Source organism: Tasmannia lanceolata, unplaced genomic scaffold (assembly GCF_043159265.1).
Source record: "Tasmannia lanceolata isolate RefF3 unplaced genomic scaffold, GAP_Taslan_0.1 ptg000037l, whole genome shotgun sequence".
Lineage (NCBI taxonomy): Eukaryota > Viridiplantae > Streptophyta > Magnoliopsida > Canellales > Winteraceae > Tasmannia > Tasmannia lanceolata.
Window position 1 is genome coordinate 27,290,666 of NW_027518714.1, and position 72,089 is coordinate 27,362,754.

The following is a 72,089-nucleotide window of genomic DNA, read 5'->3' on the forward strand; positions in this document are numbered from 1 at the left end:
GACGTGATCAATGCTACATGATGAGTGAGCAATCGGAACCACAAACCCTTAATATTTACAAACAAAAGATTGAAGTCATTACCCTTCGTGTCTCCAACTGCAGACTCCAAGTAAGTTCCTCCACGCGCTTTATCTATGACTGCAAAGAGGCAGCTGTACATCACATGGGAAGGATTGAAGGGACCTCATTGCCATCGTACACTCCAACTGGGTGTCCCAAGTAATGAAAAGGGGCACATTTATCATTTCCGTTTTTTTGACAAAAACAACCAAATTTGTACCTTTCTAAGATTCCAATTTTAAAGTAGAAAACAAACATCAAACTCTATAGTGAAAATAATCAATGGGTAACAATTAGTATATTTTGTGAGATGTGATTTATGAGGTAATAAGGTAAACAAATGGCAACATAAGACATTGTTTTATGTGTTTTTTACCCTTAAAAAAACACACAAGACATTTTTCAATTCATTGCAACATAAGTGACTTGTGTCACAGAAAAGAAAAGCCATCAAAAGGATTGGGAACAAAAAATAAGGTAAGATATGTCAGTTCAAATGGATTTGAGTGCCAGTTCACTCTCTTATCCCGTACATTAAGCTCATATCATTAGTTCCCATAAAGTTTTTTAAAAAAATGCACAATTTGCTCTTCAAATTTCAAACCAGCTTGAAGCAAGATGTCTCAATAACCCATGGTGAATAGCCACAAACAGGCAAATGTATTTCTTCCAGAGCTCAAAAGTGAACCTAGGAAGAAGTAAAGTCCTTCATAGGACGTAAACTACTCAAAGAGTTTGATGCATGAATCTAGCCCTAACTGATCTGATTATTCTATTTCATTATGTGATAGAGAGAAGGCAATAAAAGACTAGAAGAATAAGAAAACTCTTTAACAAATGAATTTTGTGATCTTCATCACCACTTTTTTCACATCATTTCTTAATTATCCTCCTTCTGATATCAATGACGCATATACACTCCCAGACTAGTGAACTTATTGTCTACAAGAACAAAAGAACACTCAATGTACCAATAACACTACCAATGGCAAGCAGCCATTTGCTTCATCAATTCTACATCTTCCTAACTGCCACTTCAGTTCTTTACAGTCTTATTTGTAGTAAGCATATATTTTCTCTCAAAGTCAACATCAAAGCATCGCCCAGAATGCTTTGATCTATCCCCAAATCATATACACACTCGTCATCTGACAAATCCATGCTTCCATCAACATCCAACTTCTGCTTCACTATCATTTCTTCTTTATTTTCTCTCTTACCTATCCATATTGATATCTCTCAATTCAGTTAAACCACTGATTGGTGTTGTTGACTACTGATTGGTAACAAACAGTACTCCTAGAGGAGGATTTTAGCATAGGATTCTAAACAATACGCTTGAGTGACAATTTGCTACAAAGCACCACCGAAAGAAGCAGCTACAGCCATTAACCACATCAAAGAAGATGCCATCATCTAATTAACCATCCTTAATCCTCCTTTTCTTTTGAAAAAGAAAGGAGTTGCTTGAAAGCACCTCAAAGCCATTGTTAATGGTAAACAAAAGAAAAATCATCGTATTCCTCATACAAAATAGAAAACCACCACCGAATCGAACAATAGAGCAAGAATGGAGACCGCGTATGGTCGCAGGAAGAGTAAAAACCCAGAAAATGGGGAAAACAAAGCAGAGGGGTTGGTGGCTTTCTTGCTTTTCTCAAGAAGATGATGGATGAGTTGTATGGTTTCTACGTTTTCCTTTGTTTAGCTCCATTTTAGGATTTTACTCTCCATGAGGTATGGAGGTGTTTTAATCTGCTTCATGGAAAGTAAAATCCAAAATGATTGAACCCCTAGCAAAGAAAAACATAAATCTTAGGTAAATAACTAAAAATACCAGTTGACGAATAGCTTTTAAAAGCAACTTGCAAAGAAGACTGTTGAATCCCTTGAACTGACACTCCAAAAATGACGGCAAAGTTGCTTTCTTACCTACTCCATTAGGAACTGCCAGTCAGGGTTGAAAATGGCTCTAGCTTTTCTTGTGCACTCAATAAAGCTTATTGATAAAATGCAAACAATAATTAATTATTAAGTTGCAAAAGAATATCCTACAAAGATACGCTTATTTTATATAGCTCATAACTCATATTTATTAATTTAAAAGAACAAAAAAACTGTCTGCGGCCTGACAAAAAGCTATACATAGCTCGTCCCATACACCATGAGGATAGTACAGTTCTATCCAAGACATCACTAACTAAACAAAAGCTAACATATGTAAACTAAATCAATTTGCATTTAAGCTTTTTTGTAGGATTTTTTAATGAAGGTTCATCCGAGAAATGTTTAACAAATTATGGAACAATGTTAGATATCATAACCATATATTGTTCAAATCCATTGATTTAATTCACATAATCTAATTCACAAGATAGTGACAGAACTCTAGTCCGGCTTTGAAAGTTGGTTGAAGATAGTAACAATTAAAAGAGAATAAGAAATGGAAAATAAAAAATCCTGATAGAAAACAACTCACAACCCTTTTAGAAGGGCATATAGTGAATTAGAGAAACATTCACCAAGAAATACTGCAAAAAATGAGATATCAGCCTTTGTGATTTCATACATACATGAAAATCCATAAAAACATCCATATTTCCTCCAAGACCAGAAATCAGAAGATATAACTTCGCTTTTATGTCTCCCAATGTTGTGGTAATGAGCTATTCTTTTTTACTAAGATGGAAATGAAATATCAGTGTGAAGCCTGACACCATATTATTATAGAAGAAGAAAAAAAAGCCTAACTGTGGACCCCGATCCGAGATACGATGAGGAAACGAGGCCCCCAACATTGATCTCCACATGAATGAGAGCTCTGCCAAGGAACTCTCGAAACGATGCCACCCTCATAGCATAGCATGAGTGGCGATATAAAAGAAGTACCTCTCGATTCGGGAACAAGTCCAGATTCGAGACATATCTAAACAAACTTAGAGTCGCCATCCATGGATAGGCCATGGAACCCCAAAATTAAATCCTCTGTGCAATGGATAACCAGAAATATATATGGGTTCGTGCCTGGTTACCAATGGAGAAGGTCTGAAGAGCACCCCCAATTCGTCCGAGTGCAAGCACTTGGTCTCTTATGCCATTTTATTAACTCCAACGAAGTTTGGGTAAAAATCATGTGAAATAGGAACAAATATCCTCGAGTGAACATCTACCTAATCATACATGTCTCGAGGATGAAATAATAAACACACAAAAAATAAAATAAAAGATGTGTCGCCTAAGCACAGCTAGGTTATGAGTGACATGCCTAATGGGTGTCTAAGTTTTGATGTGCAAACACATGCATACTACGACTAAAGATATAGGGTCTGTACAAGAAAGTAAGAAAAAATAGCAAAACACACGACATGACAAATCCTAAGACTCTAATGATTAAGCTCGAGTCCTTGGATGGTCTGATGTTCATCCAAAGAAGCCTACATATCCCCGCCTCCACAAGAATCAAGGCAACGTAGTTCTTCGCGCCTATTCTAAGCTAGGATGCCTAAGACACCTAGACCTATATCCTATACTCGACCTAAAAAATCGGACTAGTTCTTAAAGCTTCTTGAACGATCATTTAGATTTAAGTGAATTGTGGCTCTTCGTGATCTGTCTTCTACGATGTATCATGGACCCACTATCATTGTCATTTCTTGGCTCTTCATGGTTTACCATTTGGGTACACTATAGACCCTTGCTTCTCGAGTGGCTCTTTGTGATATATCCTTTCAGATATATCATGGACCCACTATTCATAGTCATTCCATTCATATCTTTTACATGTCATTGTTTCTGCATGCTGGGCTCTTCGTGGCTTATTGCCATGGACCCCAGATTCAATGCTTGGCTCTTCACGGAGTGTTGCCGTGAACCCTTGATTCCTTTCTGCTGGGCTCTTCATGGTTTATTGCCATGGACCCTAGATTCATTGCGTGGCTCTTCACGGCTTGTCACCGTGGACCCTCGATTACTTCTTGGCTCTTCATAGCTTATAGCTATGGACCCTTAATTCATAGTTTTCTAACCTACCAATCACCTCATATCTTTCTAGCGAGACTCTTCGTGGCTTATTATCATGGACCCTCGATTCCCGTTTACCTGGCTCTTCACGGTTTACCACTGTGGACCCTCATTCTTTACAAGGCTCTTTGTGGCTTATTGCCATAGACCCTTGATCAAAATTTTCATTCAACTATTGTTCTTTCTTGTCTAATTTGGTGAAAAGCTAGACCGCAGCTCTATCTAGTTATTTTGTTGCTATTAATGAAAAGTCAAGTCATGGTCCGTCGTTCCACAATGTGCTGTCACCCCAGTGCGGGGTCAGGAATACCTGTGTGATCGATGTGTTACTCGAGTTATATGTCTGGTGGGAGGCTATCTCACCAATATGTTTTGAATGCTGAGTTATGTGTCCAGCGTTTCACCAAATTAATTTTAAGTCATGTTGAATATGAAATTTTAAAACCAAATTCTCCCTGAGAGCATCCACCCCGAGTGAAAATACCAAAATTTCTCCCTGAGAGCATCCATCCCGAGTGAAAATACCAAAATTTCTCCCTGAGAGCATCTACCCCAAGTGAAAATACCAAATTTTCTCCCTGAGAGTATTCACCCCGAGTGAAGAAACCGAATTATCCCAGAAAGCATCAGTACTGAGCAAAATATCCGAATTCTTCCTGAAAGCATTCGCTCCAAGCGTCGAACCCATTTTCTTCCTGAAAGCATTCGCTCCAAGCGTAAAATTAATTTGTCTCTTTGAAAAGTATTTCGCTCTAAGCGTAGAACCAAAATTCTTCCCGTAATCATTCGCTCTAAGTGTCGAACCCATTTTCTTCCTGAAAGCATTCGCTCCAAGCGTAAAATCAATTTATCTCTTTGAGAAGCATTCGCTCCAAGCGTAGAACCCAAATTCTTTATGAAAGCATTCGCTCCAAGCGTAGAACTCAAATCTTTTCTGAGTATTCGCCCCGAGCGTAGAAAGAACCAAAATCTTTGTGAGAGTACCAAGCAAACAACCAAAACCTATTCCATTTCAAGACCCCTGAGGCAACCTTTCCGTATAAAGACCCTTGAGGCATCCCTTCCATTTAAGACCCCTGAGGCATCCATTCCGTATAAAGACTCCTGAGGCATCCCTTCCATTTAAGACCCCTAAGGTATCTAATTCTTCCAAAAGTCCAATATTCACAAAATCATCTTCTTCATTCTTGATTCTCTCTAATCAATTGTGGGCCAGTCAAAATGTGCTGTCTGTTCAGCTTTGACATTCGCGCGACAAGCACGCTCTGTCAAAGAGGGGCATCTGTAGACACCCCATTTTGACCGTACCCTAAACCTCCCATGTTTGAGCAAAACCTAACCAAACCAATGTTTTAAAACTCCAAATTTCACCCCAAGGTAGGTTAAGGTCCCACCATGGTCCTATAAAATTTCGTCGAAATCCGAGCGCATTTGCCTAGCGAACGGGCCGAGAGAATGCCGTAGTATAAACCAGAAAGGGGGGTGAATAAGGCAAAAATGGCAGGCGTGCCATATCAATTTTTTGCGCGCCTTATCAACTTGAGGTGCGAATATCAATTCTGAATTTAGTTATAAATATCACATATTCTCTCATTTAAAAAAAAAAGAGGAGAAAAAAACAGATGAAAAATTAGAAAAAGAGGGCTTGAGAGAGAGAGAGAGGGAGAGGGAGGAGATCTCGTTCCCCAAATCCGTATTCTCCGGCCAAACTCCATTTTCTCCGGCCGTTACTCCAGCCGATGTTCACTTCACCACCGACCAGCCACACACCTTCAGCATCTCCGTGCTCATTCTCCAACCTCAATAAAACCCTCAGCCACTAGATCCATTCTTCAACTACCTTCGGCCTTATTTCTCCGACCTTACATCATAACCATCTCATACAATCTTCTATTTTTTCGTTGAAAAGACAGGAGGAGTAAGAGATAAAATCACAGAATAGAGAGATTTGGGAAGATAAGTTTAAGTAGGGTTTGGATTCTTCATTTTTCAGATCTAAAACAGAGGAGAAATATTTGTGAGAGATCTAAGAGATTGAGAGAAAGAGAGAGCAGAGAGAGAGAGAGAGAGAATAGACTTGGAACCCTAATTTCTTGTCACCGATCATCTTCTCCGACTAAAATTCGCCGGAATCTTGTTTTCTTTCACTTTTAAGGTTTCAATTTCAGATCATCCAAGAGAGATCCAGGAGCAAGAGTTCCGGCCACTCAACGTTGATCAACTCCGGCACCTCTTGGACGGAGAAGAAGAAAATGATCATCATTTCAAGGAAGATTTTCTGAAAGAACACTACAGAAAAGGTAAGTATCATCATTCAAAAATCTATATATTTTAGATAAGTGCTGGCTTCTATGTGATCTCATGATTTTTGTGTTCTGTAAATTTTCCTAGTTTTTCATTTATAAGATATAAAAGTGCATGTTTATAAATCAAGCTAGAATATGTATTTGAGATAAAAACATATGTATGATCTTCATTTTTTTTTAGTATAAATTCTAACTTTGAATGTGAAATTGTTATACGAAAAGGTTTTGTTCGTAGAATTTTGTAGTGTCTGTGTGAATCTATGCTTCTTTTGGTTTGTTTAGTTAAAAATAGTTTTGTGACTCATAAAAGTTGGACAGGTAATCATTAAAGAGTTTTAGTCTAATTTAGTTTAATTTGTTTAGTATTCAAAATTTTCATTTGAAATGAAAGTCACTATAGCTTCAATATTCTTTTATGTATTGTCTGCTCTATGATCTTTGGTTCAATCTAAGATAATTTGAAAAGGTAAAACTGAATTTGAAGAACTTCTTCGTTTGTGTGGTTAACATGTGGCAATTAACCATGAATTTTATCCTATGTCGAATGAGTGAGTTGATATGATTAACTATTGTACTCAACTGGCAATTAGGCATGGGATGTGTAATGTGCCTTTCTTTATCCATTGTGACCATTCCTTGATTATTTGGATTCAGAGAATTCAGATATCATTTTTCTTATATACAAGAATGTTATCATGCCCCATGTCTTGAACCATGATTTCAACCCCCACACATCTTTGATAATAGCAACCCTCACTCTCTTGATAATGTCAGCACAACTATGCCTACCAGTCGTATAAGCTATGTCTGTGTAAACAATAGGTGGTCACTTTCCATCATGTAGCAGCCCATTCGTCCATTGGATTCTTTCAACAGGTATGTTCCATCTTGTAACTAGTGGCTTGATTTATTGGGTGCATCTTCTGAGGCCTTAAGCTAGAATTGGGTGCTACAAGTGAGACAGTAGCTTATTTGAAATGGAGATTAGTAGCTACAACCCAAGAGAGTGATTCATTTGCATTTGAAAATTTGGAGGTTTTGTGCTAAGTGTGGAAGGCTATTAAAACCTTAGAAGAATCTGGAACTGAAATACAACTATTAAAATATAAGAATTCGGAATTGCAAGTCGAGAAGTGTCCAACCTAAAGGTGGAGTTGGAAGCTGCAATTAATGAAGTGGCTAATTTGAAAGAGACATTGATGTCTATACAGGGTGAGGTCGACATTTTAGCATTTGAAAATCTGGTAGTCTTGAGCAAGGATAAACTGGTAGGAAAATTCAATGAGAAATTCAAAGCCGAAGTTGAACAGTTAAAAGGTGGTGCGTACAAATTGCAAGTTGAGAGCAAAGATTTAAAGAGTGAACTGGAAGCTGTGAAGGGGGCAAGTGACTGATATAAATATGATACTACAAGTGAAAAAAAAATATAAAAAATAAAAGAGTTGCAGGTTGGTCCTTTTTAGCCCTTTTGTTTTCTCTTGCAGCAGCCATGGATTTCGATCAAATCCTCTTACTCAACTCAATCCCCACCATTCACATTCGTCTCCATTGACATCTACCTCTATCAAGCTCATGTCCCTGTGGAAATTTTAACGCTCATCTCCTTAATCACAAACCTCATTTTCATAACCCCACTTCCCTCTTCCTCTTCTTTAGATAGAGGCTTGCCAGTTCTTTAGGCATATACCCTTGCACATCAGTAGCCTATTCATTGCAACGATGATGAAGGCGTTAGCCCAAGCCCAAGGGGACTTGCTCGGTCCAAGTAGCATTTTCCTCTTTACTTAAAAGACTTGCCCAATCTTTTAGGTGTGTATCCCTTGTACATTAGAAACCCGTTCATTGCAAGGGCGATGAAAGAGTCATCTAGAGCCTTCTTTTAGAAGACCGGCTGTGTTTCATGTAAGAAAAGTGAAACCTTTTGGAGACAGACTTTGTCTCATTAGTGAGTTAACCCATATGAGACTATCTCCAGTCTAACAAGTTGTACACCTGCTATTTGAAAACCAACTTGGTCTGGCAGTTGCTCTAACCCTCTTTGTCATTGCAAGGGCAGTGATAAGGTTACTTGGAGCCCATCTCGGTGTTTAGGAGACTTGCCCAGTCTCACTAGCATCCTTCTTTATCTTCTCTTCTTTTAGGAGACTAGCCTAATCTCACTAGCACTCCCCTCTTAAGGTTGTGCACTAGGAGTCATTCCTTTCGTATATGAGTCCGTCCTTAGCTAGGAGTCTGTCCTTAGTTAGAGAGTAAGCCTTTCAAGAGTCTGTCCTATCATCATAGGGGTTAGGATTCTGCCCAATCTCTCATCAAATCATGTGATTTTTTATCCACTCTTGCAAGGTATAGGATGTTGTCCAACCCTTGCAGAGTCGTGATTCTGTCAAATTCTCCCGCAAAGGTTGGACAACAGGATGTTGTCCAACCTTTGCGGGATATCAGGAGTCTATCCTACCCTTATGATGATAGGATTCTGTCATCTTGTGTCAAAAATTCAAAAACACTTGAAAAATATCTGAAAAACTCAAAATTCTCAAAAATCTGAGTCATTAAGAGTAGTTAGGAAAATCTCTTCCGAACTACGTTGGCTTGATCCCTTTCCACATGGTACGTAGTGCAGCTTGTGATCTTTATCCCAGGTCCAGCCAAACCTTTAAAAATAAACATTTCAAACCTTCAAAAAAAAATACAAAACTTCTTCAAAACCTTTTCAAAAAGATCTTCCCCTAGAGTTAGGAGTCTGTCCTAGATATTTGGGGTGTTTTAGAGTTAGGAGGCTGTCCTGATTTGTATTGATATGGTATGTCTTGTCGCGTGAGTGTCCCTAGAGTTAGGAGGCCTCAAGTTGATCGGTTAGACACTTAGTCGAAATGATGGCTAGACTAGGAAGCATATAGTCAGCCCGTGGTTTTTTTTAGGATGCACAGCCTAGTTACACATAGGATGTAGGGCCCACCTACATTAGCTTAAGGCTAATCAATTTGCATTAGTTAAGGGATATAGAGAGTCCTAAAAATTATAATTCACTTAAATTTAAGCAATTGTACAAAATGCTTTAAAAATCAGTTGAGTCTAGTGGATCGAGTCTAGGATAGCGGTTCTAGATGGTTAGGCATTGTAGTTTAGAATAGGTCATCGAACTACGTTGACTCTGATTCTTCTTGAGGCCGGGATACGTAGAGCAGCCAGGGTGGATGGTCATTCTGGTCCGAGTCAAGTACTGCATTAGAGTTTTAGGATTCGTTTTGTCGAGTCGTGTTTACAATTGAATTGTGTCGTGTGTTTTGCTGTATTTTCTTACTTTCATGTACAGACCCTATACCTTTATCTGTAGCATGCATGTGTTTGCACACCAGAATTTAGACACCAATTAGGTATGACACTCATAACCTAGCTATTCTTAGGTGACATTTATTTCATTTCTTTTATGTGTGCTTATTATTCCTCCGAGACATGCATGATTAGATAGACGTCTTCTCGGAGATATGTGTTCCCATTTCACATGACTTTCGCCCAAAACTCTTCGAAATAAGTAAATGGCATAAGAGACTAGGTGTTTGCACTTGGGCGGATGAGGTGCTCTTCGGACCTTCCAAATTCGTAACCAGACACGAACCTTTCTTTTATAATCTCTGGTTATCCGTTGCAACAGAGCATAGTATGGGATCAAGGGCCCACTTCCTTGATGGCGACTCTTCTTTTGTTTAAGGTACGCCTCGAATCTGGGCTAGTCCCCGAATCGAGAGGTATCTCACCTTATATCGCCACTCATGCTGTGAGAGGCACTTCTTTCGAGAGTTCCTTGGTAGAGCTCTTCATTCACGTGGATGATCCTGAGACTCGTGTGGGGCTCGTCCCCCATCTCTCTCGGATCGGGGTCCACATAGAGCAAAATTCATTTGGTTGCTACAGTTACCCACACAAAAAAATTTAGACAATTCCAAAGCAAAACAGAAGAAAGCACATTTTCCTGCCATACATAGAGACAAAATAAGGAATATAAATGATTTCACTTGAAATAAAAAGAAAAGGCAATCATCACATGTTACAACCCATTTGATAGAAATAGCTGGAATTAAAGTGGAGATAAGACAAAAAAAAGTTAGTGAGAATTACATCTAACATTGAGTGTCATTGCAAAAAGAGGAAACAATTACCTGGGTGAGAAAGCCATTGAGTTCAGAGCTGAGATGGATAGTTATGAACATGACTTATATACTTAACATGAATAAAACCAAGATTCAATTGGTATATGAGGATATTTCCACCTCAGTAATCCGCTCTAGATGGACAACCCACCTAGCACTATTGGCTGTCAATTCACTGCTAGTTGTTTACATGAAGCCTTGTCTCAATATCTTGATGTTGACAACAAAACACATGAGGCTTAATCCAAATCAAGATTGGGTACAACCCAGAAAGTCTTTGAATCATTTCATTTAATCTATAATGTGTTTCCAAGGCCTCTAATGAGGCTACTGTCCCTCACCCTTGAAAGCAAGTCCTTCGAATAGCACAATATAAACCTGTTAGGAATAGACATTAAGGATGAACCCAACACAGTAAACCCTAATAGTATTTCCAGAGAGAGAAAGAAATCGTCATTCAAGAAGTCGGAGAAATCGCAGAAGAGAGAGATTAGGAAAGTGGGAAACGAAAAATGCAATAGGGTTTTGAGGTTTTGTTAAAAGGCTAGGTTTCAGATTTTAACAAAAGGGGACGGAGAAACCGAAAGCAAGAAGATAAAACGTGGCTTACATGCCGCAGGATTTTTGCACGTGGCTACCCAGGCATAGCAACAATGAAATGACGAAATTGCCCTGAAAATGGGGATGTAGGAGGAAGCTTCAGAAGACAAGGGTATAGAATTCTGACTAAAGTTGGTTGACGAACTTTCGTTGGTTTACGCTTTTAGAATAGTAAGGATTATTATCTATTGTATTAAAGATGATGGACTTCTAACCGTTTTTTGCTGAGGTGGACAATCCTCCTTCTGCCAAGTTGGCATCTAATCCTACATGGCCCAAAAATTCTAAAGGTTCCCGTGTTCCAAACGCCTTCTCAATCCCACGTGTCACATAAACCCGAAAGGTCTCCACTCACTTTAGGAATTTTTCTAAAACCAAACCGTATGTTGATTATTCCAAAGTTCTTTTCGTTAAAAAACAAAACCCGTCCAGTTTCCAAATCGAATCCCTAAAAATCAGCAAAACCCCACAATATCAGCAAATCTCCGCACCCGTTCGTTCCTCTCCCTCTCACCCATTTATCGCACTCCTGTAAATCTTATGCAGTGTGCGTGCAAAAAACACTATGAATGGTCACATCCCATCCCTCAATAAGTCCCAATTTCCTAAAACTCCATTAAGCTGTTTCTTTTCAGAAACGCCTCCTCACCTTCCAAGAATTTCCAGTCTGTGCATTAAATGCAGTTCAGCAATGCTTTTTTTTTTATTTCTTCTTCATATAGTAAAATGATGCAGTTTTTTTTATTTCTTCTCCAATATTCCAATCTACAATCCTCCCTCCCTCCCTCCCTCCCTCTGCCATGTCCTTCCCATATCTTTTGCTTACTACAGTTATCTATCTACTCCAAATTCACCAGCAATATGTAACACCAGGTACTCTTTTATTATGCTATGTTTAATTTTGGCTATCCATCTGCCTCTACCCTGCAGTCCATTTTCATCTTGCACAACTGGCCATTATTTACCCCATTTTTTTCCTCATCATCTGGTTTAGATTAGCCTTTATTCCACCATATTTATCTCAATACTTCTAGGACCAAATATACCCGAACAACTAAAAAATTATTAATGACAAATATTGACTTGATATGATAATTTTAGTGGCTGGAAGAAAATTTATGACTGTGATTTTTTTTGCGTATTTTTTTCTTTAGAATAAATTTTCTTAGTTCTCGACTACCGTTACCCTCGATACTTCCCATTTCTTCTTCCTTTTATTGTTCTATGTTTATTTTTGGTTTATCCAACTGGTTTTTAAATTGAATACTGTAATTAGAGAAGCATGTGTTGGTTAAATCTGGGAACGAGAAGCATGAGGAAAGTTTTTCTAGTCCGCCGACTAGAGAACCTTTTCTACTCCGAGTCCACGGACCAAAAACATAGTGGCCCCATGTTGTTTGGATGATCCAAAGCATTCATTTGATGGGCCCTGGCATAGATAGGGTGTGCCCAAAAAATTAGCTCCATAGGATAATCCTAGCCCTTCGATTTGTGGATGTTAAAAATGGACAGTGGAGGTTAAAACACACGGTGAGCCCACGTTGTTTTGATGATCAAAAGCATTCATTTGATGGGCCCTGACATGGATAGGATGTGCCTAAAAAATCATCTCCTTAGGATCATCCTAACCCTTCGATTTATGGAGGTTAAAATGGACGCTTATAAACTCCACAAATCTGTCCATTTTTAATCTCCACAAATCAAAGGGTTAGGATGATCCTATGCAGTTGATTTTTGGGCACACCCTATATATGCTAGGGCCTATCAAATGAATGTTTTGGATTATCCAAATAATGTGGGACCACTGTGTTTTTTAGTTGGCAGACTAGAGAAGGTTCTCTAGTAGAAAAACTTTCCTCTCTCTCTCTCTCTCTCTCTCTCTCTCTATATATATATATATATATATATATATATATATATATATATATATATATATGAGAAAACGGTTCCTACACATGTGTAGAGAGTTCTCTACACACTAGCTTAAAATACAGTGGGGGCCCACATTGTTTGGGTGATCCAAGCCATCCATTTTAAAGGCCCTCACATAGATAGAGTATCTACAAAAAATCAGATCCATAGGATCATCCAAACCCTACGATTTGTGGAGGTAAAATGGATGTCTTTAAACCTTCACAAATTAGTCCATTTTTTGCCTTCACAGTTCGAATGGTTAGGATGATCCTATGGATCTGATTTTTTGTGGACACCCTATCTATGTGAGGGCCTTAAAAATGAATGGTTTGGATCACCCAAATAATGTGGCCCTGAGAAAACGGTTCCTACACATATGTGTAGATAAGTTATCTACACACTAGCTTAAAATATAGTGGGGGCCACATTATTTGAGTAAGGGCCTTTAAAATGGATGTAGAGAAACTCTCTCTCTCTCTCTCTCTCTCTCTCTCTCTCTCTATATATATATATATATATATATATATATATATATATATATACACACACACACACACATAGGAGAACTCTCTCTCTCTCACTCTCTCTCTCTCTCTCTCTCTATATATATATATATATATATATATATAAAATGGATGTCTTAAAAATGAATGGTTTGGATTACCCAAATAATGTGGCCCCCACTGTATTTTATATATATATATATATATATATATATATATGTAGAGAAAACGGTTCCTACACATATGTGTAGATAAGTTATCTACACACTAGCTTAAAATACAGTGGGGGGCACATTATTTGGGTAATCCAAGCCATCCATTTTAAAGGCCCTCACATAGATAGGGTGTCAACAAAAAATCAGATTCATAGGATCATCCTAACCATTCGAACTGTGGAGGCAAAAAATGGACTAATTTGTAAAGGTTTAAAGACATCCATTTTACCTCCACAAATCGTAGGGTTGGGATGATCCTATGGATCTAATTTTTTGTAGACACCCTATCTATGTGAGGGCCTTTAAAATGGATGGCTAGGATCACCCAAACAATGTGGGCCACCACTGTATTTTAAGCTAGAGTGTAGAGAACTCTCTACACATATGTGTAGGAACCGTTTTCTCTCTCTCTCTCTCTCTTTTTCTCTCTCTCTCTCTCTCTCTCTCTCTCTATATATATATATATATATATATATATATATATATATATATATATATCCGTTTTGTGTGTTGCGAGTTGCGTTGCCTGGGAACTTGAATCTTCAATTTTATTTCTCTCTCTCTTATGATCTTATATGTTTTCCTTGACATATGGTGGTCTACCTTATTCTCGATTCTGAATTTATTTGGTAGATGACCGGAAACAAATGACAGGCAACCGCACACATCAGCAAGTGACCAGAAGCTGCCAAGTGTAAGCACATGCTGAATCCATGTCACTTTTTTTCCCGACGTTCCGTAGCCGTTCGTTCATCTCATCCGACGGTGCTGGAGGCTAGAAATATTATGGTATGTTCTTGATGTCAAAACGGTTGTTCTTCGGATGACGTGTCACATCACGTGATTGGCAGTTTTATTTGTTTCTTTTTCGGCAAGGTAGAGATCTAAGCCGTTGGACTGTCCACGTCGGATATATAAAACAGTCTTCTTATCAGTCAACGGCGGTGAATCCGTGAAAGAAGACAAACAGTTTGAAAAGGCACTATTATAGTATTATCGGCTTCCCATTCACGGCTTTTCCGCATTTATGGCTAATTTTCTGGAGAATGATATTTCCACCCCTTTTGTTTGTCTTTTCCCACAAAATTAAGAAAAGGTAAAGAAAGGCTAATGATATTCGCACTGCCATGTTTTAATTAAGGTTCCAACTTGGGTCGGATTTTATCCAACCAGAAAATAACATGGGTTGTCAGGTTTAGAAATCATGGGTCTTGGGTGGGGTCGAGTACCTGACCCAACCCAAGTTGCAACTCTAGTTTTTAATAATTTTCAACCCCTTTTCTTTGTCATTTAATAGGTGCACTAACAGAGATTGTCTTTTCTTCTTTTATTGGCTTTAAAGAGCCTTTTGGTCATTAACAACTACTTAAATAATAAAGACAAAATGGGTAAGTGCAATTACCAAAACATGGTAGTTCTATTATCAATAGCCTAGAGAAATTATATGATGTGCGGCCATATTATTAACCCGTATTTTTCAAAAAGTCCGGTATGTCACGACCCACACCATATGATGATCCAAACCGTCCATTTGTTGGGCTACATCGTAAATAGGTTGTGCCCTAAAAATCATTTCCATAGGATGATCCTAACTCTCCAATCTATGCAAGTTTCTACATAGTACAAGGTAGGGCTGCAACAGGGTCGGGTTTTTCAAAACACTAGCCCAACCCTGGATCCCGTTATCTCGGCCCTGACCCTGAGTCAGGGCCGAAAAACCTCAACCCATTGACCGCCCTACAGGGCTCAGTGCAGCCCTGGCCCGCCTGATTGGCCCTGCCGGGCTCGGCCCTGATTGACCCTTGTGCAAATACCTGTTAAGAGTGCCAAAAATAAAGCAACCACATATCATATAGAACAAAATGATTAATAAACAGAGAAAGAGAACAAAATAAGACAATATGAATTCAACAACATGACGGGCAGCAGAGACAATTAATAATAATAATCTAAAGAAACATCAATCCAAGATAATAGAAAACATTAGCAAAGGAAACATGCACAGATGATTCAATTTTATAATAGAAAACTTAGGGTCGGATTGGACTAGGGTACTCGAGGCATTAACCCAGAACCCGACCCAACCCGAGTCAGGGTCTAAAAAACTGAACCCTGACCCGCCCTCAGGGTTGGAAAATCCAGCCTTGACCTTGTTCGGGCTCAGGGCGGGTTAAGGCTGATAGGGCCAAACTTGCACCCCTAGTACAAGAAATGTAGTTATTTCGGAAAAAAAAAAACGCACAAAACAGAGCGAAAATATCACTTCCCAAATCTTTTTGAGCTTAATTAAAAGGGATAAATACATTTACCTCCCCTCTAGTTTCTGACACATCCATTTCAACCCCTATGGTTTACAAATTGACAAAGACATCCCCTCTAGTTTCGTTGGGTTTTTTTCACTGGACGGTGCAAAACAGTGCGCGTGAAATAACCCATTTGCCCTCTGTTTTAAGTTGACTGGAAATGAAGAAAACAACAGTTGGATTTTTTATCTTTGGATTTTTACTCGACGGAACTGGATTTGGTGCGGGTGGTGGAGTCGGTGGTGGTGTAGGAGGTGGTGCCGGGGGTGGTGTGGGTGGTGGTGGAGGATTTGGAGGGGGTGGAAGAGGTGGTGTTGGTGATGGATCCGGGCAGGGTGGAGGATTTGGTGCGGGTGGTGGTGTAGGAGGTGATGCAGGACGAGGCGTTGGGGGTGGCGGTGGAGGGGGCAGTGGTGGAGGTGGTGGAGTTAGTGGTGGATCCGGGCAGGGTGGAGGATTCGGTGCGGGTGGTGGTGTAGGAGGTGGTGCAGGAGGAGGCATTGGGGGTGGCGGTGGAGGGGCAGTGGTGGAGGTGGTGGAGTTGGTGGTGGGTCCGGACAGGGTGGCGGATTCAGTGCGGGTGGTGGTGTAGGAGGTGGTGCCGGGGGTGGTGTTGGTGGTGGTGGAGGATTTGGAGGGGGTGGTGTTTCAGAGAACACAGATACAGGGGTATTTTGGTCCATAAAATATTAACCCTGGTTATTTTCTACGGTTCCGTCTGGTTAACGTAACGGCCAGTTGACGGAAGGGGTATACTTATAACAAAACGAAACTAGAGGGGATGTCTTTGTCAATTTTTAAACCATAGGAGTTGAAGTGGATGTGTCAGAAACTAGAGGGGAGGTAAATGTATTTATCCCTAATTAAAAATCTAATCCTTGCACACCCCCATTTTCTGATAATTGCACCCTTTATATTTGTCTTAACTTTGGTGGATTCGAGAGCTGAGAGAATCTCAATTTGTTCGGTTTCCTTTTCAATCCAATAAGCCGAGCCGAGCCGAGCCGAGCCGATCCGTGAAGCAAGCGAGTCACGCTTTATCTGACTCTAGTCGTACGGACAGTTGGCCTATGCCGGAGAACCGGAGGAAAGAGGTACTGATGAATTCGCACCCCCTACAGGATAATTCGCACCACTCTTAACTTGATTTGACGTCAAAAAGCGTGAAAGTCGGCCACATTTCACGTTACAAGGGGCGCGAATTATCCAACAGCGGGTGCGAATTTATCATCTCCCGAGAAAAGGTTAAATTTTTTAACTGTCATCGGCTGCTGGGATAAGTAAAGTTGCCACTTATATTTTGACACGCGGCTATAAATAAGAATGAACTCCTCACTGAGCACACGAACGGTCAGATCCATTGCCACATCAGCAGCATCTCATTAGCATCGTAGGATCATTCTCTAAGATTTGGACGGCTGGATTTTGCTGTCCACTAAAAAGAAAGGATCCAAGTCGTTGGTTTGGGCTTTTAGGTGTCAAAGAAAGAGAATTTTGTTGCATTTAGGAAGAGGAGGCAGAGAAGAAGAGCTTCTGAGAAGAGTTTCAACGAGGAGAGGAGAGGAGAGGAGAGGAAAATAGATAGAGGCGTGTGTTAGGGTCTCTAGGGTTTCTTTCTTTTCTTAGATTGAGAGATTTATCAGCCAAAATACTTTGCCTTTTTCAGATTCCGAGGAAAATTTCCAAAATCATTCAAAGTCGGTAGACGAAAAAAGGAATTTGAATTGAATTCGCGAATTCTGCAAGAAGATCGGGACAACTTTCTGAAGATTTTCTGTTTCCAAAACTATAAATCTGTTCATAAGGTTGATTTTTTTTTCGGATCTGGATGAGTGATTTTTCATCTTCTGGTTTTCATCAAGGTTTTTATCAATTATGTGTAGAACAGTGATTTAAAAGGATTGATTCGAGAAATTCCGGTAGATTTCTCTTGGTATGATTTATTTGAAGAATTATAACAATAGATTTCGAGCTTGAATCGCGGTCTAGGCCTTTGAATTCGAAGGTTTTAGATGAAATACGAAAAATTATTCAGCGGATTCGGTGAAAATCTGAGCAGGAATGGAGAGGAATAGGGAGAACAGAAGAGGAACACGTAGATCTCGCGGCAGCGTGATTAGGGATCCATCTGGTATTCAGATCTGAAAATTCTTTTGATTTTGAGAGATTTTCTTTTCTTTTCTTTTCTTTTTTGTTTTTTGATCTTTTGCCCTGTTCTTCTGGTCTCGAATTTCATCTCTGACAGTATGTCGTTAATCATTTGTTTTTTGAAGGTGATTTTAAGCTTGAAGATGGAGGAAATGATTTAGTTAGGGATCGATCTAATGGTAAGAAGGAAAGGCCGAGTAGGAGGAGGAGACTGAGCTCGAATGAGAGTTTTCATGTAGAACGAGATGGAAGCTCTGAAGAGAGCTTGGATGATGACCATGAGGAAGAAGGCGAGCCAATTCGTGGTGGAGGTTCAAGGAGAAGCACCAGAACAAAGTCTCAGTTGAAGGCAAGGTTTTTTTTTTTTTTTCGGTTTAGGCCACCACCGAAATCGAAATATTTCGTGGAAATTTCGGCTCAAATCATGTAAAAATATTATAAAAATTTCAGTTTTTTTTTTTTTTTTTTAAATTTTAGTGAAAAATTCAGTGATTTTATGGAGATCATAACATTTGGGTGGAAATTTTTGTAAAAAACGATAAAATAGAAATTTCAATCAAATTTTTGCAAATTCTCGGTGATCTTGAAAAAAAAAAACAATTTCATTTAAATTTCGTATAGGCCTTGGCTGAAACCGAAATATTTGGGCTCTTTTAGGCAGAAATCATGTAAAAATATTATAACGATTTCAGTTTTTTTTTTTTTTAAATTTCGGCCGAAATTTCTTAAATTTTAGTGAAAAATTCAGTGATTTAATGGAAATCATAACATTTGGGTAGAAATTTTGTAAAAAAAAGATAAAATAGAATTTCCAATCAAATTTATGGAAATTTTCAGTGATCTTGTAAAGAAAGAAATTCATGTAAATATTTTTTATTTGGGCTTGTTTGGGCCGAAATTTAAAACCATGGTTGAAGTAAGCCGAATTTTAGCTTTCATTTTGTTTTTAATCCACCACTGATCATGGTCTTTTTAATTTTTTATTTTTTTATTTTACAGAGATCGGATGAGATTATTGGGGTTTCAGTTCCTCGCAAGGCCCGCTCCGGTTTGGATTCTCATTTCCCCTTTCCTTTTCTTCTTCCTGTTATTTATATTTCGAGTTTGTCTTATTATTTATTCTTTTGCTGATTCTTTTTGTTTTCAGCTTCTACAAAAAGGTTTCAGGATTCGTTTTCTGCTGTTAGGCAGTCTTCCTCTTCTTCGCCTGCGCATAATAGCGCAGCATCTGTCTCTCCATCTTCATCCAATGCATCAATGAGAGCTGACAGAAGAATGGTAATGTCTAATTTTGTTTTCTTCTTTTCTGTCTTGAGTTTAAAAGCTTTTTTTTTTATTGTTTGTGGAATTGGGCTTTCTGTTATTACCCGTTTTGACTTTTGCTTATGGTGGGTGAGGGGATATTCATGGAAAATGGTTATTTTTAGCGAAGAGATTTTTTTTCTTAAATATTTAACAGCTACGTTGTGTTGCTGCCAAAACAATTGTTGATGTGAAATTTTGAAAATTTTAGCCTGGTACTGGTGCTGTATTTTTTCTTGTGCCTTATAATAACAGCTGCCTTTTCAGGTTTTTTTTCCTACCATTTTAGTTACTGTTGTTTTAGACTTCCTGGGTACTTAAATGGTAAAGCAGATTTTTTTGTATGTGTGTGTGTGATTGCGGGCTTGTTGGTGTTGATAAAATTCTTGTTATTTTGTGTTATTTTAGAATCTGTTTTCTTTTCCCCATTACTGTAACTTGGGCTATTTAATTATCTATGATGAAATAACCACTATAGTGTAAGATTTCATTGCTGGTTTTCAGTCTTTCCGAAAAGGCAGATTGTTCTGGTCATCTTGAGAAGTTTCTTCTTGATGCTAGTAGGAAAGAATTTTTTTTATTAGTCAAATGGCTTTGTTAGGACAGAAAGAAATGTTTCTTGGGTTATTTAATTGTCTAGTCTTTCCGAAAAGGCAGATTGTTCTGGTCATCTTGAGAAGTTTCTTCTTGATGCTAGTAGGGTCCTCTAATCATTTCATACTGTAATTGAGTTAGATACCAGTATTCATTTGTGTTGATTTTTATACTTTCTTGGGGAATTAGATATTTTGAATCAAATAATAGATACTTTTCCTTTGTTTATTAGTTTTGATATCCTTCTGTTTTTTTAATCTCTCCTCCTTTCCATTCATGAGGGTTCATTATGTTTGTGGATTTTATCACAGAATCCTGCATCAACATATACCAGGCAACCGACAACATCAAAAGTCAGTATTGAGTCTTCTTCTCTTACTATTATTCATATAATTATTTGTTTCCCTTAATTTTGTCATCCAACTATACTGCTGTTACTTTCTTGCAGGTCTCATTTTCTGAAAGTGAAGCTGAAGTCGCCCAGTTTCTGTATGGACTGACAAGGCTCCAATCTCATCACTCTCCAGCCAAACCAGAGATATTTCGAAGTTCTTCCCCAAAACTTGAGTTTAAGCACAAGTCAGCAAATGAAGGTTCTGTTTCATTTAAGTCCAAAGCTTCATCCCCAGTATCGACTCATTTGTCTCAGCCTTCATCATCATACTCAGTGATGCAGCCACAACATTCAAATTCAATCCCTGCAACAACTGCAATGGGTAGGCAAACAAAATATATGGTGATATTGCTCTTTACTTTTCTTCTCAGAAGATTTTTTTTGAAAGATTTTTCTTCTCAGAAGAGGAATGACTTAGATGCCCATGATCTTTTTGAAAATGGTTATATTTCCAAAGAAAAAGAAGGGCGGCTAAAAGTAGAAATGGGGACCACTTTTTCAATAATCTAGACTATCCATTTGTTGGTCCCGAATGTAGATAGCCCATGACTTGAAAATCTTCTCAATCAGATGATTCTAACCACTACTGTTGTAGGGTGTAATTGGATAGCTTAGAACGCTAAAAAAAATAGTACAAAAGCTCGTCAAATCAGAGGGTTTGGATTGCCTGATTCATGAGATTTTTGTACTATGACCCATTATTTGTAGGGTCTAGCAGATGAATAGTTTGTCACGAAACTCCTGGACCCTAAATGTACTTTTGCGGTCCATATTTTTCATTGGAAACATTTGCACAGACACCATATAACGCCTAGTTATCTAAAACCCTCAGCCCGGGCTCTATTACATGGAGGAGGAGCTGAAAGAGCCTGGGATTGCAAAAGTTACATAATGTTATGTGAGAAATCAATGCCCCATAAGCCCCTGTTTTGCAGATCTAACAACTAGGATAAAACATGAATGTGAAATGAATACAGAGACATACTTACATGGATTCAGACTTTCTACACAAATTGCCTCTTATATCTTCAAGTCTCACCGAGTAATACATGCATCGGGTAATCGTAAACCTCGTTTTTTTTATTGTGGGGTTAGGCGGACCCGTACCAGTGACACTCAGCTTTTGGTGGATTGATACAAATGTCCTCAATTTATCTGAATCGGGAAGGAAAATGATTTTTAATTGTTGCTACTGATTATAATTTTCAAAAAAAATTGTTGCTACTGATTATGTTTTCAGACTATAAAAATCATCATTCCCACTTGATTATGATGTGGGGATGCTAAACTGAGGGGTGCTGTTGCAAAAAAAAACAGAGGAAAGGGTGCCCCCATTGGTTGAACGTCATCATTACTCATTTACTGCTCTGACTTTTACATTTTATAAATGCATGATGGTGATCTTCAACCAATGAGAGCGCCCTTTTCTCTGTTTTTTGCAAGGGCACCCCACAGTTTAGCATTCCTCCTATGATGCATCAAATGCTCTTGAAAAAGAATTTAAAAAATTTTCTTTCATATTATGAAAGTTGAAGTATCCTTCAAGAATGCTTTGTGCAGGACACGGTTTTAGAAAATCTTTTTTTTGCTCATGAAAACTGAACTATTTGTTATGCCTGCATTGTTATATGAAGCTTAGAGCAACTATGGTCAATAAGCATAGTTGAAAGCCATTGTTTCTGCATTCAATATATAGCATCTCAGGTTTTGCATGAATGTAATGCACTTCCTGCATTGAGGTATTCTCAAGCGTGTTGACTGATCTTTTGCAGCACCAAAGAGAAAGAATCCGAGGCCTATACAATTAGAAGACAGTGGAAACCCTACGATGGTGGCCTGCTCGTTCAAGCCATCTGATGGTAGTACCACAGGGAACTCTAACAGTTCAGTTTCTGCCTCTGCTGCAATTAAAATAGAAGACAAGGATTCCCAGGCTACAAAACCAGAGGTTACGTCCCCAAATGCTGATAAAAATGTTGTACCTATCAATTCTGGTTCGGAAGCACCTTTGTCAATTTCTTCATCCTCGCAAATTTATATTCCAAGAGATTTTCTCCAGCCAGAGGAGAAACCAAGCCCCTCAAGGCATGTGGAGCCAAAACCCTTCATTTCATCAGAAATGAAGCTGAATTCAATTGTTGTTCCCATTACAGTGGGAACCGGTGCTTTAGATGCCAATTGTCAAGTGCCTGTTGGTCATAATCAACAAGCCAACCATAAGGATTCAAGTTCTTGTAGCCAAGATTTGCCAGTTGCGTCATCACCAGATGCAAACTTTGAAGCCCCAAAGAAGTAGGATTTATCCTCAGAAAATGGATCTTTACTGTTGCTCATACTTATGCTATATTGTTTTGAGTCAATTATTTAATTGCTTAAAATAACAATGGTTCATTTGCAGTGTTTCTCTGGTTTCTGTTGCTTCAGAAGGCGTGAAAAGGGCTAGGCTTGAAATTGATCTGATGGTTAGCTACTAAAGCCTTCTGATTCCTTGATGCTTAATTTAAATTTAGACGTTAAGGTTCTTCTAAGTACCAATTTTTCTGTAGGCTCCTCCTGGAAATTCTTGTCTTGATGACCCCATGCCTGATGGAGATAATAATGCAGCCCCAGGATCAGAAAACCAGCCTGTGAGTAGATAGGGCCTTCCTATTCTTATATAGAATTGCAATCTGGTCCTGTTAAAGTATAAAAAGATTAAATAACGCCTTCTGCAACTGCTTAAGCTTTTGGAGTAACTGATCATTTCACATGGTATCAGAGCCAAAGGTCCTAAGTTCAAACCTCCTTGATAGCAAAGAAATCCACATGCAATGGCCAAACCCAAAAGAGGGGCCACATGTGCCACGTGTAGGCCAACCCTAGAAAGAGGGGCCACACGTTAGGGGGAGTGTTAAAGTATAAAAGATGGGATTTGCTAGGGTCCATCGCAGAAGGCGCGGACGATCTGTTGCATGAGAGAGCAGCCACATAGGCTCACTTTTCAACAGATTTTGTCTGTATTCATGAGATGGCTGCTCCCTCATGCAATAGACCATCCGCGAAATGCCTTCTGCGATGGACCCTAGCAAATCCCATAAAAGATTAAATAACGCCTTCTCCAACAGCTTAAGCTTTTGGAGTAACTGGTCGTTTCACAGGTCCATGTCTACGAGGATTGAGTTGGGTTCATACATGATATTGCCTGTTAGTTTTTGGTACACAAGTGCTACCAAAGTATTATGAAGAAAGTAATGTATGCTCTTACCCCCCTGGCACTAATGTTTGCAAATGCATCCAAGAAAAGCTATGATTTGTGGACACGGACACGAGTGTCGTGTGTCGACATGGACACGGCAAACCCGTAAAATTTAGAAACGGGGACATGGCTACAATAGAAAGTAATATATATATATATATATATATATATATATATATATATATATATTACTTTCTATTACTTTCTATTGTAGCCATGTCCCCGTTTCTAAATTATATATATATATATATATATATATATATATATATATATATATATATATATATATATATATATATAGAGAGAGAGAGAGAGAGAGAGAGAGAGAGAGAGAGGAAAATGATTGAGCTTGAAGCTCATATAGCTTATATGAGCTTGAGGGCCCAAACACATGTGGGCCCACATTGTTAGGATGATCCAAAGCATTCATTTGAAAGGCCCTTACATAGATAGGATGCGTACAAAAAATCAGCTTCATAGGATCATCCTAACCCATCCAAATGTGGAGGGCAAAATGGACAGACACCGTTTGCCACAAATCTGCTCATTTTTTCCCTCCGCTTTTGGAAGGGTTAGGATTATCCAATGGATCTGATTTTTGGTACACACCCTATCTATGATGGGGCATTGCAAATGAATGGTTTGGATCACCACAAAAAATGTGGGATCCATGTGTTTGGGCCCTCAAGCTCATATAAGCTATATGAGCTTCAAGCTCACAATCATTTTCCTCATATATGCTATATGAGCTTCAAGCTCACAATCATTTTCCTCATATATATATATATATATATATATATATATATATATATATATATAGAGAGAGAGAGAGAGAGAGAGAGAGAGAGAGAGGGTTCCTGCTAACGTTAGCAGCTAGTTTAGCTGCTAACGTGTTAGCGTAAAACAAGGGTGGGCCACATTGTTGGGCTGATCCTAAGCATTCATTTGTAAGGCCCCATCATGGATGGCGTGTGTACCAAAAATCAGCTTCATTGGATCATCGGAGGATGTCCATTTGTGGGGGTGAAAATGGACAGATATTGTTTGTCCACTAATCTGCGCATTTTTTCACCCCACAAATGTACACCCTAAGATGATCCAATGGAGCTGATTTTTTGTGGACACCCTATCCATGAAAGGGCCTTCCAAATGAATGCTTTGGATCTCCCCAACAATGTGGGCCTAACTTGTTTTACGCTAACGTTAGCAGGTAAGCTTACCTGCTAACGTTAGCAGGAACCCTTTCCTCTGTATATATATATATATATATATATATATATATATATATATATATATATATATATATATATATATATATATATATGTTGCAACAACAAATATTAGTTAAAGAAGTGCTAAAAAAGAGTTTATAATAAAAGAAGAGTTAATAATAAGAGGTAAACACAATATGTAATAGTAAAACAGAATGCCACACTTGACATGGCATAAAATGTGTCCACACACTTACATTAAGTCTAACACTTGTAGCAGTACATTTAAAAGTGTCCGGAGGAGTGTCGACACGGGTGGACACGCCTGCCGTGTCGGACACGGCAGGACACGTTTGTCAGCAATAAATTCAAAGTGTTGGTTAAATCATAGAAGAGAAGAAATTCTTTTGTTGTTGAATTTCCCTTGTTACATAGTTGGTTTTCTGTCTCATTGCTGCCATTTCGTAACAGAGTCTAGCCGTTGGTGAAATTGTGGGTAAGAGCCATAGAATTGCCAGCCTAGCTGAGAAAATTCAAATAGATGAAGTACGGGTGAAGCTGAATTACATAGTTCCAGATGAAGAGGAGAAACTCCAAATAAAACAATCTGTGGGGGCAATGTCCTTGGAGAAAAAGCCTGTCAATGAGAGGGAAACTGAACATCATGATGTAAACAATTTGGATAAATGTAGCAACAAGCAGCACTCTCAGAAACTACCTAAAAGTACAACAAGAAAAGCAGAAAGAACTGGTATGCATGGTTTGTTTATATTTGTATCTGAGTTATTCCTTTGTTTACGATGTGGGTTTGATACTGACTTTTCATTTGTATGTTTCAGTGCCACCTGTTAGTATGACATCAACCCCGATGCCTATGACAATTCCTGGCTGGCCTAGTGGTCTTCCTCCATTTGGGTATGCAAAAAATTTTCATGCAATTTACAGATTCCTTTCTTGAGAAAATGGTTGAGACTTCCCCAAATCTCAAATCTTGACCTTTGATTCCTGTAACAATGAAAATTGCCTTGAAATGCGAAGATTACTGCAATTTGATCCTAGGCATTTAGGCTTATGTTGCTTTTCTGGCAACTTTTGAAATTCAGGGCAGTCTCATTTGTTTTCCTTGAAACTAGGGAGTTTCAGGTAAATTCCCAATACTTTGATCATTTCTATCATGGTTACTAATTAGAAACTTCATGATCAGGTATCTAGGTTCAGGTCCAGCTAATTTTTGTGGAGCGCCGTCGCTTCAAGGAGCCATTCCTCTTGAAGGGAACTCTGCCATGCCAAATGTAATAATGCTTAGTTTTTTTTGTATTAAAATTTTCTTTGACCATAGTAGAGACCTAAATTAAGCTTAAATAGAGAGGAACCTTTTCAAGTGCTTTGATTTGCTTGAGATTCATGCATTGCTCATACAATTCTTAATTTTTTGATATATTTAAAATGTGAAAAAGATGGTGTCTATAGCTCTGCAAATTGAGAAATCAGATTCAATTTTTTTATACAATAATTTGAGAAAATGATAGATTGACATTTTGTTATAGCAGATGATATCGACATTTCTTTTAATACTAGTGCTCCTTTCTTTATTTTACATTTTCCCAGTTTGTTGTTAAACGTTGTAACAAAATAGCTATCAACAGCCAATCAGTAAATTGTTTTTAAAGTCGGGACTCAGGAGTGTTATTCAAAAAAGGGAGAGATGTTACATTTTCCTTCACTGACTTTTATCTAAGATTTTTCATTATCTTTTATTTTCCAAATTAGAATACTATCACTATTGTTGAATAACATGTATATAGGGTAGTTTAGTCAGTACTTGTAGTCTCAGGGGTATTACAGTCATTGTACATTGTTGCCCTATTTGGGGTCTATATATACATCATATACATGAGGAGCTCCCTAGTGGAGACTTCTAATCTTCTCTACTCCTCTTCTTCCTCTCTTCTAACCCTAACTCCTTTCCTAACATGGTATTAGAGCTTCAGGTGTGATCTTTAACAAAAGGGAAAGAAGAAGAGCCTATCCTCTCTCCCACGCATCTTTCACTCTATCTCTCTTTCTCGCGATTTCCCTCATGTTTTTTTTGTTTTGTCGACAATCCAAAACCCTTTTCCGTAAAACCTATCCTCTCATTCTCATTCCCACTCTCTCTCGTATCTCTTTTCCTTTACAGTAATCCTCAAACACATAAAAAATACAAGAAAAGAAAAATCTCTCCTACTCTCGGAACTCTCTCTCGCGAATTTGCGCACTCACAGATTTGGGTTCTCTCTCTGTCTCTCTGCAAACCCATTTTGAGTTGCCGTAAATTCCAAACAAAAAAAAACAAGATTACAGTCCTCTTTCCCTCTTGTAAACCTATTTTGGGTTCTCCACTCACAAATCTCCATTACAACCCCAAATCTTTCCTTCTCTCTCTTTTGAATTCATTTGGGAAGGAATCTTCTTCCCAAATCCCTTTTGGCCTTCCACCCAAACCCCCAAATCTCAACTCCAAATTCCTTTAGGGTCCATTTGGATACCTCATATTTTGTATTTGGATTTGGAATTGAGTTTTGAATATAAACTGAATAGATCCGCCAGCTCATGTTGAGAGAGACAGAGAGCGAAGGGGGTACTTCCTACTGGAGGGGGAGAGGTTGAGGAGCAAAGAGGGTGAAGGAAATTGCCAGAACTGTGGATTTCCAAATACTTATTTCCACAGCATATTTGGAAATCTGATTTTTTTTCATTGTCAGTCGCTGATTTGGAAATCAAAGGATTTGATCTTGGATCCAGTTCACAACCCAAAAAGGGCTGCAAATGTGAGAAATCCAAATCCAAATCTTCTCGGCATCCAAACAGGCCCTTATTCTTCTCTTTTGTAGATCTACTCCCCAAAATTCTTTTCCATTTCCAAATCTCCACTTCTAATCTTTTTGCCTTTCTCTTGATCTTCAAGGTGCACTCCAAGTGTCCGATGAAATGTCCGACAGAGTTGGGTGCCTTCAACTTGACGGGGAGTGTTGTTGTCCTGTAGTTCTTGAGTTGTCTCCTTTTCTTATTGTTGTTCTCTTTGTTGTCTTTTCTTGAGTGGGAGTGTTAGTGTTGTCTTGGTGTGTCTTCCTTTTTGTCTTTTCTTCTATTGTTGTCTTTGGGCTGATGTAGGTTCGCCTGAGGGGGAGTATGGTTGGTTTTTCTGTTCTTTGTCTTCTTCATGTTGTCTTTTCCTTGATGTTTTTCACCACTCTCCGAGTGTCAGTTTCATTCTTCAGTTGTTTCTTCTCTTCGTGTTCCTGGCGTAGCTTTTACGCATTCGTCTTATTTTTTCGGCTTTATGCCTTATCTTCACCGGGCACAGTAGTTCAAATCCAACTAGTGTCAAGAGTAGACTTAGTCAGTTTGAGACGAGTAGATCCTTTCCCTGTCAACCTTGTCTCCCGACGATGGTTTCCCCATCGTTGGTTGGTTATCTTCTCCCTCATTTTCTTCCTATCTTCAGATGACGATGTTCATGCCGTCGACCCTGTCATCGGACGATGGTTTCCCCATCGTTGTTTTGTTATCTTCTCCTTTTAGTCTTCTCTTCAGGGGACGGTTTTCCCGTCGACCTTGTCTCCGATGGTTTTCCCATTGATGATTATCTTCTTTTGGCATTGTCCTACTTAGCTGATGTCTCTGCCAACCAGTTCTACTTCGTCGATGTTCGCCGTGCGCACCTTTGGTGTTCCTATTTTGCTCGCTGAACTGTTGCTGGTTCCTTCCATGGTGCATTCATTACTCGTTGATATGGGGATTTGTTCGTCGTGCTCTCATTCAGGGGGAGCCCTGTTTGATCTCTCTCGTTGTTGTGCTACTTCATGGGGAGCTGCTCTTTTTTGGTGGCCATTGATCTCGATGCTGTTCACTGTGGCCGTTATTACTTTTTTATTATGCTTTTCATTATGTATTCACCACACCAACTCGAGGAGTGTTATACCAAGCTGAATGTGTGTATGAGGTTATTGCACTTTTTGTTATTTTTAGTTGGTTGTTGTAGTCCCCTTTGTAGCGAGCTGGAGTTTCATAGTATATACACTCCAGCTTGAGTGTCTTTAGGGTAGTTTAGTCATTACTTCTAGTCTTAGGGGTATTAAAGTCATTGTACATTGTTGCCCTATACATCATATACATGAGGAGCTCCCTAGTGGAGACTTCCCATCTTCTCTACTCTTCTTCTTCTTCTCTTCAGACCCTAACTCCATTCTTAACAACTATCACCACTCATGCAGGTGAAAAGAGCACTTCACCCATGCCATCTTTGGTGAAGTGATAGGATCGTAGGACTGACTGTGCCTATGAATTGGACACCTTGTGGAGTAGTATCGGTCCTTATCGTCTGTGCCAATAATCAAGGGTCCAGTGCTTTTTCACTCCTATGAGGGGTTCTAGAGTGCTTTTTTCCCCCCATCACTTGCTTTTATTATTAATTTCAATTGATATACATAATAGATTATTAAGTCTAGCGCAATTAATAAGTGTAGGAGAGTCAGCGGGGCCCATGATTATATCTTTTTTTATGTTTCGGTTCTTTTTAATTTTTTATAGTGGTCTAATGTGCTTTTATATGTGTAGGGGCACAGTATGGAAATTCCTCTTTTCATCGTATTTTATTCCCCCCCCTCTCCCCCAAAAAAGCCGCGCGCGCGCACACTGCTTGTCCCTCCTTCCTCCTTCCCTTATTTTGGTTTATTTTCTCTGCTTCTTCTTAGTGCAAAGAAGATAAGCAGTTTATAACCCCTTTATGGGGCACATCATAACATGGTATCAAAGCAGATTTTGATCCATATTTTTGTCAGAACCTTAAAATTACAATATGAAACTTTTCTCCCTTCTGCAACTGCTGTCGTAAAGATGGACAGCAAGTAAGATCTGCCTTCAATAGTTAAATATATGTTTTAGGGAATTGCTAGCGTCCATCGCAAAAGGCCTTTCGCAGCTGGTCTGTCGCCCATCAGACCAGCCACCTCATGAATGGAGACAACAGCTGTTGTCTTCATTCTAGGGGTGGCTGGTCTGACATGCAACAGACCAGCCGCGAAATGCCTTTTGCGATGGACCTTAGCAAGTCCCTATGTTTTAACATATGTATTATTACTTATCTTTGATATTATCCTTGTGATATATTTGAGTAACACTATGGAAAGGGGATCACATAGAGTGGTTGAGGTTAAACCATAGTTGTTGGAAACTCCTTGGGAGGGTGAGAAACCCGTTTCCTCCAAAACGCATTTCTTACTGGTGGGAAACTCGTTTATCCTAAAACGTGTTTCTTGTGTTACAGAAATGTTTACGAAACATGATAAATTTTTTTGGAGAAATGTTTCTGAAATGCATGGGAAACATATGATAAACTTATGTAAATCATGTGTGAAACGCGTGATAAATGTATGCAACACTTGTAGAAAACGCATGTGAAACTTGTAGGAAACATGTGTGGTACTTACGAAAATCATTTTGAAAAAAATGTGGAATAGAAAATTGTGGAATAGATATTAAAAAAAGAAAACAATAGCATATATCATAATAAAAATAAAAGTAAGAAAAATTCAAATAGAAATTTGAAATTAACAAAATTTAAATCTACAAGACTATATTTTTCGTGTTTTCCTTGGGTTTCGTGTGTATTTTTCTGTCGTTTCTGGTTTCGTAAGACGTTTTTCAAACGATTTTCTATCGTTTTCTTGTTTCTTGTTTCCCCTATATTTTTTCATGCGTTTCCCGTTTCCGTTTCACATTTCGTTTCCCGAATTTGTTTCCCACATTTCCCGTTTCCGTTAAACAACCAGGAATTACATCCATGAGAAGTAATCAAAATGATCACCTGGGATTAATGATTATCATAACTAGTTTTAATGGAAGAAACTACCTGGCATTGTCCCAATCAGTTAGGATATTTATTGGTAGCAGAAGAAAACTGGGTGACATAACTGAGAGTATTAAACCATTTAAAAAAATGAGGGGATTAAAGAACCCAAAGAAGAACATAACTGAGAGGGTTAAAGAACCCGAAGAAGATGATCCTTCCCATGATGACAGGGAAAGTGGCAATCTTATTGTGATGGCCTGGCTCTTGCATTCGATGGAGCCAAGCATTAGCAGAAGTCTCCTATTTCTAAAAGCAACAAAGAAAATATGGGATATAGAAGCCCGAACATATTCTTAGCTAGAAAATTAGCCCGGATCTGTCAACTACATTGAGAGATTCCCTATATACAACGAGGAAACACGTCTATTGAAGATTATTTTGGTTTAGGCAAAAGTGGGAGGAACTCGATCATTAAGAACCTCCTGCTCCTACTCTTGAAGATTTAAAGAAGCAAACGAAACAAAGACAAATCTTTGAGTTCCTAGCCGGCCTAGTTCCAGATTTTTAACTATAGTGAGCTTGAGCTACCTTCCCTAGAATCAATATACAACTATATCCAAGGAGAGGCTAGCCAGGAAAACCACTATTATGGGAGTTGATTCAGCATCAAACAATCAACGTTTATCCCTTGTTGCCCAGATAAAGACCAATAAAGGTGGTGGTAATGGCCATGGGAAATGCCAATCCAAACCATGGATGTTGTCGGACGATAGAGACATGATGGAGTGTACACATTGTGGAAAAAATGGCATACTCAAGACATGTGCTGGGATTACACTGTCATCTTTGTCCAAAGATAAGATCAGCACATGCCAAACACAACCACTCTTGAGGGGAATATTCCAGTGCTCATCGCACTGTTGAAGGAAGCTTGGTGATCGAACCAAGGGAGACTATCCAGGTCTATACTACACGGAAGTCCCAAATCTAGCAAATAGGCCAGTACAAAGAACACCCACAATCTCTTATTCACCAGGTATTACCCCATCTTCCGATTTGCCAATATCACTTTGTAAAGAAAAAGATCTTGTACTCGTTATTCAATTAATTATTTTATTTTATTTTAGAAGTTATCTTCTGTTTTTAGTGTTTTAGTGCATATGTTGCCTCCTTTTCCTCTGTTTCTATCCCTAATAAACTCGCAGATGTTCTCGCTCATCCTAAGAGGAAAGAAGCTATGATTGACGAAATGACATCCCTTGAGAAACAGAAGACCTGTGATCTAGTTGATCTTCATAAAGGTAAGCATGTGGTAGGGTACAAATTGGTTTATACTATTAAAGATAAACCATATGAGTGCATTGAGAGCTATAAAACACGTCTGATAGTAAAAGTCTTCCCTTGCTGAGCGGGATTGACTATCACGGCTACCACTAATTTAAATTTAATTCTTTTAGATCTCTTTCTAAAACGTCTAGAAAGGGGGTCTATCAATTCTGTTTGTTATCATTGACCTCTGTTAGTCATATCCCTACTTCTTTTTTTCAAATCTGATCTTTGTTAGCAGTCTTACAAAACAATTAAATTGTAATGTGACCTTCTATCATTCTTACCGTGTCGTTCAGGATCTGGAAATAAAGATCATCATTGGGGTTAGTCGTGAGGATAAAGGGCTGTACTTGCTAGATATAAAGAATATTTGTCCTATCACTCATCGTCCAACATCTGTAGATTATTTTAGTTAGGTGTTTCTATGGCGTTGTCATCTTTGTCATATTTCAATAAAGTCTTTAAAATTGTTGGTTTCAAATAAGTGTAATTCAAACATTGATTCAAAGTTTAATTGTGAAGTTTGTCAATTCTCAAAACATTGTAGAGCTACGTATTATCTCTGTATAAATAAAAGTTTGACAACTTTTTCTTTAATTCATTCTAATGTGTACCATTAAAAAAAAAGAAAAAAAATTCATTCTAATGTGTGGGGTCCTGCCCCTTAGATTTCTACTTCTAGTTTTCGTTACTTTACATCTTTCATTTATGATTGTTCCAGAGTTACTTGGGTATATTTGATGAAATATCGTGATGAAAGGATGTGAGTATGAAACATCGTGATGAAAGGATGTGAGTTCATATACCATGGATTAAAGAAATACTTCCCTGAGAATGATATAGAAACTCAAAATGGTGTGAGTTGTGACTGGGCAAAAGAACCAACTCCTACTAAATGTAACTATCTGTCTCCATTATCGGCTGATTCTAAACACAAATGAAAACACACAAACACACACACACACACACACACACACACACACACACACACACACACACACAATAAGTGAAACCATTCAATCTATCCTGGAAACTGGCTTGATGTTGGTAGAGAGGGGTGCTTTGTTTTCTTAGTGCCTTATCCACTTTAACTACCGTAACACTAACGAAATCGTGATTTCCTCGAAAACAAAATAAAAAATAAAAAAAATTAATGTGAACTTATAATCAATGGAACAACTAACTTGATCCTTTCTTATTGGGATGAAGGGTCTCAAAATCTACCGGGATGAGGCAGTTTTAACTGCCTCTTATATTATTAATAGAATGCCTACTCATATCTTCGAGTGAAAGTATCTATATCAAATTCTATAGCCTGATAATCCACTTTTTCCACTTCCACCAAAGGTCTTAGGGTTAGTTTTTCTTAGGCTACTCTAGTTTGCATGAAGGATACAAATTCTTTTGTCCTGCTACACGAAAGTGATATGCATCTAGAGCTGTCACCTTCTTTGAAGGTGTCCCCTGTTTTTAGGCTACAGGTGACACAATTGAATCCACGGAGCATCTCATGCCTCTTCCGATTGTTTTTGATAATCCTCCTATTGATCCATGTCTCTCAAGTCCCTCCTAACAAACCTTTGCAGGTCTATACTACACGGAAGTCTGTAATCCAGCAAATAGGATAAGTCCAAAGAACACCCGCTATCATCTTATTCACCAGGTAATCTTCCGACTTGCCAATCTCTCTTTCTAAAAAAAAAAGAGATCTTGTACTCGTTGTTCAATTAATTTTTTTTATTTTTTTAGAACTCCTTGCCTTCTGCTTTTAGTCCATCCCTTGCCTATGTTTCCTCTTTTTCTATCCCTAATAAACTTGGAGATGTTCTCGCTCATCCTAACAGGAAAGAAGCTATGATTGACGAAATGATATCCCTTGAGAAGCAGAAGACTTGTGATCTAGTTGATCTTCATAAATGTAAGCATGTGGTAGGGTACAAATAGGTTTATACTATTAAAGGTAAACTATATGGGTTCATTGATAGCTATAAAACACGTCTGATAGTAAATGGCTTCACTCAGCTGAGCGGGATTGACTCTAATGAGATGCTTTCTCTTGTGGCAAACTCAACTCAGTGGGAATCCTTATTTCTGTTTCTGCCACTTACTCTTGGGACTTGCATCAACTAGATGTGAAGAATGATTTTTTTTCATGGTGACCTCTAGTAAGAGGTCTATATAGCACAGCCTCCATGCTTCCATCCTCAGAGATAGATTGGCGATGTCGATGTCTCCAGGCATAGAAAGAGCATCTATGGGTTGAAGCAATCACCGCCAGTGTTGTTTGAACTACACAGCACAGCCCTTTCCAAATATCAAGAAGACATGTAGGACTACCTACCACCATGTTGATTGTTTATGTGGATGTCATTGTGCTCACTATCAAGGACCTTGGATTACTCATACTTTCTTAGGATTGAGTTGCTCGTTCCAAGCAGAGTATCTTCCATCTCTCAATGTAAATTTGTTTTAAACCTTGTAACTGACACAAGTTTACTAGGGGCAAAACCAGTAGTTAGACCTCTTGAAGTTAATCATTTGTTCTTCAGCAAGGCTGGATCTCCTCTCCATGATCCTTCCAAATATCAATGTTTGGTATATAAGCTGATATACTTGATTGTATTGTATGCATGGTTTTAAATTTCAAACTGAAATTTCGGATTTTGGTCAAGACCGAAACCGAAATGTCCGAAACCGAAATTGGCGAAACGTACCAAAAATTTGGTCGAAATTTCGGAAATTTGGTCAATTTCGGCAAAATTTGAAAAAATATATTAATTTCTCATTCCTTTCCCAAATTTCAGCCGAAATTTCGGCCCAAAAAATTGACATTTTGTGTCTTTACCGAATTTCGGGATTTCGGCTGAAATTTTGGTTTCGGCTAGGTCCAAAATTTATGCTGAAACCGAAATTTCAAACCATGGTTGTAAGTATGACTAGCCACTTCATACATTTCCTCTACCTTCATCATTGGGAAGCTACTCTCCACTTAGTGCGCTATCTCAAAAGGTCAACAAACATAGGCTAAGAAGCACGGGTACTCTCCAGAGGCCCACGCACCCGTGTCGGGTGCGTATCGGGTGCGGGTGCTCTTGGGTACTCTTTGGGTGCGTACCCGATACGCACTCAAACAACAAACAAAACGAAACGAAAATCCAATTTGGGAGTTTGGGTACGTATCGGGTGCGCTTGGGTGCGTACTCGGTTCGAATTAAATTCAAAATTCCAGATTTACAATAGAGGGGCTGTCCCAATTAACAAATGGGGGTGAATGTATCAAAATATCAATAATATGTATAGGGAAATGATATCAACACTCTAATGTTTTAATATCACGCTCTATTAGCTTGTCTTTTAGTATTTAAATTTTAAAAGGCTGTCAACAGGTTATTACAGTTCCCAAAAAGGCTCTCACAAGCCCATTAAATACTAAAAGACAAGCAAGGAGAGCGTGGATGTCAAAACATTGAAGTGCTGATATCATTTCCCTATATATATATATATATATATATATATATATATATATATATATCCCGTAATTAAAAACGTAACAACTTAGAAGTAATATTAGATTTTGGTGAAGTAATAGTAGAGTTTGGTGATGTTATTGTTATTTGATTGTTCTCCAATTAAATTTTTTGAATTCTTTAACAAAAATATTTAATTTTTTAATTTTTATAAATATATAATAAAAATATAAAAACATATTATATTCAGCGTACCCTGTACCTGTATTCTATTTTTTTAAAATCTCGTATCCCCGTACCCGTATCGTGTCGTACCCACACCCCTACCCGTATCCGTGCTTCATTGAACATAGGTCTGTTATATAGGTATCTTTGGCATATGGAGGTCATCGGATATTGTGATGCTGATTGGGTGGGATCCCCAAACGATAGGAAATCAACTAGTGGCTACTGTACTTTACATTTGCGAGAGGTAACTTAGTAATGTGTTAGAGGAAGAAACAATCGGTGTTGGTTCAATCATTTGATGATGATGAGTATAGGTCCATGGCTTATGCATGTAGTGAGTTAATGTGATTGTGTTCTCCCTTGACTGAAATAAGAATTCAGGTTTCGACTCCGATGAAAAACTTCATTGTGACAATCAAGCTGCCCACGTTGCTTTTAAATTATCCTGTGTTTCATGAAAGGACTAAGCACAACAAAATAGATTGTCATTTTGTTCGGGATCAATTGAATTCCAAGACCATTGCTATCCTATTTGCATATTCTACCATCAATTGGCTGATATCTTTACAATAGGGACAGTTCCATGAACCTTCTACTCTGTCTTGGGCAAGCTGGGCATGTGTGACATGTATTGGATTTCTAATTTCATAGTGTTATATTTTCACTTTTCTATTCTCCCTTCTTTCTCTTCTTCCTCTTTTTTTGGTCTATTTTCACTACTTCCTGGTGCAAATCAGATAAACAGCTTATAACCCCTCTATGGAGCAGACTGTGACAATAAGATAAATGTCAATGTTTACTATTTTTTTCCCTTCTGTTTTCTTTTTATTTTTTTGCTCTGCATTAATATTAACTATTAATATGTCAATTAACTAATAAAGTTGGAATTTGAATTTTTCTAAGATCTATTATAATTCTGTTGTTTTATGTTGTCTATTATAATTCACTTCGAAGATCTTATAACTATCAATATGTCTTCGGTTTTCATCTTTCAAACAAAAAAATGTCTTCGGTTTGAAAACTGACTTGTTTCTCCATGGCAGCCACCTTTTGTTATGCCACCCCAGGCACGGCCGAATCATTGTGTCACACATTGCTTCATTGCTCGGCTCATCCATTACCAGCAGCAACTAGCGAAGCTTAATCCTTTTTGGTATGCAGCTAGCTCTGCGGCTGTCTATGGAGCTAAGCCATGTAACCCGAATATCTTGCCCCAGCTGGATGCTATGGTTTTTGGTAGCTCTGGTATCAGGAATTCAAACATACTACCCAACAATGGTCTCGGACCTGCTTCTGTACTCGCTCTAAATGGTCACAACTCGAAGGAAAAGGCTTCCAACTCTTTTGCAGACGCCCAGAGAAAGCAGCCCACACTTCCCCAATCAGCGCAGCAGGTGACTCCTCATCCACAGCATTTAAGCAGTCCGCAAAAATTCACCATCTAACCTTCTTAGAGATATTCTGCCAGACTTTTTCTAATTCCAAACTGTCCTTTATTCTTGTTCCTAACCTATTAATTTTCAATAACTAAATAACCATTGTTTCTTCCTATTCAAGTTTCAAAAATAAAATTTCAAAATATGGAATATCTCTTGGACTTGATGAGACCGAGTCCAATTTGACGTGAAACTTAGTTTGGTACCTGATTGAGATGTTGGAGTTTGAGAAGTCTTTCTAATCCTGATTTCTGAGCTGTTCAAGTACTCAATTGAGTTTTTTCAGTTTTTAAGAAAACACGATTTACCATCATTCAAAAAAAAGAAAAAAAGAAAAAAGAAAACACGATTTACCCCTTCAACTTGACCGTAGACTTGATCAAAAATGAGTTTACTCATCCACCAATTAATTTTTAAGTACAGTTCTCCTAGGGCACAAATAAAGCTTCTTATTTTTTTCTTTTTTGTTGAATTGGGTTCTAATGATACTGAATTTTAAACCAGGGAGCACCTTTTGGTTTTCCAGTTAACCAGACCAGGACAGGAGGAACAAAATCTAGCAGTTTAGCAGAAGATGCTGGTGTACAATCAGCATCTGGTGGTGGCGCTGCTGCTGCTGCCATCAACATGAATTTTAGGAACATGGGAGCAACCCCAAATCCTCAAAACCTTGCGATGCTTCACAACAACTACCCTTTCCCCATCCCTCCAGCGTACAGAGCTCATACAAGCCAACAACAACCGCCATTAGCTCCTTTTTTTAATGTCCCTTTCTATCCTTCTCAGCTCCTACAGCTCCAGTCCCCCTCCCCCTTCCATCAGACCCAAAACCCTGCTACTTCAACTGGATCTTCATCCTCTCAGAAGCGCCTCCAAGCCCAGCATTGCTTCCCTGCAACAAAGCCTCCGGAATCTCTCTGCAGCGAGCCTGAATCTACAAAAAATGGTGAGGATGATGGTGCTTACACTCAGGCGTCGCTTGCTCAGAAAAATCCCAACAACCAGAATTTCTCAGGCAATCCAATCTATAACCCGAATTTCCTTCAGAATCTTGCAATCATGACGGGTGGAATGCGTGGAAAGCAGCATCCGTCTGCTGACCCATGTTTTCAAATGAACTTGAAAAGTATGGAGCTAACACAAACAGTTCCACCTGCACATCCTCCTGTGTTTCAAACCTTACCAGATACTGGATATCACCCTTATCAGATAGGTGATCACCAACAAGTTCAGGCAGCTAATCAGTCAAAAGTTCCACCAAAAGCTCAGTCAAAAGTTCAGCGAACACCAAGTGCAGGAAGCCCAGCTGGTAAGGTCTCAAAACTCCCATCATCACCTTTGAATTCTAGCAGGAGAGGGATACCTGCTGGACAATCTATCCTGGCTCAGTCTCCTCCTCAAGTTCAGAGTCCAGCAAAGACTCAGAAACTTCTCTCCAAATCAGAACCGATGCATCAGAATTCCAGCAGTAGTGGCACTGTATCATCCCAGAAGCGGAGTGTGGATCCGAATTCTGCGGTTCAAACAATGTTTCCTGGCAGCTTGAACATGAGAAGGTCTACTAATCAGCAGACACAGGCAGGGTCACCAGGACAAGCAGTGGCTGGGCCCGGTGCTTTCCTTGTCAGTGGTGGGAAGAGCCCCTCTGTATATAGTCCTTTAGGTGGTAGCTCCGTTGCAGTAATGGCCGCGGCATCTTATGCTCAGTCGGCTTCGAACATCCCTGTGAAATCAGCTGAACAGAAACCAGCAAAAGGTAATATCCATCATTTTCTTCTGTTTATTTTTTTGGTTTGTCGGTGTAGTGTTCTGTTTAATAGGTGAGAAAGAGTTTTACTGACGTGCTTGATATTACGACATTGCAGCATAAGGAAAAAAGAATGTGGCAAGAGTAAAAGAAACAAATATGGAGGTTGGAGGGTAACTGTAAAAATTAGCACTGGGACAATTGGCTGGGCTTGAAGGAGGATGAGCCATGACCGAGCAATGCAATGCAGTGGATGGGATTCAAGAGGCCTTGGTTTTGGCTTTTACACTACGAAAATGACATTGTTCAGCTTTTTGGCTAACTAAATATTTTTTGGAAGTTTGGAAATACTTTGAGAGATAGAGAAACTTTGGAAATATTGAGAGAGAGAGAGAGAGAGAGAGAGAGAGAGAGAGAGAGATGTTTTAGTTTGAGTATGTGTTTTTCTTCCCTTTGTATTAGTTTTATTTTAACCAGGAAATCATTTGTACATTGCTGTTAGAATTTTGTATGTTCAGTAGTGGATATAAAACAAAGTATACATGGTTATGGTGTAAAAACTGTCCTTCTAAATAGGGGGCTAGATGAATATATATGGGCTACTGATGTTGGCACTACCATGTTTTGATAGTTGCACTATTCCATCCAATCTTTTATTACTTAAACAGCTGTCAAAGGTTTTTACAGTTCTGAAAAAGCTCTTGGATAACAATTAAAAAACAAAAGAGAACCCGAGTTCGTGCAATTGTCAAAACATGGTAGTGCCAATATCAGTACCTTACAGATAGATATAAATGTGGAATGCCAAACTCGGGGGCGCCCTTGCAAAAGTGGGATGAAAGGTTCATCCCATTTGGTAATTGATGGAAAATTACCAAAATCCGCTGTTGGGAGATGGATTTTGGTGGGTGGAAATTTCTTGGCCACATCACAAGAGAAGGAGGAATCCACGTCATTTTCCATTTCCGATTTTAATGTCAACAGAACACCTAAATTTTTTTCTTTTGGTGAAAAAGTAGCATTTTCCTTTTCCTTTGGCACCAAAGATAAGCAACAGAACGGACACTGAGAGTTTTTATATGGTGCCGGACCGTCAAGTACCTTGTTAGGCTGTACCACCCTTTATATTTGATCCAACAGTTAGCCACTTTTCAGAGTCTGTTGTTGGACCAATTATCAAGAGTGGTACTTTTGAAGTAGTGCCCACAAGGTACTTGACGGTCCGGCACCATATAACTTCTCCTTGAAAAATGCTAAAAAGATAGGTTTTTGTACTTAACTGTGACCCACTATGCTTGGCCCCATATTAGGCCTCATCTAGGGTTCTACCAAGAGAAACTGTTAGTGAGAGCAATTTTGTAATTCAATAAAATAAAAAGGCTATTTTAGTCATTACATCATGGTCGTTTTAACCGTTATTAGACGCGGAGCAGCGGACCGTCCATCCACGTGTTCAACACCGATCACCCTCCCCCGACGCGATCTCAGCCGTTCAATTTAGCGCCGAGGAAAACGCAAAAAGTCCTGAATAAAAGGCGGGAAGAACGAAACAGAAATCCCTTTTTCCGTGTTTTAGAAGCTCTCCAACCAGACGTTCATGGTGGATTAGGGTTAGGGTTTTCTCTTTCCCCCCTCTATCTCTCTTTCTTCCCTTTCCACAGACTGAGAGAGAAAGAGAGAGGGAAAATGCTGAGATTCTCCCATGGGAAATTGTTGTTCTTCTCCAGTTGGATCTCTCTCCAAAAAATCTAAGAATCTCAATTCCATTTCTGTGCGTCCCGATCGAATTTTGGCATCCGTACATCCGATTTCGGTTCTTAAAGATCCGAATGGGACCGATCTTTTCAAGCAATATCGTCTAGGGAAGGAGCTTGGAAGGGGTGAATTCGGCATTACGCACGAATGTACCGACATCGAGACTGGTGAAACCCTAGCCTGCAAAACGATCTCGAAGAATAAGCTTAAGTCTGCGGTTGATGTAGAGGATGTGAGGCGCGAGGTGGAGATCATGAGGCATTTGCCTGAGCATCCAAATATCGTTAGGTTTAAGGCCGTTTATGAGGATGATGAGGCTGTTCATCTGGTGATGGAGCTCTGTGAGGGAGGTGAGCTCTTTGATCGGATCGTGGCACGCGGGCATTATACAGAGCGAGCAGCAGCCATTGTTACCAGGACTATTGTTGAAGTTGTTCAGGTGATTTTTGTTTTGAATTTTGTTATGAACCCAACTCTATTCGCAATGTGATTGATCTTATTAGAGGGAAGATTGGCCTCTTGACCCCATGTCGAGGGAAGGGTCAGTCCTCCTTTGTGTGGAAAGACACAATTTTTGTGATAAATTGTTACGTATTTTTTAGTATTAAACAAATCAGCTATTTTTTATCTGTTACGATCTTTTTAGCTTGGTAGGATAAGGTTTATCTTTGTAAATAAAGCCCCTACAGGCTATCTTGTAGGGCTGTTAGCTGTCTTTTAGGAGTTATCTAGAGTTATTTGATAGTTGTATTTAAGCACTTATCAATAATAGAAAAGGCAGTAGAGATTTTATTCGTGTTCCCCTTTACCTTGGTGCAATCTCCCATACGAGATTACTCTATTTCTTTCCCCTTGAGCAGTGCCTTGTGAGACACCATAGCTCGAGGACACAAGAAATGCTTTCTCATTGAGGAATTTATTTTTTGAAGATGACATAAATTTCGTTGTTTCTTTGAAAAATGCTACTTACATGTTATTTATAACAAATGGAAACTCCTACCCAAGCCAATTTAGATATTGTAATCCTTATCTCTAAGACCTGTACCCATACCAAACAACTAGAAAGCAAAGCCCAAAAATTATAAAAATCCAATGGGTCCCATCTAGGCATGTAACAAATTTCTCTCCTCATTCTACCTGTATGAGGAATGGAAAACTGATAATATTGAAAATCCTCTATTTTAAAACCTCCGTTACAAATTAGAATGCCCAAAAAGATGTCAACAGATAAACAAAGAAGTTTGATATATGCAGAGGGGCGCATATCTCAAAACATGGGGTCGTGAATGTCTGTCTTACTTCTTATGTGATCGATCAAAGCGTTTCTCATGGTTTCGTTTTTCAAATTGGAAAATAATATAAATGAGAAATGATCTTGCATGGTGGAGCCTACCTGCAAGGAACTAAAACAACTGATGTCATATGCGTGGGCCGCGCTGCACGGACTTTCAATCTCGTTGTGATCTATAACAATAAATAACTGATATTTCTTAAAGTTGGGAGGCTTATATGGTTGTAGGTTTTACGAAAGCTCTGGATTGATTAGAATACTGAAATTTCAGTAAGTGTCAGCAGAACCCTCTTTTTTCAAGTGGTTGGATACCATATAAAGCAGGGGTGATGATTTGCAAACTACTTGTTCTGATGAACTCAATGTTAGAGCACGTAGATTTGAATACATCCATCCAGAGATAGGAAATCCAAAGGAGGCCATTGGAGATAGAGGTAACCAATCCATCTTGTGTGCAGGTGTACAACTTATTTCCATATTACCAAATGCATTAAAATCATAAGACAACCACTAAATATAAATTTGATAGATATGTATATCATCAACTGTCTTTTTTTAAAGATATATATGTTCATTAATAATTTTCCAGCAGAGGGGCAAGTTGATGTTTAGTCAAATCAAAATACATTCCATATCAAATTGTATTTAAAATCGAATGAAACCACTTGGAATTGAAAGAGGACTTACGATTACAAAACATAAAATTTCTCCAGAAGTTTTACAATTTTTATTATTATGATTTAAGTAGCAATCAATCATCATCTCAATTCAAGGTTTAAACAAAATTTCTACACAGGCAAATTTATATCCATTCAATGCAAAATCAATATCAAATAGAATTTAAATTTAAATGTAATGAAACCAACTGGATGCCAAAGAATTATTACAATTGCATAACATATAAATTATATGGAATTTTTATAGTTTTCTATAATGGTATTAAGAAGTTAGGAAACAATACTTAAATTCAAGCTTTAAACAAAGTTTCTGTACATAGCAGCTTGATATCTAGTCAATTAAAAATCCATATCAAATCGAATTTAAATTGAAATTGAATGAAACCACTTGGATTTCAAAGAATTCTTACTATTACAGAACATGATATTTTTTTAGATTTTTTTTGTAGTTTTTCTGTAGTAGCATTAATAAGTTAAGAAACAACACTTTAATTCAGTCTTTAAATAAAATTTCTGTTCAGGGCAGCTTGACCTTTACTCAAATAAAATTCCATATCAAATCTAATTTATATAAAATTTGAATGAGACTACTTGTATTTGAAAGAGAACTTTAGATTACAGAATATTTAAATTTTCTAGAATTTTTACATCTTCTTTACATGGGCTTAAGAACCTAGAAGTCATAATCTAAATTCAGATTCCAAATACAATTTCTGCATATGACAGATTGATGTGCAGTCAAAGAAAGGATTTTCATTAAAATCTAATGAAACCACTTGGATTTTAATCATGAATATTTATTACAGAACATATTATTTCCCCATAATATTTGGAAAAGATTACATATAAATCAACAAAAATATATGAATTAGCATGTGAATTCTTACCTTTATTTCCTCTCAAATTGATCTAAAGAATTTTCTCTTCTTCATGACTTCCAAACCTTCTGCAAGCTTTACGTTTTACTTTCTTGTTCTCACATGCAGGGAAAAGGTGTCATTCTCAAATCACCAATAAAATTTCCAATAAACAACTTTGAGCTCTTAAATTTACCAAAATTCATCAAATATCCTGAGGTCACAAGTAAAAGCCTATCATTAATTTCTGGAAAGATAATTCAAACGGCTACTAACTGTACATGAACATGCTAAACACCTAAAACAGTATAAATACAGTTCTTTACAAATGAGAAATAAACCCCATGAAATTTTTCATCAACAGAATGCCATGATAATAAAAAGTCCATTCCTTCAATGAACTTTTTCAATGCATAGTGTCTATGCCTTGAGTTATTTTGGATATCACATGAAGAATCCCCAAGTCATCAAGCTTTCACAAGTTAAGTACATCATGCGGAATTCTTGTAACCCACTTCACGATAATGACCCTACTCCATTAGTAGAGCTGACTTATCTTCACACGAAATCAAATTCATGCGAAATTCTTCAAACTGACTTATCTTCATGCTTCAGATTCATGAGCTCTGAGTGCACATCACAAATCCTAGTCAAATAGTTCACTCCTGAATACAAGGTTTCTACCTATTTCAAAATGTCCTTGGATGATCGGAGATACATTATAGGGCCAGCAACCTTGGGTTCCATACTGTTCCAGAGAAGATTCTTGATCATAGCATCTTCCTGCCTCCGCTTCCCATACGACTTATCCTCACCGTTTGTCGGGGGGGTGGGGGGTTCCTTTTCAATATACTCAACCTTTTCTCGGGCAAGGAGAAAGGTTTCAACAACCATTTGCCATGGAGGATAATTTGATCCATCCAACTTGATGGATGTCATCTGTATATTCTGTATCTCCATAGTGGAAGAACCGGTGGAGCCAGTCATAAACGCACTATCCTAATATAATCATACAACTGGCAACCAACACAAGAAAGAAATCTCCAGTCACTTCATAGAACTAAGCCAACATAGAAAAAGAGTGATGACTGGGGATGCCAAGCCTCCAAATCATATTGACCCCCACAAAACACCATTCAAAAGTAATCAACACACCAAACCAGCCATATAGCCAGATTTCTAGGGAAAAACGAAGAACGTACAGACAAATCAGAGACTTACTGATCAAAACAATGGCGGTGGAGGCTTACGCCATCAAGTCAACGAAGACGACAAAGACCGGTGACAATAGATGCACTATTTAGTGCCCTATGACAACCATAGAAAACTAGGGTTACCGGTCACGTGAACAGTGCAACAGTACTGTTCATGCGGTACTGTTCATGCGACAATGTTCAATGGCACTGTAGCAGTATTGTTCACGTGATACTGTTCATGCCAATATGTTCTCATAAACAATAACTTTCTTTTTTTGAAGTTTGGAAGAAAAGAAAGAGAAAGTGAGAAAAGAAAAGAAAGGGTGAGAATAAAAGAACCATAGTGCTCTGATACCATGTTGATGATGGAGAAAGAGAGAAGTTGAGAGAGAGAGATGAGAAAGGGAGGCCTCTCAGATAATACGATGTGTGTGTGTGTGTGTGTGTGTGTGTGTGTGTGTGTGTGTGTATAATTAGGGTACACAAGATAATAAATACTAAATTACCCTTCAACATTAAGAAATAGGCAACAAGCTCAAGGTGTCAAGCACTCCCAGGCTTGGATCCGATCAACGATTCTAGCCCTAAATAGGCAAGGTCTCTTTGTAGGATTTTTTTCCTTCCTCGAGCATGAAAACCAATGTGGGCACACACACACACACACACACACACACACACACACACACACCAGTACATGGTGTACAAGAGGAATGAAAAGATAAGAAAAGAAAGGAAAAGAAAATGAGGAATAAAAATGACAGGTGTTGTTGGACTGTATATATTAATGTTGTGGGGTTATAGTAATTTGCTTGTCTCGTATATCTATATCTTTATATAGAGAATTATATATAGTTATGGCTCTAATTAATATCGCTGGTAGCCACATTTTATATAAGCTATTAGAGAGTATTAATTATTAGATAGGTATTGTCCATCACCCTATATCCATAACCACGTAGCACTTCTTTCATCTGTCTCTTTGTCCTTTCCTTGCCCATGTTTCTGGTGCACAAGGTTTTATACATGTTTGTCTTGCAAGGAAAAAAAACTCAGCCATTGCCACGCATGAGTCCATGGCTTCTACGACCACTAGAACGAATTCCACTGAAGGGACTGAAGAACGTTCTATGTACCTACATACAGTCTGTACTTACATATATTATGCACAATGAACAACATTTGTATTCACTTGTATGTATTTTGAAGTACTTCAAACAATGTTTTCTAAGAAGGTACTCTCTTATAATTTATAATTTTATATCACTGGATTTTTGCATAAGTTTTAGAAATCAAATAGTTTAAATTATCAGCATTGGAACAATGTTGGTTCCTTGTCTGAGTAAAAATATAGAGGAGATTATAAATTTATGGAGCATTAATTATTAGAGCCCCAACTTTATATGCGTGTGTGGACGCACGCGTATAACCCGGTTTTATATTTTGTACCATTTTTTTTTTCAACTAGTGTTGTATATATTGAGCCCATGATTTTTACCGAGCATTTTTTTTTTTTTTGCAGTTCCTGTTTTACTTTAGTCATTTTTTTGAGTCTGTTCCTTTGGGTCAAGGCCTACTAAACAATTATTCTTTGCTCTCCATTTTGTGCCTGTGTTCTAGACAAGTAGAAGATCAAAGGCTATAGCCAAAGCGGGTAGTCAACCCCCAAGTGGCTGAGATACTGCAAAGGACCGTGAGTATGTTATTTAGTGGAGAATCACGACTGCCTTTTCAGGACTCAATTTTGTTCCCCATGGGATGACAATTTCAGAACATGTGCAAGTTCTCTTTAGTGGGATCAATGGCTTTGAACAAAATTAAGGGCAGTGCCCCAAATTATGTCCGGTCGGTCCCATGACTCCCACCGATAAGATGAACAGAGAGGGCCTCAACTCAACTCAACTCAACTAAGCGTCCCAAACTAGTTGGGGTCGGCTAATGAATCCACTAGAAAATTTTCATGAAGAAGGTGAAAGGATCTACCCAGCTCAAATTGACTAAGTCTACTCCTGACACTTGTTGGGTTCGTCTACATGGATCATTTTCTTCCATTCTATCCTATCCAAGGTCATGTTCTCTATTATGTTCCTAGCCCTCAAGTCTTTCCTCATTGTTTCTACGCAAGTTGCTTTCGGTCTGCCCCTGCCTCTTTTTACTCCATCAACTTCGCACGAGTCACTTCTTCTCACTGGAGCATCAAAAGGCCTACGTTGGATATGCCCAAACCATCTTAAGTGGTGCTCTCTCATCTTTTCCTCAATTGGTGTCACCCCCACCCTTTTTTTGGATGTCTTCATTTTTAATTCGATCTAACCTTGTGTGGCCGCACATCCATCTAAGCATTCGCATCTCCGCTACACTCATCTTATGCACATGCTGCTTCTTGGTGGTCCAACATTCTGAGTAGTATAGCATGGATGGCCTCACAACTGTCTTATTAGACTTCCCCTTCAACTTGGTATGTATTTTACGATTACACAGAACTCCTGAAGCATGCTTCCACTTCAACCAACCTGCTCTTATTCTGTGGTGAACATCCTCTTCATTCTCCCCTTCCTTATGTAGGATTGAACCAAGATAGCGAAAGATATCCCTCTTACGTACCTCCTGTCCAGTCATATTTACTACATCGTCACCCCACCTCCTTACATTACTAAAGTTGAACTTCATATATCCTATCTTAGTCCTACTTAGTCTAAAACCTTTAGATTCCAAAGTAGTTCTCCATAACTCTAACTCAACATTAACTCCTGCTTTGGTTTCGTCAATTAATACTATGTCATCTGCAAATAACATACACCACGGCACCTCGTCCTGGATACCCTCCGTAAGTTCATCCATAACTAAAGTAAAAAGATAAGGGCTTAGAGCTGATCCTTGGTGCAGTCCTATTGTAATTGGAAACTCACTAGACGTGCCATCCATATTTCTGACACTAGTTACTACTCCATCGTACATATCCTTAATCATATCAACATATTTAGTAGGCACTTTTTTCCTTTCAAGGACCCACCACATAACACTCCTGGGAACCCTATCATACGCTTTCTCCAACTCAGTGAAAACCATATGAAGGTCCAAATCTCTCCATTAACTACCTAATGAAGAAGATAGCTTCCATAATCGATCGTCCGAGAATGAAGCCAAATTGATTCTCTGACACTTTAGTCTCTTTTCTTAGTCTATGCTCAATTACTCTCTTCCAAAGCTTCATGGTGTGACTCATTAGCTTAATTCCTCGGTAGTTGGTGCAACTCTGGATATCCCCTTTGTTCTTATAAATAGGTACTAATGTACCCTTCCTCCGCTCATCAGGCATCTTCTTAGTCTTCAAAATATAGTTAAATAATCTAGTTAACCAAACCAAATCCACATCACCCAAGCATCTCCAAGTCTCAATAGGAATACTGTCAGGCCCCATAACCTTACCTAATTTCATCTTTTTCATAGCTACCCTTACCTTGATGTTTGGATTCTACGGACAAACCTCCGGTTTGTATCATCAAAAGCGTTATCAAATTCTCCCAAGTTCGCTAGAGGTTCTCCATTAAACAACTTATCGAATAACTTCTCCACCTCTCTTTAACCTCATTTTCTTTTAGTAACAATCTTTGATTCTCGTCTTTTTGATGCATTTTATATGATTCAAGTCCCTGCTCTTCCTTTCTCTCATCTTAGCAAGCTTGTAAACATCTTTTTCACCCTCTTTCGTCTCTAACCTGTGGTACAAATCCTCATAGGCCTTGCCTCTAACTTCCCTTATTGCCTTCTTAGCTTCTTTTTTAGCCAATTTATACTTCTCAATGTTCTCCTCATTTCTACACTTATGCAAAATTCATTTTCCAAAATTCACACCATTTTTTGCAATGCGATCACTGTTCTCACAAACAAGATTTTCCCTTGACATTAAATTATTTAACCAGTCATGCTTTATCTGTTTCAGCTATGCCACAAGCATGGAGTGATGCATCGGGACCTGAAGCCTGAGAATTTCTTATTTGCAAACACTAGGGAAACTTCTCTGCTGAAGACAATTGATTTTGGTCTTTCAATGTTCTTCAAGCCTGGTAGGTCTTGGCTACTTTGGAGTTGATCATTTTGACTTTATCCAGGAGTTGTTCGGTTTGTCGTTCTCTTTATTTGAACATCTAATAGCTTTTCTCTGCTTTTGTTGTTTTTTTTTTTTTTTAAAATCTTAGCACTTCTTTCACTTAAGTGCTATGTTCTAAATCAGAGCTGAGTTGGATTTGTATTCTATTGCTATACAGGTGAGCGCTTTAGTGAAATTGTTGGAAGTCCATATTACATGGCCCCAGAGGTCCTGAGACGGAATTATGGACAAGAAGTGGATGTCTGGAGTGCGGGGATTATACTTTACATTTTGCTTTGTGGGGTCCCACCCTTTTGGGCAGGTAATTTTTTTTAATGGCATTCTAGCAGAATGTTATGTTGAAGTTTCACAGTAAGATATGCACTGTAAAGAACCAGATAAGTAACAAGATTTCTTCTCTTGTCAGAGCTTCTTAGCTTATTTCATTTCTTGGATGAATATGTAATGGGTTGCAGTGGCAGTTTGAACTTCAAACTTAAAACTAATCCCAAAATTCCAACTAGAAAAGGAAAATGTTGAAACTTAGGCCATGTCTGGCAGCCAGGAATTTTTTTCATGATAAATCGGTATCTCCAAGTGGTGAGAGAGGGTAGGGCAGTGGGAGGAGAGAGATTTAAGAGGGCCAGCTCGAGATGATTGTGAGAAGTGGCTAAAAATCAAAAGTCAATCCTATTTTGAGTAGAGTTTTTTCTTTCAGAATTTTTAGCCACTTCTATCACTTGGAGACACTAGTTTCCTGTTTTTTGTTTCCTAATTTTTAGCTACTTCATCCTCATCTCCACGTTGAGACACTGATTTATCATGAAAAATAATTCATGGTAGCCAAACGTGCCCTTCAAATAATACTGTTTCATGGACTTCGAGATAGTGATTTCTGATGTGTCAATTTCTGCAATTAATGCAGAAACGGAAGAGGCAATCGCACAGGCAATCGTACAGTCAGAAATTGATTTTGAACGGGAACCATGGCCAAAGATATCAAAGAAGGCAAAAGACCTTGTAAGATGTATGCTTGATCCAAATCCCTACAGCCGATCAACAGCTCAAGAAGTTCTCGGTACACTCTCCTTACATTATATCAATAAGCACGCAAGTTCATTTCATATCGTCAACTTATATCAATGTTTACAGTTGTTTCGTTAATATAAACCAGAGAATCCTATGAAGGAAAAATATGAAAACAGTCGAAATTCATAATGCATAAAACAATACGTGAGTAGAATAAATTCCATGTTTCATACTAAAACAATCTGCTTCATTACATAGATTGCCATTGTCATCTCATTCCCATAATGCTTCTTGTTCTGTGATTTATAATTTGTAGTTCTTATGAATATCTAGGCAAGCATGATTTGTTCACCTTGCTCTCTCTTGGCAGAGAAATATTTTTTTCTGTCCATATGGGGCCATTCTTTTAGACATTTTATTATGTTATTTTGAATTCTATTATTCATCGGAGGTACAACTTTCCCAACTTTTGGAAACTGAGAATCCACAGTGTCACCATTTGGAAGAAATAAGTTAAATTGAGCACCATTTTATTTTAATGCATATAAAAAATTGATCATTTCTGTTCATAATTTTGTCTCACAGGCATTTCTCCCTAGGAGAATGAGCACTGTTCATTTTATGTATTTATTTTTTCCATAATTTTTGTTCATATTTATAAACATGTAGATACTTTTATCCCTTTATAACTCATCCAGATGAGTACATGAACTTATTTTTCTCTTGCACTTTATATGAAGAACATCCTTGGCTGCAGAATGCCAATAATGCTCCCAATATTCCTCTTGGAGAAACTGTCAGAGCGAGGCTAAAGCAGTTCTCAGCAATGAACAAGTTCAAGAAGAAAGCTTTAAGAGTACGCTAAACCTTCAAGGACATGTGCTGTTTCCTAAAATGATATGTTGTTTTATTAAATTTGTAATTCTCATTAAGTCTAAGCTTTTCTGCATTTCTATCTTGTAGGTGCTAGCTGAACATTTGCCTGTTGAGGAAGTTGATGGCTTTAAGGATATGTTCCATAAAATGGACACCAACAAAAATGGCAATTTAACTTTTGAAGAACTCAAAGAGGGCCTACATATTATTGGGCAGCCTGTTCCCGACCCAGATGTTCAGATGTTAATGGAAGCTGTGAGTGTTCTCTTCGCCTTTTTCAGCCATTCATTCCCCTAATTTTTTTATCTTTATTTCTCCTACAACTTTATTTATGAAATCGTAAATAAATTGGAATCAGTGTAATTGGATTTGTTCCTCCATTGCGCTGATTATCCTTCTTGTGTCGCTCTGATTATGCTTGCATGGGATAAGAGAAAAAGGGAATCATTTATAGAAAGTATCCATACAATGTAGTAGTATTTCTTCTGAAATATACATATTAAATTGGTGAACTTTGACGATCAATAGTAGCTACAATTTAAACTGCAGAAGATTAAAATTCATTTTCTATGTTTTTGCTCTTACAAATTACCCGTTCAATTGCATGGATTTTTTGGTACTAGGTTGCAAGGACACAAAAATGGTGTTCAGGCACGTGCAGTCATATGAATTATGACTTAAATTTACAAACATGTTAAGATTGCATACAACAATGAAACAAACGGAAAATGAACATAGATAACATACCTAAACTAGACTTAAAAGACTAAACTAAGAAATAAACTATAACAGAAGAAGCGTGGGAAGTCCTTTAGAGATCAAGACAAACTGTCTCATAAGAGCAACACCTTGATTCTTTCATACTAAAAGTTTATATTTTATACGGAACGACAGCCAAACATACAACCGAATTACATCTGATGTAGTAATAAACCAAACAGATCATCATAATGCTAAGTCAATTATTCTATCATATAGTCATATTGGTTCTAAGATGGTAAATTTAATAAACAGATGCGAATGTAAAGAAGACGGGGATTTTGATTGGTTGTCTGGAAAATACTATTCCTTTTATGTCCTAAGGAATGTATCATCAGTGTTCTACATCTATGTCACAAATATCTCCAATATTTTCAAAATATAGTGTTTTTATCGCGAGATTTTGATAAAACGACAAAATCCCGAACTAATCCTTAGATTTAAAAAATATAGCGATATTTTCTTTTTTATCGTAAAATATCCCGATATTATCCCAATATTTTTACGATATTTTTTATTTTATTTTTTCTTAAATTTAATATTTTTATATATTTTTTAAATAATTTTAATTTTACCGTTTATTTCCAGATATAAACCTGAAAAAATTAATAAAAATTAATAAAAATTAATATATCCTGAGATTTTCCCTTGCCGAGAAATTCCCGAGAACGACATTTGTGACATAGTTCTAAATGGCTGAAATCCCCTTCCAAGCTTACGATGACCTTTATTTTCTGTCTCTCTTTTTCATGCAGCTTCATTCTGTCTTTCATTCTTAGAAAGCACTCTGCTGTTATTTTGACAGGCCGACATTGATGGAAGCGGCACTCTGGATTGTGAGGAGTTTGTAACTGTGAATGTTCACTTAAAAAAGATAGGCAGCGACGAGTACTTGAGCAAAGCTTTCAAGTACTTTGACAAGAATGAGAGTGGATTTATTGAAATAGATGAGTTGAGGGATGCCTTAAAAGAGGACAACCTCGGCCCCAATGTTGAGGAAGTGATCCACGATATCATCTCAGATGTCGACACCGACAAGGTGAAGTCTCCAATTATCAGTTCATGTCAATCTTCTTTTCATTGTCTTATTCCTTAGTGTCAATGCACATCATAATACATAGATTTCTCCTTTATGATAGGGAAGTGATATCTGCACCCCCATCAAATATGTGTCGGATTCCAATACTTTAGGATTCTCCGCAATACTTCTAGATCTTTTTTATATGTTTTTTTGTGTTTTTTTTTCCGTTCTGACTGTAAGCTTTATATAGAAATAAAACATTATATTTAGGGAAATGATTTTATTACTCCACTTATTTGATATGTGGTGAAAGCTTCTTGTCTTTTAGTGTTTAAAGGGCTGTCAAAAGGTTATTTACAGTTCCCCCAAAGCTCTGACAATGCCAATTAAAAACAAAACGACAAGAAGCTTTCGTTACATATCAAAGGAGTAGAGTGCTAAAATCATTTTCCAATATTTACTTAATCCATTAAATTTTCAATATATTACTTGTTAACTATACTGTTAAGGATTTGCTAGCGACTTTAGCAGAAAGGCATTTCACGGCTGGCTGTTGCATGAGAGAATAGCCACCTAGGGTCACTTTTTAGCAGATTTTGTGTAATTCAATTCTTTCATCTGAGGTGGTTGCTCTCTCATGCAACAGCCATGAATGCCTTTCTGTTTAAAATTTGAGAATTGATTAAAATATTTTGGCCAATCCATGAATTTTTCTTTTTGAGATTAGTCGAATCCAACACTCAATACCCATGTTGGATTCCAACACTCATACCAGTATTGATGCAACATAGATTGCCGGAGTATACCATATTTTCGAATACTACAGGCCTTTCGTTTTAATGGCCAGAGAATATTTCTTCCTTATATTTTTTTTGTTGTATTTGTTTTGATTTCTGTAGGATGGCCAAATCAGCTACGAAGAATTCACATCGATGATGAAAGCCGGCACAGATTGGAGTAAGGCTTCACGCCAGTACTCGAGGGCATTGATGAATACCCTTAGCCTCAAACTGTTCAAAGACTCATCAGTGCAAATGAGAAAATAAAGAAACTTTAGGACTTAGTACAAAATCCACATATTATTTATTTCATCAAGCAATTTCTCTGTTTTTTATTTTCTTTTAAATTTTTCTGGAAATTGCAGTTCCACTAATAATGCCAAGCTGATAAAATATATATATGTATTGAATTGTTTTTTCTTTAATATGTAGTATGATGATTTATATTGATTCATAAAGTGTTACTTTGGACAGATTGTTGGCCTTGTGAACTGAAAACTCTATGCAAGCAATTCTTGTCTTCTTTTTCTGAATTGTTTCTTCTCTCGTTCTTTTCTGTATGCAGGCAATTCGTCTCTTCTTTCCTGATTGTTTTTCTCCCATTCTTTTCTCTTCTTCTGGGATAGATGAATTCAATATAAATAATGTATAAAATGTGAATTGACAAATGGATAGACTCTCTCTCTTGACTTTGTTCGTTAGACTTTTTTCCCTCATAATTTGAATTTGAATGTGTAGATGATAAATTTTTCTGATTTTCTCATATTTTTATCAATTTCCTCCAATTTTGGTTAATTTTCTATTTCCTCAATCTCAAGTGTAAATTGTTTTTTTGATTTATATATGTCATTTTTTGTTTCTAACAATTTTTTTCCAAAAGCCTCTTAATTTACCTCGAACTGGCTCTTACAAATCTTCTATTCACCTAAGCATTTTTTTCCCTTAAAAAAAGGGCTAAGAAATATATGTATCAATGGTGACAGTCAATTTAGGGTCCCATAAAAGGAAATGTATGTGCAATCAAGACCATTGATTTTATAATACATCTATCTCGGCCCGAACCGATATCACGGCCCAGCACATCACAACGCCGCATACCTGCAAAGTGATCTCTACAAGTATACAAGGCTAAGCAGAATAATATCAGATCCATTCAAACCATTATCCCAAAATATCAGAGTCTTACATGGATTTAGAAATAAGAGTTTCAGCTCTACCTCTCACCCAAACACATTAAATAAATGTCTCTCAACAACTACTCAAAACAAATACTCACTACTCTAAGTAAATCAAAAGTCCAGTAAGCAAATGATGAGAATCAAGCTCCCTCTCCCTCAACGTCTCTGCAAGGATCAAAATCTAAAAATGTAAAATTCACAATAAGCCAATGCCCAGTACATAATAACGCATTAGCTTAGTGCGGTCTAAACATGCCAAGGGTTAAGAGGTTAATCAATAAAGTGCCAAGGGACATGTAATTCGCATCATGCAAATATCATGAATCAAAATGAGTAATTCATAACGATGGTTGAACAAAGGGTCATCATGGTTAACCCAAAATCTCAATCATAGTTGTCATTCGAAGGGTGTGTGTGTTATAGTCTTGCAATGGTCAAAGTCATATAGAAAGCGATATCACTTCAAGGTCATTATTGGCCTAGTCAATAAGGCTCGTTATTGCCATCACTGACAGCACACTGTGTTCGGAACTCGTTCCTACACATGTACCTGTCGATAGGGCCAACGTACCTTCCCAATAGTGGGATCCATATAACCAATGTGCTAGCCCCAATTGGTATGGCCCATATAACCTAAGCCTCCACAAGAAGTGTCTACATCAAAGCAAAGTCAGAAGGGTTTGCAGATGTAAGAGAGAATCAAGCTCAATCAAAAGTACACATAAGGTCCAAACAATCAAAGATACACAATATCTGTGGGGTATTCAATTTCACAAGAATCATAGAGAATTCCAAAGGTTCATAAGAATAAAGGAAGAATGCATGCCAGACCCAGTTCAGTTGCCAATGGTAATTCAAAAGTTTCACACACAAAAGGGACATAAAAATCATAGATACAAAGGATTGCAATAGGTTTGGAGACATAAAAAACACCAAAGTAATATGTTATTACGTACCTCAAATATAACTCCTCGTGCATTTGGGTTCGAGGAGCAATTACCTATTCATCACAATCATTCCATCAATTTAAGGGGTTTGGAAAGTGTGAAAATTATAAAGAATCCCCCCAAATCCAACCAAAATGGAAAAAACTTGCGAAACCCAACTCATGCGGACAAAACTGCTCACGGTCGACTATGTGGTCCACTGGTTGATGAATGATCAATATGCTCAGTTAACCAACTGGAATCTGTGTATCCTTTAAATACAACTGGATACCTAGTATAAGACAATCCATAGTCTATAGTGCCTTTAAGATATTTTAGTATCCTATATATGTCATTCCAATGTATATTGCTAGGATTACTGGTAAACCTACTTAGTTTTCCTACTAAGAATCCATTGTCAGGTCTAGTACATGTCATAGCATACATTAAACTACATATGATACTAGCATACACTAATTGAGATATAGCCCTACCAGTATTAGGATACAATCTTATATTTGAATCAAAAGGTGTAGAAACTGGTCTGCAATCAAAGTGGTTAAATTTTCCAAGGATTTTTTCTATGTAATGTGATTAGGTAAGAATGATGTTATTTCATTTCCTTATTATTCTAATACAAAATATCACATCTGCGACACCCATATCTTTCATGTCAAAGTTAGACGACAAAAATTCTTTAGTACTTTTAATAATATCCATATAAGTACCAAAGCATTCCATGTACATATAAACAAATTACAACACCTTTATCTTTTTTATACTTACTATATACACACTTATCATATTCATGTATTGTGAACCCATTTGAAACCAAATCCTTATCAAATCTCTCATGCCACTATTTAGGGGCTTGTTTAAGCCCATATAATGATTTTACTAACTTACATACTTTACACTCTTGACTAGGCATGAGAAAGCCTTTTGATGGATCGATATGTACTTCTTCATCAAGTACACCATTCAAGAATGCTGTTTTAACATCCATTTGATGAATGTAAAGCTTTTATATAGATGAAAGAGTCATTAGGATTCTAATGGTTAAGATCCTAACAACTGAGGCATAAGTGTCAAAATAGTCTATTCCGGCTTTTTGTCTAAAGCCTTTGGCAACTAATCTAAAATATTCTATGGATCCATCTACTTTCATCTTCTTCTTGAAGATCCATTTACAACCTATGAGTTTAGATCAACGTGGTAAATCAACTAATTAACATATTTTGTTACCCATAATGGAATCGATTTCATCATTTATTGCCTCTTTCCAAAGGGCTGCATCTTGAGATTTAATGCCTTCTTCATAGGTCTTTGGATCAGGTTCTATATTTAGATATATCATAGTAGAAGTGAAGACCATATCCCTTGATCATTCTACAAGATAAATCACAAAATTAGGACCATAGTTCTTTTATTTTCTGTCTCTTTTACTTCTTCTAATTTCATTACGTACCTCATTAGTTCTCTCTTGAAGCTTTAATGAAGATTCTATGGGTGGGTTTGGATTCATTAATCTATGAATGGAAGAGAACCTATTTTCAAAGAAGGTGGTATCTCTAGATTCAATAATTTTGTGATTTGCATATCGTAGGAATATGCATTTAATGCCCTTTTCACCTAACTTTCGTTTCTTAGGTTTGAGGACCTGAACAATGGCTCTACAACCCCAACTTTAAGATAACTTAAGTTGGGTTTTCTCTTTTTCTAAAGTTCATAGGGGGTTACATGGATTTTCATATTAGGTATTCTATTTAAGATGTGACAAGCCGTTAGTAAGGCTTCACCCCAAAATCTCTTCTTTAATCCAGAATTGACTTGGAATTAACCATTTTCATTATAGTCCTATTCTCTCTTTCCGCAACACCATTTTGTTGTGGTGTATAAGGGACGAAAAACTTATGAATTATTCCTTCATTTTCAAAAAAATCGGGAAATTGGTATTCCCATCTTCTATCAGATCTAAGACACTTGATTTTAGATTCACATTGATTTTCCACTTCTATCTTATAAGTCTTAAACTTATCTAAGACTTCATCTTTATGGCCTAATAGATATACGTAGCAGTATTTTGAAAAATCAACAATGATTGACATAAGATACTTTTTGCCTCCTCTTGTTGGAGTGCCATGTAAATCACACACATTACTATGTATTAATTGAAGTAGATCTTTCTACATTAGGAAAGGGTTTAGTCACTATCTTGGTTTGCATGCAGATTTTACATTTATCTACTACATCTTAATCACATTTAATCATTAACTCTAACTTTACCATATCATGCATTTTCCTAAAGTTAACATGTCCCAATCTATCATGCGATAAAGAAAGAGAACAAACCATGTAAATAGAAACATTAACTTTATTGATATTCATCTTTAACATACCCTCATACATATAACCCTTCAGTACAAATGTTCTACCTATGGAAAGTACAAACTTGTTAGTCTCAAATACAAGGTTAAAGCCATTCTTATAAAGAAGGCTACCGTATACAAGATTGTTCATAGCTTCCGGTACATGGTATGCATCGGTAAGAGAGGACTTTTTCTAAAGTGAATTCAAGTTCCACTTTCTGTTTGCCTTTGACTATGCTATTCAAAAGTTTCCCATGTATGTCAGTGGCAAATTTATGATTTTGGTCGCAAATTGCGATTCCAAAATCACAAATTGTTATTTTTGCCCCAAAACCCTATAAATATGGGGGGGGGGGGGGGCTGGTAAAGGTAAAAATCAAAAGTCAACCAGATCAGAAATCAGCCAAAAACCTATGGATTTTCTAGTTTTCGACTTTTCTAGAAAATATTTTCCGTGATTCTTTAGTTTTGTTTAAACTAAAGACAAAGAAAAAGAGAACTACTCGAGGACATTTCTATCTCTGGACATCGGCATTCTGCAGAAATTTTGAAAACTCGGAGTGACACCATCTTACTGGTGGTGTTGTTTTGTCGAATTTCAGAAACCTACAGTTCTCACCTGCTAGGTATATTTACATTAGTTTTTCAGCTTTTAATATTTCAATTATAAAACTCGGTATTAAGTAGCTATAGGGTTTGGAGATCCTCTTGCCCTAAAACCTATATCATATATCTTTACCTTCTTGTAAATAGGATTACATTCTCTCTCCTTATCCCACCACTCTGTCCCCGGTCCTCCCGTAGACAAAAGAGATAGAGGTGAGAGCCTAGTGCTCCGACGGTGTTGGACAAACGGAGGGAACTAAAATCCACTTTTTTATAAAATTATCATACTATCCAAATTGAGGCGGTCGCTACATGATTTGTGAGTAATCCCTTGAGGACCCAAATCATGCAGTAAACAACCTTATTTTGGATAGTATTAACCGATTTTCTCGCGTTAATTCATTTTTCCTTTTAAATTCAAAAATAGGGACTAGTTTAATCATAATAAAGGCCAAAAAGCTAAGGTTTTTGCAAAGTTCTTTAAAACTGCCAACTCGAGTCAAAAGACCGGGTTTACCCGTGCATGAGAGGTGCCTAACACCTTCCCCGAATATAACCATATCCCCTACCTATATTTTTGTCAAGACCATGCCCAAAAACAAAGTAAATTATGGGTTCTAGGCCCTAACCTAGATGACGACTCTGGGATTCTCTTTTCTGTGAAATTCGGACCCCGATCCCAAGTTCACAGAAAATGCAAACACATAAGAACACCCCTGCGCACCACGTGGCGTCCGGGAAATGGGCACCACAAATGGTCTTTACCCTCTTCATTTGTAGCGTACCCACATCATTAGATCGATCATGCTCTATTGCTTACATCGGTGAACGAGTTTTTGCGCCTCTATGGCACTCTCGGATGGCTCACCCGTCTTCTAATGTTTTGCAGTGCATAGTTTTCTCTTTTAACTTACTTGTCATTGGCTCTTCTTGGTTTTCCTCCATTTGTTCTTCATGCCAAATGAGTAAAAGCACGAAGCTGCCTTTTTCTTTGTCTTCTTCTATTTCCTCTAAGCCTTAATTTAGACTTGATACATTGTGACATTTGAGTTCCTTCCCCTATTGTATCAATAAGTGGGTTTAGTTATTACATTTCATTTATTGATGATTGTGCAAAATATGTACGGCTCTATCCCTTAAAAGTTCACTCTCAATCTTATGATGTGTTCATTCAATTAAAGAAACAAGTAGAAAATATATTATCCGTCAATATAAATCAATTTCAGTCTCACGGTGGGGGTGAGTTCATGAGCCATCATTTTCAAAAACTACTCTATGATAATGGCATTTTCACCGTGTCTCATATCCTTACACCCCTGAATAGAATGGGACCACTGAGAGAAAACACTAGCATCTTGTTGACATGGGCTTCACACTTCTCGTTGACACCCACATTCTGACCCATTTTTGGATTGAAGCTTTAAACACAACCGTTTATCTTATTAACCGGATCCCATCTCAGATTCTTCAAAATCAATCTACGTGGTAACATCTTTTTGACAGACAACCTGATTATACATTTCTTTGGACTTTTGGGTGTTTGTATTTCCCATGCCTACGCTCATACAATCGGACTAAGTTAGATTTTTGCTCATCTCAATGTATCTTCCTTGGATAGAGCTTAAATCACTATGGCTATAAAAGGCATTACTCCTATTGACAAGGAGATTCACAAGCTCCCATCAGCTAAGCGAAGCAAAATGGGGTGTCTACGGAAACAAAGATAGTACTTTATATTTGTGAGATTTCAAATCCAAATCGAAGGAGAGCATCCAAACAAGAGATTCACAAATATTTGATTTGAAAAGAAAATCCTCACACGCACATCCAAACAAAATATTTTCAAATATGTGGACTTGGAAATTTTTTATTTCAAATCCATAAATTTCAAAATTTCAAATTCAAACACAAATCCAAATACAAGGGATATCCAAAGGTTCCCTCATTTGCAAATCATTTTTAAAGAGTATCCAAGGAGACCTTTAATTCCACATTGCAGCCATTTGGTTTGTGGAAGTTGAAAGGAATAGCGTGGGGTGGGATCCTAGGGAAATGTGTTTCAGACCATCTGCAAAAAGAGAGGGGAAGACTTCCATTGTTTACTCTGAGAAAGACAACAAAACCTCAATCCCACCTTCTTCGTCTCTACTCTCTGCAAGACTGACTGAGTCCGTTTTGTGGAAGTTTAAAAGCTCAAACTTCCTAGGTCTTCCCCATCCAAGTTTGGGAATATGGTGACCTGTAAGGCTAGTCGAGGTTGATTTCGAGTGTCGGATTTGGGCAATTGGGGCAAGAGGATCAAATTCTGTTATGTCTCAAGCATGGTTTGATGCAAGATGGTGGAAATTTGCGTCCGATTCGGCTAGCATAAATGAGATGGAATCACCGTCGGAGTACCATAAATTGTACTGTCGGGTTTCAAGAGAGCGAATTAGATTTCCATCTAAAGGGAAGAACAATTTAAGAGTGAGACAGAGAGAGTGTTTGAGGTTGGGAACGAGAGAATGTATGAAATGGGTCTTGGGGTGAGGGAATTCAAACAATAGTAGTAGTTGGAGGGGCTCTATAAGTAGGTCAACAACATCAAAGATGGTGATAGGGAGAGAGTTATGGGCTACTAATCCCGACAGGGGAGAGACTCGACAAGTCTGAAGCACATTCACCCTAGGTGGTGGTGCTTCGTTGAGAGGGTAACACAGTGTTGCCATGGAGAATGACAGAGGAAGAATGACAAAAAGATGTTATGCTCAATGTTTATGACTTCGTTGGGCGACATGGTTTTATAGCAACTTTTATCTCTAAATCCTTATTATACATGTTAGAGAATAGGGAAATAAGAGCGAATCTTCTGACTGTTAGACTGATTGGGATATATTTAGTAGTTGGAGTCCAACATATGAGATTATCTTATTCACATATAAAATAATCAAACCTCCTGGCTACCTAGTTTAGAAGGTTCTAAAATCTATCTAAGATGGCTTAAGGCTCTCTCTCACTGGATCTAGCTCACACCAAGATTGATGCTTTGATCCCTCTTTCAAATATGTATAACAATTTTATCATGGATGAGAAAAAAAGGGTTGGGATAATATGTTGGATTTTGTATCCAATTAAGTTTAAAATATTAAATTTGGGCTGAGGCTTCATATTCCTTGAAACTCCAAAGGTCATTACTTGGATAAGTGAATGAGTTAGACTAATGAATCCATTTAATTGTTTACATTAATAGATTCATAATAAGCTATGACTCTTTGTGAGACTCTTCATGTTCCATTTAATGTGACTCTTTGGTTTTCTCATTTAGTGGTGTGCCTTTAGTGCTCTCATTAAGGGTGATTCCAAAAAAATGAAGGCTCTTGGCTAGCTTCTATTAAGAGAGAAAAAGTTCAGCTTTTCTAATAGTGAGAAAAGAGAGAAGAGAAAGTGAAATCAACAAGAGGGGGGTGAATTGATTTTAACACTAAATTAGCCCTTTTGAAAATTAATTATGAACCCTAATTTGAATTTTCTTCACTTGATTAAATATGTGGTTAGTGCAAATATAATTAAAGACACAATGAAATGCCAAACCAAAAAGCAATAATGAAAGTGCAAGAATAAGAGATGACACACCGATATATAGTGGTTCGGGCAAAGCCCTACTCCACTCTTCTTAAGATCGTCCTTAAGGATTTCCACTATTGGAGACCTCCACGATGCCCGGCTCCGAGGCGATTACACTTTCAAGGGATATTAAATAAGGATGCCCTTACACCTTTACAAAAGACTCTCCTTCTCCGCCGAGTTCTAAGCGGTGCTCCCTAGGGTATTAAGGTAGGATGCCCTAGCCACCTTTACAAGAAATAGAGATAGAATAGCTTGGCTTCTCTTGAAAGCTTGATGCACTTTGTAGTCCCTTGATTGCTCTTCAATGATGGTTGCAAGTAAAAGCTCTAAAAATCCCAACTCAATAAATTTGCAAGTGCAAGGCAAGTTTGGGGAGAAAACAAAATCTTAAGCACAAATGGGTTGTAAGTTTTCTTCAATGCTTAAGGAGGTTTTCAAATCATCAAGAGAGAGGAAATGAATCCTCTAGATGTTGTATATATAGTCTCTCTATAGAATATGACCGTTTGGGGGTGTAGATAACAAAAAACAAGAATTAATTCAAATCCCAACGGCTATATTCTCACCTGTCGCGAGGTTCTCGGAGTTCCGAGAACCATTTTCGGAGCTCCGAGAAATTCTCGGAGTTCCGAGAGAACGGCCAGAAGAAATAAAATTTCTACTGGACCATTTCTCGGAGTTCCGAGAAAATGTCCAGAAGCTACTGGACCATTTCTCGGAGTTCCGAGCTCGGAGCTCCGAGAAAAATCTCGGAGTTCCGAGAAGCCTAAAAAATCAGCTGTTTTGAGATTTTATTGCTTGTTTGATTTTTGGCTTTTGGAACTCAACTCCTATGATAATTTTGGAATGTTTATGAGGGTCCCAACATGTTGGTCCACTTCATAACCATTCACTAAACCTTTAAAGTTCTTTAAGTATTTTTGAAAAGTATTTTGAAAACACTTTGCCTTGACTTGAAAATCTAAAGAGAGAGGATGTACAATGATACCTATGCAACCTTCATTTTCTCTTTAGCTTTGGTCTTCAATTGATCTTCCATCTTTGTATGCTTGCTTGAGAGATGGTGTGAGCTCCAATTAGCTTCTTTGACTCTTGTTGGGTACATCTTCAAGCATGACCATGTAGTGTGTTGGTTTCTTCAATGATCAATCCTATCTTAAACACAACACTTCAAAGCGAATTGATTAGTATTCAAAAAACACAATCAATTATGTTTAGAATCATCAAAACAAGATTGGAGAGTAGACCCTTGGGCTTACAATCTCCCCCTTTTTGATGATGACAAACAAAACTGATTATGAGGTGTGTGTGGAGTGACATAGCAGGTAAGTGAATACTGGAACTCCCCCTCAATATATGCACACAGATAAATGATAACAATTAAAAGCATATGGTGCATAAAGTCAATTGAATAGATAATCAATTTCAAACTTCTCCCCCTTTTGTCATCGACAGAAAGGGTGTAAAAAAAATAAAGCAATTTAGGAGTAGATAAAGATTGAGTTACGTACTCCCCCTAAATCAATGCTTTTGGTATAAAAATATATAACCAAGTAATGCACATATACTTGTTCATGATCGAGATGATGACATATGTCAAAAAGTTAGGTATTTTAATCAAAGTGAAGGTACCTCTCCAACTTAGAAAACTAAGAAGGCTAAGAGTACCAATTGAGTGGTTTTTAAGATTAATATTTGATATCTCATTCATGCAGATACTACCAAGCAAGGGTGATATATATAAATACTATATAGATAAGCTGGTGAAAGGCACAAAGTATTTATTTGGCAATTTTTTTTACTTGATCCGCACTCCAAATGTTTAAGGCACTTCGGATATAGCAAATTCTATCATCACTAAGGGGTTTTGTAAAGATATCCGCTAATTGATCTTCAGTGTTGATATATTTTAAGCAATTATCCCCTTTTTGTGAGTGATCTCTAATGAAGTGGTGCCTAATCTCAATATGTTTTGTTCTTGAGTGTTGTATGGGGTTCTTTGTTAAGCTTATAGCACTAGTGTTGTCACATTGGATGAAAATATTTTCCATTTTAATTGCATAGTCCATCAATGTGCTTTTCATCCATAGGACTTGAGCACAGCAAGCTCCAGCTGCTACATATTCTGCTTCTGTTGTGGACAGAGCTACTGAATTTTGCTTCTTGCTAAACCATGAAACAAGTGATTTACCCAAGAATTGACAAGTCCCACTAGTGCTTTTCCTATCTACTCTACATCCGGTGAAGTCTACATCTGAATATCCGATGAGAGTAAAGGAAGATGATCTTTCATACCATAGTCCTAGACTTTGGGTTCCTCTTAAGTACTTGAAGATCTTCTTGACTGCCAATAGGTGAGACTCTTTTGGATCCCATTGAAATCGAGCACAGAGACAGACAGTAAACATAATGTCTGGTCTGCTGGCTGTCAAATAGAGTAAGCTACCTATCATACCCCTATACATCTTCTGATCCACAGATTTGCCAAATTCATCCTTTTCTAGCTTAGCAGTAGTACTTATGGGAATTGTTGATGTCTTACTGCTATCCATGCCATACTTCTTTAATAACTCCTTTGTATATTTTTCTTGATTTAAAAATATTCCATTTTTGTATTGTTTAATTTAGAGTCCTAAGAAGTAGGTTAACTCACACATCATGCTCATTTCAAATTCATTTTTCATTAGAGTTGCAAATTCATCACACAATTTTTGATTAGTTGAGCCACAGATGGTATCATCCACATAGATCTGGACAAGGAGGATATCTTGATTTTCTCTTTTGATAAATAATGTTTTATCCACCTTTCCCATCTCAAAACCTTTTTCAACTAAGAAAGTGCAAAGCCTCTCATACCAAGCTCTAGGAGCTTGCTTCAACCCATATAAAGCTTTATCAAGCCTGAAGACATGATTTGGATGTTTGAAGTCTTCAAAACCTGGAGGTTGCTCAACATACACTTCCTCTTGGATATAGCCATTTAGGAAGGCACTTTTGACATCAATTTGATATAGTTTAAATCCTTTATGAGATGCATATGCCAAGAGTATCCTAATAGCCTCCATACGGGCAACAGGAGCAAATGTCTCATCATAGTCTATTCCCTCCTCCTGATTGTACCCTTGGGCTACCAGCCTAGCTTTATTTCTAGTGATAATTCTATTTTCATCCAATTTATTTCTATACACCTATCTCGTGCCAATGACTGGATGATCACTAGGTCCAGGCACTAGCCTCCACACCTTGTTCCTTTCGAATTGACTTAACTCTTCTTGCATAGCCATCAACCAATATTCATCCTTTTCAGCTTCTTTGATGGATTTAGGTTCTAATTCGGATAGGAACGCCAAATTGTTACTCACACTACGATAGTATGATCTAGTTCTCACTGGCGATGTGGCATCACCTAAAATTTGGGATTCAGGATGATCTACCAATGTTCTCCTATCCCTAGGTAATGAGTTATCATTTTCATTTTCTACTTCCTCACTAGATAATGTATGACTTGTAGATGCATGAGGAGGAGCACTTAATTTAGGTAAAAGATGTTCAATGGGTTCATCCTCATCATGTGGCATTTCGTGAGGTGTTGGCTCTCTCTCATCAAATATCACATGCATGGATTCTTTGACAACTAGGGTTCTTCTATTAAATACTCTATATGCCTTGCTATGTGAAGAATACCCTAAGAATATTCCATCATCCGACTTCTTATCAAATTTGTGTAAATTATCTTTAATGTTTAAAATGAAGCATTTACATCAAAACACTCTAAAATAGCTTATATTTGGTTTCAAGTTTTTTCAAAGCTCATAAGGTGTTTTCTTAGAAATTGGCCTTAAATATACCCTGTTTATGATATAGCAAGCGGTGCTAACCGCTTCCGCCCAAAAATATCTAGGGAGATCATTTTCATGCAACATAGTTCTAGCCATTTCTTGGAGAGTTCGATTCTTTCTTTCTACAACTCCATTTTGTTGAGGTGTTCTAGGTGCGGAAAAATTATGTTTTATGCAATGTTCATTACAGTAAGTGTCAAAATGTACATTTTCAAATTCCGTTCCATGATCACTTCTAATGTAAGAAATAGCAATACCTTTTTCATTTTGTATTTGATTGCACAATATAATGAAGTTTTCATAAGTTTCATCTTTGTGTGCTAGAAATATGACCCATGTAAATCGTGAGTAGTCATCCACAACTACAAACACGTACCTCTTTCCACCTAGGCTATTTGTCTTCATTGGTCCAAAAAGATCCATGTGAAGTAGTTCCAAGGGGTAGGAAGTTGAAATCATATTTTTAGGTGCAAATTGGCTCTTCAATTGTTTTCCTAATTGACAAGTTCTACAAATGTGATCTTTGGTGTATTTGAACTTAGGCAATCCTCTAACAATTTCTTTTGAGGAGAGGATCGAAATGAAATCCATTCCGGCGTGACCCAACCTCCTATGCCATAGCCAAGAATCTTCACTAATGGCATTAAGACAAGTCATATTTTGGAGTCTAAGATCATCTAGTCCAATGGTGTAAATGTTATTGTCTCTAGAACTTATGAATTTTACTTTTCCATCTATCTTATTTTTCACAATGCATTTGTCGGGATTGAAGACTACTTCAAAACCATTATCACATAATTGACTAATGCTAATAAGATTATGGGACAAACCATCAACAAAGAGTACATCATGTATGAGAGAGGTAGAGTTACCTATGGTGCCTTCACCTTTGACTTTTCCTTTCTTATCATCTCCAAAGGTAACGTCTCCACCATCCTTGAGTGATAGGGATGCGAATTGAGTAAGGTCTCCTGTCATGTGTCTAGAGCATCCACTATCAAGGTACCATGTGTTCTTCTTGTTATGGCTTTTAAGGCATACCTACATATGAATAGGCAAGTGAGATCCCTTAGGTACCCAAATCTTTCTAATCTTGCTATGTTCATTTATTTTCACTTTAGAGTTCAATTTGTTTTTATCTTGTTTAGCATGCATGCAAGCAACCTTATAATGACCTTCTAGACCACAGTAAAAACAAATTTTGGTATCACTAGAAGAAGCCTTTTCAAGTTTGTTTTTATAGTTAGATATTGTAGTATTCCATTTATGTCCAAGTCCACTTTTGTCACTTGACATTCTTTGAATATTAACAAGCCTATCCAATTTCAATGAACTATTTTCAAATTTTTCAAAAAGTTTCTTTAGTTCATCATATTCAAAAGATAGTTTACCATTTTCATGCTTTAGCTTGTTGTTTTCAATAGAAAGCTCTTGTCGATTTTCATTCAAAATCTTAATGGTAGCATTTAACTCATGAATTTCTACTTTGTATTTTTCATTTTCATCATCTAAAAATTCATGATCTTTCTTTAACCAACCAAATTCTTTTGTCAAGTTAGCAAGAGAATTTTCAAGTGATGCATTTTTATCAAATTGAATTTCAAGTTCATCATATGCATTTTGTAAGGAATTTAGAACTTCTTTTAAGACAATGACATCATTTAAAGTGTTTACCTCGTTATTGTCGTTTGTTGAGGCCATGAAGCAAACGTTTCTTGCTATCAAGCAGTCTTCACCATCATTTTGTTCGCCTTTGCTTTCAATTTCCTCATCCCATGTGGCGGTCATTCCTTTCTTGCCTTCTCTTCTCTTGAAGCGGTTGTTTGAAGAAGGCTCATTGTTGAGTGGACAATCCGGGCGAATGTGTCCAAGCTTCTTGCACCCGTAGCATCGGGGTTGAGAGGATCCATCACCGAGTTCTTCTTTCTTCTTGAATGGAGGATTGATCCTTCTATTTTTCATGCCTCCCATGTTCCTTTGCAAGAATTTGATCCTTCTTGTTAGGAGGGCAACTTCATCTTCCATGTCTTCCTTTGTATCTTCATTGTCACCTACATTACAAGCAAAAGCAACTCATTTTCCTTTTTCAAGTTTAGTTTCAATTTCGGGTGCTTTTGTTTTGAAAATCATTTCATGGGTTATCAAGGACCCTATTAGTTCATCTAGGTTCAACGTATTCATGTCCTTGGCTTCGGTGATTGCGGAGGTTTTGGATTCCCATGACAAAGGTAGGGACCTAAGGATTTTGGTCACTAAATCTCTATTAGAAAATTATTTTCCAAGTCCCCTTAGTCCATTTACAAGATTAGTGAATCTAGTGTACATGTCGGCAATTGTTTCATCGGGTGTCATTTGAAAGAGTTCATATTGCCGAAAAAGATGGTTCATTTTAGATTCTTTGACTTGGTTGGTTCCCTCATGGGTGACTTCTAAGGTATCCCAAATTTCCTTAGCCGAATTCAAATTAGATACTCTATTGAATTCTCCGGGAGACAAAGCACAAATAAGGGAATTCATGGCTTTGGCATTATAATTTGAAGCTTGTTGTTCGGCTTCGGTCCAATCATTTAGATTTCTTGTGGGTAATGTATATTCATTATTAATGGCTCTCCACATTTGATAATCTTGGGTTAAGAAGATTTTCATTTTAGTTTTCCAAAAACCATAGTTTGTTCCATCAAAATAGGGTGGCCTAGTGTTTGACTAACCTTCATGGTGTTGAGGATGGTTTGCCATTTTAGAATCTTTACTCTAGACCGGTTAGGGTTTTAAAAGCTTAGAGATGAGGCTCTGATACCAATTGAAATAAACAAGAGGGGGGGTGAAATGATTTTAACACTAACTTAGCCCTTTTGAAAATTAATTATGAACCCTAATTTGAATTTTCTTCACTTGATTAAATATGTGGTTAGTGCAAATATAATTAAAGACACAATGAAATGCCAAACCAAAAAGCAATAATGAAAGTGCAAGAATAAGAGATGACACACCGATATATAGTGGTTCGGGCAAAGCCCTACTCCACTCTTCTTAAGATCGTCCTTAAGGATTTCCACTATTGGAGACCTCCACGATGCCCGGCTCCGAGGCGATTACACTTCCAAGGGATATTAAATAAGGATGCCCTTACACCTTTACAAAAGACTCTCCTTCTCCGCCGAGTTCTAAGCGGTGCTCCCTAGGGTATTAAGGTAGGATGCCCTAGCCACCTTTACAAGAAATAGAGATAGAATAGCTTGGCTTCTCTTGAAAGCTTGATGCACTTTGTAGTCCCTTGATTGCTCTTCAATGATGGTTGCAAGTGAAAGCTCTAAAAATCCCAACTCAATAAATTTGCAAGTGCAAGGCAAGTTTGGGGAGAAAACAAAATCTTAAGCACAAATGGGTTGCAAGTTTTCTTCAATGCTTAAGGAGGTTTTCAAATCATCAAGAGAGAGGAAATGAATCCTCTAGATGTTGTATATATAGCCTCTCTATAGAATATGACCGTTTGGGGGTGTAGATAACAAAAAACAAGAATTAATTCAAATCCCAACGGCTATATTCTCACCTGTTGCGAGGTTCTCGGAGTTCCGAGAACCATTTTCGGAGCTCCGAGAAATTCTCAGAGTTCCGAGAGAATGGCCAGAAGAAATAAAATTTCTACTGGACCATTTCTCGGAGTTCCGAGAAAATGTCCAGAAGCTACTGGACCATTTCTCGGAGTTCCGAGAAGCCTAAAAAATCAGCAGTTTTGAGATTTTATTGCTTGTTTGATTTTTGGCTTTTGGAACTCAACTCTTATGATAATTTTGGAATGTTTATGAGGGTCCCAACATGTTGGTCCACTTCATAACCATTCACTAAACCTTTAAAGTTCTTTAAGTGTTTTTGAAAAGTATTTTGAAAACACTTTGCCTTGACTTGAAAATCTAAAGAGAGATGATGTACAATGATACCTATGCAACCTTCAATTTCTCTTTAGCTTTGGTCTTCAATTGATCTTCCATCTTTGTATGCTTGCTTGAGAGATGATGTGAGCTCCACTTAGGTCCTTTGACTCTTGTTGGGTACATATTCAAGCATGACCATGTAGTGTGTTGGTTTCTTCAATGATCAATCCTATCTTAAACACAACACTTCAAAGCAAATTGATTAGTATTCAAAAACCACAGTCAATTATGTTTAGAATTATCAAAACAAGATTGGAGAGTAGACCCTTGGGCTTACAGAAAGGTTTTCTACCATTGTTGTGGTGTGAGAAAGGAAAAGCCAACCAAGGGAGTGTCCCATAATTTTAGTGTGATTTGTTCCACTATTTATGTATGAGATTAAGGTCCATACAAGAAGCCTCAAAGTACTGTGTGATATTGGTCCACAGTTGATCTTGTGAGATTACATTCCACAAGAGGATTGTAGAGCCTGATTTGCTTGACAGAGAGACTCTAAGCTTTGCCTTCAAAGTGTTTTGGTAGGTGCACACCAACACTTAGTTGATGTTCCTAGAGACGGTTCGGTTAGATCCTTGCACCGGAATAGGGCCGAATAACGTCTTAAGCGAAGCGTTCGAGGACGTACAACAACTCTACAGATATTGAGGATTATCTATTCTCGATTTAGTTTTTTTCACTTTTATGAAATTCCATAATATTGCAGTTTCATTTTATAGTTTTTCCCTATTTGCACCAACATAATATTGCTGCCTATCAAATCCGGCCCCTTCTACCGTATCAATTTCTCCTGGATTTGATTGATCTGAACTGTCCATTTGATAGGCCTCGTGTCATGACCCAATCTGGCAGCACGAGCTAAGGACGTGGCAGTGAGTACATGCCCATGGCCTTAACCTCATAAGCATGCAAGCTCTCAATTTATATTTAAAACTTCATAGTATGGTAACCCTCTTTACATCTATATTGATCGAATAAACTTAGTTTCATAAATTGGTTTGTTAGGAAAGTTGCCTTGTTCACACCGCACTTTGGGATGCCGGTGGAAGGCAAAAATAGAAACACTTGAGTATAAAACCCCTTTATTCTTGCAAACGTGAAGGATGCCAGCTGCAAGAGCCTGGGGTGATAGACTAGAGAGAGAGAGAGAGACAGAGAGAGAGAGAGAGACAGAGAGAGAGAGAGAGGGTCATTGGGTTCCTCGGGTTTTTCTCTCAGTTACATCTTTCGGATTTTCTCGAGTTTCTCTTCTGTACGATCTTGGTTGAGAAGCAAGGAAAGGATAATGGGTTTGTGAATTTTGGGTTTAATCCGTTGTAATCATTGTATATTGTTTTCTCATAGTGGAAGATCGTGTTTCACGTACTTTGTGTGGCTCTTCTCATAGTGGAAGATTGTAGAAGAGAAACCCGTACAGGTGTGGCTCTTTGGCTTAAAGTCTTGGGTATGTGATGTAGGACACTGGTTACTAATTCTTTGAATTTTATCATTTTAGAAAGTAGGTCATTAGTTTCTTGATTTATTAGGATTTTATTTCCTAAGTGTATTAGGATTACCCTTCTAATTAAAAGTGTTTTAATTTAATTCTTTCTTTATAAGTTAAGATTCTAGATTTTTCTTTTAATAGAAGTTTACTTCTTTAAAGATTGCTTTTCTATTATATAAAGGTTGTAATTTGTAAGTTTCAATCAATCAATGAATTAATATCAAAGACTTTTGTCTCTCTATCTCTCTCTTCTCCTTCTTCCCTAGTGGATTATAGGGCCTATTTCAGATCGTAGGCTTCGGCTGCGATTTTCCTTCGGATCGTATGCTTCGGGTATGATTCCACATTTGATCCGCTGCATTAGTTGGTATCAAAGTGAGGTCTCTCCTCGGATCGGACCATCTTGCTTCAACGGCAAACACCACCATCAAGGAGGCTTGGATTTAGGATGCGAAGTTCCCGCACAAGCAAGTTTTCCTGATATTTATCCACATTTTGTTATTCAATCTCATCTTCCATCTCTACAACCATCCACCACAAAAAAATGGAATTAAGTGTACAAAGGCAATTAAGTGTACAAAGGCGACCGTTGGCCTTCATGCAAAATCTTTCTTGAAAAAATTGGAACGAGAACGGTATAGATTGGGACAATCACTGTTCAACTGTTGGTATGAATTACGTGATCTGTTTATAAACGAATTCGCGCCAGTTGCCTATCAAGTGTCTTTGATGATCCAGGCTAAAATCAGGCGAGAGAAAGCCCAAAAGGCCAGGGACAGTGCCAAGAAGAAAGATGTGTGTCTTCTAATGAAAGTCCCGAACCGTTGAT

General features: G+C 37.7%; 2 protein-coding genes and 1 long non-coding RNA gene across 3 annotated transcripts; all 3 read left to right on the forward strand.

Moving 5' to 3' along the window:
* The first annotated feature begins 17,557 nt into the window (after positions 1-17,557).
* On the forward strand, positions 17,558-39,484 carry LOC143860973 (protein TIME FOR COFFEE-like). The gene is made up of 15 exons (XM_077371848.1): positions 17,558-18,201; positions 18,344-18,567; positions 19,218-19,266; positions 19,366-19,496; positions 20,426-20,467; positions 20,563-20,830; positions 22,281-22,800; positions 22,907-22,970; positions 23,055-23,135; positions 25,426-25,705; positions 25,794-25,869; positions 26,159-26,246; positions 36,855-37,205; positions 37,752-39,003; positions 39,113-39,484. The coding sequence occupies exons 1-15, from the start codon at positions 18,132-18,134 to the stop codon at positions 39,115-39,117; spliced, it is 3,501 nt and encodes a 1,166-aa protein (XP_077227963.1). The 5' UTR covers positions 17,558-18,131; the 3' UTR covers positions 39,118-39,484.
* On the forward strand, positions 30,081-34,740 carry LOC143860976 (uncharacterized). The gene is made up of 3 exons (XR_013239847.1): positions 30,081-32,088; positions 33,703-33,779; positions 33,961-34,740. It is a non-coding gene; the product is annotated as an uncharacterized LOC143860976 (long non-coding RNA).
* Positions 39,485-40,485: 1,001 nt separating the features above from the next.
* LOC143860974 (calcium-dependent protein kinase 20-like) lies at positions 40,486-53,854 on the forward strand. The gene is made up of 8 exons (XM_077371849.1): positions 40,486-41,188; positions 48,711-48,834; positions 49,036-49,179; positions 49,783-49,935; positions 50,627-50,742; positions 50,850-51,017; positions 52,327-52,560; positions 53,442-53,854. The coding sequence occupies exons 1-8, from the start codon at positions 40,697-40,699 to the stop codon at positions 53,586-53,588; spliced, it is 1,578 nt and encodes a 525-aa protein (XP_077227964.1). The 5' UTR covers positions 40,486-40,696; the 3' UTR covers positions 53,589-53,854.
* The last annotated feature ends 18,235 nt before the right edge of the window (positions 53,855-72,089 follow it).

Bases quoted from the DNA above. Each gene is read 5' to 3' on its own strand.
- LOC143860973 (XM_077371848.1), top strand. From the start codon at position 18,132: ATGGAGAGGAATAGGGAGAACAGAAGAGGAACACGTAGATCTCGCGGC. The intron at 19,267-19,365 runs GTTTGGATTCTC...TTTTGTTTTCAG, and splicing joins TCCTCGCAAGGCCCGCTCCG to CTTCTACAAAAAGGTTTCAG. The intron at 20,831-22,280 runs GTAGGCAAACAA...GATCTTTTGCAG, and splicing joins CCCTGCAACAACTGCAATGG to CACCAAAGAGAAAGAATCCG.
- LOC143860974 (XM_077371849.1), top strand. From the start codon at position 40,697: ATGGGAAATTGTTGTTCTTCTCCAGTTGGATCTCTCTCCAAAAAATCT. The intron at 41,189-48,710 runs GTGATTTTTGTT...TATCTGTTTCAG, and splicing joins CTATTGTTGAAGTTGTTCAG to CTATGCCACAAGCATGGAGT. The intron at 51,018-52,326 runs GTGAGTGTTCTC...TTATTTTGACAG, and splicing joins TTCAGATGTTAATGGAAGCT to GCCGACATTGATGGAAGCGG.